The 72,089-nt window shown below is 35.6% G+C and overlaps 1 protein-coding gene across 4 annotated transcripts; it reads right to left on the reverse strand.

Annotated features, from left to right (window-relative positions):
• Positions 1–19,414: 19,414 nt before the first annotated feature.
• Positions 19,415–46,235, reverse strand: LOC122006227 (rab escort protein 1-like). Of its 4 annotated transcripts, XM_042561645.1 has the most exons (9): positions 45,408–46,233; positions 45,081–45,203; positions 31,266–31,365; positions 30,979–31,017; positions 22,304–22,532; positions 22,104–22,179; positions 21,714–21,912; positions 20,173–20,253; positions 19,415–19,874 (listed from the first exon to the last, which is right to left on the reverse strand). In XM_042561645.1, exons 1-9 carry the CDS (start codon positions 46,163–46,165, stop codon positions 19,779–19,781), a joined length of 1,701 nt encoding a protein of 566 aa, XP_042417579.1. In that variant the 5' UTR covers positions 46,166–46,233; the 3' UTR covers positions 19,415–19,778. The 4 variants fall into 4 exon arrangements, with proteins under 4 accessions (XP_042417579.1, XP_042417580.1, XP_042417582.1 ...); XM_042561646.1 differs by lacking the exon at positions 45,081–45,203; XM_042561648.1 differs by lacking the exons at positions 19,415–19,874; positions 20,173–20,253 and having other exon boundaries at positions 21,733–21,820; positions 22,025–22,179; positions 45,408–46,235.
• Between the last annotated feature and the right edge of the window lie 25,854 nt (positions 46,236–72,089).

Raw genomic sequence — 72,089 nt, forward strand, 5'->3', positions numbered from 1 at the left:
ATCAAATAATAAGATCAAATAAGGTTCATTCTCATCTAAACATGATCCATTTCCTTCTCAACAAATAAGCATCAATTAAATTCAGATTTAAATGCACCATTGAAACAATTAATGCAATTCCCTCATCTTCAATCAACAATCAATTCATAATCGCATTCAAATTCAACACTTAACTCATCCACCAAGTCTTCACTTCTCACTAACAATCAACCACATTCTACAAAGGTGAACAATGAAAAGTTTAAGTGATTCATTCATCAATCAAGCTCATTAACAGCCACCTCAACATTCAATGAGTCAAACAAGTATTTCCTAAATTCATGAATTGACCAATCCTAACTTATAGAAACCGAAGCAAAGAATTTCAAGTAAAATAAAATTGCAAACCAAGTTAGTAGCTAACATTACTGTAATTGCAGAAATCTTAAGGAATTAGAATTCGAATCAGAAATAAGAACTGGGTTTTTGCAACAAAGAAAATCAAAACAGAATTGCATAAGAAAAACTCAAACAAATTAAAATAGCAAAGTAATGGATCAGATCTGAGGATCTGAACATGAACATCAACAATTCAAAGACAAAACAAATAAATCTAAACCCTAAGCATTCCTCAATCCGGATCCCGTAGCAAAAACTCCTCCAATCTGCTGTAAAACCAACAGAAATGCTCTCGGAACCCCTATAAGCATTCAACAACAATCAAACAAACTTCCAGCTATTTCCATAGGGCACTCACAGCTCACGGAAACCTCCGTTCAAGCTCCATCCATCTGGAAACCTCATCGGCCGAAGAAACAGAGCCCAGGTCCTGTGAAGTTGCAAACCAGATCGAATGGCCAATTCAACACAGTTTGGCTGCGGAATGGAGATCGGAAAAGATCCAGTAGCATCTGAGAAACCTCCCTTCAGCTCTGGTGGATGCGAAGATCGCCGATTGGGAGACCTCCACAATCGGAATCGCGGCGATGAAACAGAACCCAAATCGCCATTCGGGAAACCTCCCTCAAGCTCTCTGATCACCGGAAGATGAACGCCGGCAGCTGATGATCTTCGTCGTCGAAGAAACCAAGCTCTCGGATCTGGAACGTGGAATGGGAACTCGGCCGCCGCAAGGAAGAAGACGATGACACTGTAGCGGAAATCACGAAGCCGAGCCCGTCTTCTGCACTGTAGCTTCTCAGATTTAAATCAGAGCTGGATCTGATCGGACGGCTGAGATGGTTCCGGGCTAAATCAACGGTGAAAAGTCATCCAAAATATGATCTGAAGGTACTGATGTTGATCTAGGGTCTGGATCTACTCTCCTGTAGGTCGGATCGATCAGATCATCACTGGATGGTCTAGATCCGACTAGTCTTCAATGAACGGTCCAGATTAATCCGGCTGGATCAATGGCTGGATGAACTCAGATCTGGATCAAAACTTCTGAATCTTCATAAATAGCTCAGATCTGCTCCCCAGTAAGTTGGATCGGCCATATCTTCAACGGATGGCTCAGATCTGCTCAATCTTGGATGAACGGCCTATAATGCTCCGAGGCTTGATCGACTTGATTAGCCCTTGATTTGAGCCCAAATGCAGCCTGATCTGATCGGGTCCATGACCCTTTTGATGCCTATAAAATAAGGATCAAATATTAGCATCAAATTAATCCATAATAACATAATTTGCAATTTAGTCATAAATTGATACAATGTATAAAAGTGTAATGTAAATATGGGTTCTATATATGAAAACTACATCAAACCATGATTATATGAATGAGAATAGTATAGTAAAATCATGGTTATCAAATTCCCCCACACTTACCCTTGAACGTCCCGTGAAAGTAAAGAAAACTAAAAATCATCTCCATAGAAAATTCCCTAGCAATACCTAAAAATGGTAAAAAGAATTTAACTAAGATCATCTTAAGATCACAAACAATCATGAATACAATCCAACAATAATCAGTAGGTATGGTAGTTTCAATCCAATTGAAAAATTAAACAAGTTGCAATCTCACAAGGGATTTACCTAATCTATCTCTCACACTCAAGCATGTGTATAAGTGGAGCTCACTCAATGCAACTCACAACATTTCACTACCATAAGCTTGCTTATATTCTACTTCTCCACCACTATAAAACATAGCATACATGAATCAAAAGGATTTATCAATAAGAATTGAAATGGAAGCAAGAAGAACAATGAAAGTGGATGAAATGGCAAAAGAAAAGAATTCAATGAAGAAAATGAGAGAATGAGAGTGTTGGAGGAATATACTTGATGAGTTGACCAATTTGATGTATAAAGAGATGAATACCATTTGTTATTACCACTTCAAAGTATCAAGCTAACCTCTCCTTCAATTTGAATGCAAACATAGAATCTTGATACTCTATCTCCAACTTTGATACTCTCTTGAATGTGCCATTTTTTCAAAAATTTTCTTTTTTCTTCACTGTTTTCCACTTCAATTTCAACATTTGGAACTAAAATAATTCAATATCACCTTATGGAAAAGAGCTCCCTCCCCCACACTTAAAGTATTGTCCGTCTCGGACAATGAAACATATTATGACACTCTTCTAACCACTTATGTCTTCCTTCATTGATTCTGTAGTTCCTTTTCTTCTTCTTATTTCCTATTCTCTGTTTTTGTAAATCTGCTAGATCAGAATCAAATCCAGCAATTGGTACAAAATAGATTCTGAATTCATTAACTGTATATGCATCTCTATTGCATTTTTGGAAAACGAAAACAAGCTTCATTAATCACCTACAGCAGCCCTTTTACATCAGATTCTAAACCAATCTCTGGTATCCAGATTAAGCAACCACATTATCAGATTTCGACATCAAACTTGTAATTGTTGATACATTAACTTCATCTCTGTAGAAATACATGTCACAGAAATCAAAGAAATCACACCACTGCACATCATTTGCAAATTCAACTAGGCATTTACAGGAATCACAGCCACTGAATTCTACATTTCATCCACAGCAATAACAATCATTCTGTTGAAAATTTTCTACTACAAAGAAACTGGATAATTCCATAAATCTATTCCATTGTCTATGCATGCTTTAAATCATATAAGATGAATGTCAATGATCAACCAGAATTGCAAGCCAAACATGTTGAGAAACAAAAAACTTGAAAATTTTCTGATTTCAAATTAAATCACTGTTGTTTTAACTCTTAGTAAGTTGCATTTGTCACAAAAGTAAGAATTCGAAATTCAGTAACTAGGAATCAGCTTCAAGCTCTAGAAACTTCAAAAGAGTAAGAACTCTAATGTGCTTAGCTGCTGGTCAATTTTCAGGAATTCTACAGAATTTGTTCTTCTTTCTTTTTCTGTTCTGTGTCACTCTGATTTGGCAATTTCAGAAATCCAATGCAAGCTTCCAATTTCAGAACTCCAGTACTAAACATCTCCCCAATTCAATATAAAATTCATTGCTAAAATCTGAAATCTGTAACTCAATTTCAGAACCAAGAATTCAAAGAGATCCTAAATGGATACATGAAGATTTAAACTTGGAAACAACATCATTCAACACTTAACAAATAGGAATTTAACTCTCCTTGTTTCTGATCAGCAACTGGTTTGAAATCAAATTTTTGACAATTCAAAATTCAGATTTGCAAGACAAAAACAGGATTTGCAGAAGCAGAATTCAACTTTCAGATTCTTGTTTCTGTTATTTTTAAAACCATTTGATCAGCTCCCTAATTCCTATCTTAACAGCAAGCATTTTCTCTGTTCGAACTCCAATTCTGAAGCAAAATTACTCAATTTTGAGGTCTGGAATACTTAAAGCTTCTCTTTAGATCATGCTGAGAAAGAAAGCATTATCAGTTGGCACATGGCAATAGCTCACTTGGCCTTTTGGAATCCACATTATCAGCTCCTAAGAGATGCAAGATTTTCATTTATCAATTCTCTACAGCAGTCTTGTTCACAGAAGATCAGATTTCCTTCACTAATCAGTTTCAACGAAATAAATTACAGAATCACTAAACAACTAGAATTCGACCTTCAATTTCAATTCTGATATAACTAATAATCAGAAGTTGCCAATTGAATTTACCACTTATACTTGATTCTCAGATCAGACTTGGCACATGTATTCTGTTGCATTTACAGAATTTCCAAGTTTGCAGCCTTGTATCAGACAACATGAAGCAAATTTGGAGCTGTTGTAACAAAAACTATCAAATTGCTCAGCTGTAAAATCATTACTGCATTTAGTCTCAACCTTGCTATCATAATACAGATCAGAATTTCAGCAACTGATTCTATGATTTCCTTTTTCTTCTCTTCACTGATCAAATAACATTATAAGAACTCAGCATCAGAATCTGCCTTTCAGAAACTCAGCCTTCAATTCTAGAGTTTCAGAGTTGATAATCCAGGTAAATTCCAGCATTCTGCAGAACCACTACTGCTCCAGCAGTAGCATAATTCAGATTCTCAGCTCGAGTGTCATATTTCACTACATTTCAACATCAAAAACTAGCACAGTTCAGCAGGTTTCAGATTTTCATTTTCCAGATTCCAGTTTCATACATTAATAGTTTTCAGTTCAGCATCAAACCTGAAACTACAGCATTTCAAATGTCAAGTAGCACTCAAAGAATTCACTTGATTATGACTTCTGGTTGATAATCTGTAATCAATTTGGCACAGAAAATTTTGAACTGTCCTACTTGAGTATCAGCCAAACAAATTCATCTTTTCTTTTCTTCCAACAGAAACCTTGGACTCAAATGGAATTGCTTCAACTTTTGAATTCTGAAACACAATTCTACAACTTCTGCATTCAGGTTTTTATAACTGAATTTCTGCAATTCTGGAATCTTTATGAACTATGGCAATCAATTGCTCACTAACAATTAACTTGAATTCAATTCATTTGGCTAAAAACTATACTCCAAAAATTAGCACAGAATACTGCCCAAAGAATAGAATTCAGCAACTTCATTGAGTTTCCAGCAACTTGATATTTTCAGAATTTAAGCTTCCTTCTCTCTAATCAAGCCATAATCTTTAATTCTCATTTAGCTTCCAGTAAATGCAAGCTTGAATTCCATTGTTCCCTGATCAGATAGCTCCAACACAATGTTCAGATTCAGCATTTTTTAAATCTTCTTCAACCTATGTCTTCAAATAGCTTGAATGTATCACCAAAGTAACAATTTCTAGAATTCAAGACTATTTAAGCTTGCTCTATACATGAATAAACTCAAGGAATGATTAAGTTAAGCATTCAATCTAATGAACCATCAATTCACATCTTCCCTATTCAGAAAAACATTCCACTCCAATCTCAAAATTCCCAATCTCATGAACTTTGATCATATGTAATTTCTTCCCCCACACTTAATTCTTTGTCCATCTAGTCGATTCAACTCACCAAGAATTCAACCAAAACTCCCAATGAAAGAATGACAAGCAAAGATACTAAAGAATTCGAATTCTAGATGAGAATGTTTCAAGAAAATTGTGGAGAAAGGAATTAGAATTTATGATAAAACGAAAATGACAAATATCCTTCATTTCATGCATACATATGCTATTGTGACTTTGAAAAGAAGCAAAGCAAGTTCTAGAGTTTAATTTGCTATGAGTGCATGCCACACAAAATAAAATAGTGATTAGGCTTTAAGTGGTCCTCTCTAGGTGATTTTCAAGCAATCAAGCTCAATTTATCAAATCGGAGTCCATCACCAAATTAACCAATATCATGTAAGAAAAGCATCCAATCATGTTACATGACCTAAATTGATGATCAAATTTAAGAAACTTTTACCATCTTAAAAATATTACTAGAAACTTCCATGGAGAATTTTATTCCAATGAAATGCTATGGTACTAAACAAAATGCAAAATATGAAAGCAAAGTGTTGGAAACAAAATGCCAAATGCAAAGTATGAACCTTAAGAAATGCATAAAAAGAATTTATTAAGTAAACATGAATTAAAATGCAAAAGAAAGTGAAATTGGAACCAACTCCCCTAGATTCCGGTGGTCGAAGAAGATTGAGAAGAATAATCCATGCCGGTAGTGGAGTACTTTTGGTTCCACTCAATTCCTTTTTATTCTTCATTTTTCCTTTCAAAGCTTTTTCTGGAGGACGGAGGCGGTTCAGTTCAAGCATCCACTCCGGAAGCTTATGTTCTCCTACAACATCAATCAAAGAAAACGTCTCCCACACGCATGTGAGGTAAAAAGAAGATAGGAGAATATTAGTGTGGGTAAAATATGTATCAAGAAATGAATCACATCTAATAAAGTCAACAATTGGTACCTCAATGAAATTTTCTGATAAATCATAAGAAAAACTCACCTTTTCATGTTGAAAGGTACCTGGAGTGGTGATTGTTACCTCCTTTTCATCATGATATGGCTCAAGCTCTTGTTATGGTGAATGTACATCCTCATGTAGTGATTCTTGGGTGCTTGGCTCCATAGCACAAGTCCCTACACTTACATCTTCAACTCTTGGTGATTCTTGAGGTAATGCTTCCAGTAAGCACTCCCCTACACTTAAATCATCTTCAAAAACATGCTCAGAACCTGATTCACTAACAACATCTTCAACAACAAAATCATTAGGATCAGAAATTTGCATAATTACATAATCATCACAAAAATTACTAGAAAAATCATGTGAATTGATAGAAGTAGGATCAGGCCAGACAGAATCGCTACTTTCCATCTCTCCACTGGAGTTTTGTGCTTGCGGCTGATTGATGGATGATGCAATTTGATCTAATTAAATCTGTATGTTCTGTATCCTTGAAAATTGTTGCTCTTGATGTTCGATCATTTGTTGCATCATCTCCCTGAGTTTCCATGTTGATTCATCCATCTGAGGTTCGTTTTGTTGAAAAGGTTGTGGGATAAAATTTGTTGAAACTTCTTGAAATCTATATGAACTCTGGTAGGTAGGATATGGCTCAACAAATGGTCCTTGTGCACTTTCATACCTGAAACATGAATTATCCACCCAATTAGCATTAAAACCATTTGAAAATGACTCATACCTATTTTGTTGATCCAAATTTGGGTAAAACTGATACTCAGGTTGAAAACACTGATAACTCTCCATTCCACCTTCAAAATTCTGAAAATACGGATCCATGCTAAAGAAATCTCCTGTTCTTTCAAAACAACACTACAAATCAATGTTAGAAGATTCTAGAGCATAAAGTTTCAATCTTATTAAAACATGATCAGTAAAAGCAATTAATAATTCAAGAACAACCCAACATGAAAATACAAAAGAGAAATAAGCAATCAAATCAATCAACATGCTCACAAATAAAATCAATCAATACACAATCTAAAATTATACACACTACTAGTTAGTTGCTCCCCGGCAACGGCGCCAAAATTTGGTGTCGACCTTTTTGCATGTCACAAGGCGCTCCAAATTAATAAAGATTGGAACCCAATTAAGCTAAAGAAAATGCGTGTAGTAAGGAGTCCCAAGTCGTATTTTTCCGAGGACTAACTAGTAAAAGTGTGTAAATTCTAGAGTTGGTTCCAATCAAAGTATTACATCACAAGATCAAATAATAAGATCAAATAAGGTTCATTCTCATCTAAACATGATCCATTTCCTTCTCATCAAATAAGCATCAATTAAATTCAGATTTAAATGCACCATTGAATCAATTAATGTAATTCCCTCATCTTCAATCAACAATCAATTCATAATCGCATTCAAATTCAACACTTAACTCATCCACCAAGTCTTCACTTCTCACTAACAATCAACCACATTCTACAAAGGTGAACAATGAAAAGTTTAAGTGATTCATTCATCAATCAACTCATTAACAGCCACCTCAACATTCAATGAGTCAAACAAGTATTTCCTAAATTCATGAATTGACTAATCCTAACTTATAGAAACCGAAGCAAAGAATTTCAAGTAAAATAAAATTGCAAACCAAGTTAGTAGCTAACATTACTGTAATTGCAGAAATCTTAAGGAATTAGAATTCGAATCAGAAATAAGAACTGGGTTTTTGCAACAAAGAAAATCAAAACAGAATTGCATAAGAAAAACTCAAACAAATTAAAATAGCAAAGTAATGGATCAAATCTGAGGATCTGAACATGAACATCAACAATTCAAAGACAAAACAAATAAATCTAAACCCTAAGCATTCCTCAATCCGGATCCCGTAGCAAAAACTCCTCCAATCTGCTGTAAAACCAACAGAAATGCTCTCGGAACCCCTATAAGCATTCAACAACAATCAAACAAACTTCCAGCTATTTCCATAGGGCACTCACAGCTCACGGAAACCTCCGTTCAAGCTCCATCCATCTGGAAACCTCATCGGCCGAAGAAACAGAGCCCAGGTCCTGTGAAGTTGCAAACCAGATCGAATGGCCAATTCAACACAGTTTGGCTGCGGAATGGAGATCGGAAAAGATCCAGTAGCATCTGAGAAACCTCCCTTCAGCTCTGGTGGATGCGAAGATCGCCGATTGGGAGACCTCCACAATCGGAATCGCGGCGATGAAACAGAACCCAAATCGCCATTCGGGAAACCTCCCTCAAGCTCTCTGATCACCGGAAGATGAACGCCGGCAGCTGATGATCTTCGTCGTCGAAGAAACCAAGCTCTCGGATCTGGAACGTGGAATGGGAACTCGGCCGCCGCAAGGAAGAAGACGATGACACTGTAGCGGAAATCACGAAGCCGAGCCCGTCTTCTGCACTGTAGCTTCTCAGATTTAAATCAGAGCTGGATCTGATCGGACGGCTGAGATGGTTCCGGGCTAAATCAACGGTGAAAAGTCATCCAAAATATGATCTGAAGGTACTGATGTTGATCTAGGGTCTGGATCTACTCTCCTGTAGGTCGGATCGATCAGATCATCACTGGATGGTCCAGATCCGACTAGTCTTCAATGAACGGTCCAGATTAATCCGGCTGGATCAATGGCTGGATGAACTCAGATCTGGATCAAAACTTCTGGATCTTCATAAATAGCTCAGATCTGCTCCCCCAGTAAGTTGGATCGGCCATATCTTCAACGGATGGCTCAGATCTGCTCAATCTTGGATGAACGGCCTATAATGCTCCGAGGCTTGATCGACTTGATTAGCCCTTGATTTGAGCCCAAATGCAGCCTGATCTGATCGGGTCCATGACCCTTTTGATGCCTACAAAATAAGGATCAAATATTAGCATCAAATTAAGCCATAATAACATAATTTGTAATTTAATCATAAATTGATACAATGTATAAAAATGTAATATAAATATGGGTTCTATATATGAAAACTACATCAAACCATGATTATATGAATGAGAATAGTATAGTAAAATCATGGTTATCATATATCCACTGTTCGATCGACCGATCCCAGGTTTGGTTGACCTAACCTTCGATCGAATTCAGTCAGCTGGCTAGAAATCAACTCTGTTGTATTGGGGTTCGATCGACCTATCCGGTTGTTCGATCGACCAATCAAGGCTAAGTCCGACCCTACAAAACTGTTAGTTTCCTGCAAAACAGAGTTAGACAAAATAGCAAATAATATATAAATAAATAACTTGGCAACCTTCAGACTGTCCAGTTCTGACTTCGGATTTTCTCTGGAAACCCTAGGTCAAACCAACACCTACTATTTTCTTAGGAGAGATTACATGTCGCCAGACCAGTCCTCCAGATCAACCGAACTTTCTACCTAGGGTTACCACCCCCTAGGACCTAGGGTTACCACCCCCTAGGATTTTCCATAACCTAAGGTTACCACCCCCTAAGACCTAGGGTTACCTCTCCCTAGGGCTTTCCTTTGACCTAGGGTTACCTCTCCCTAGGGCTTTCCTTTGACCTAGGATTACCACCTCCTAGGGTTTTCCACCTGCCTAACCGCAGCCAGGACTTTCCATCACCTAGGGTTAGCGCCCTCCTAGGACCTAGGGTTACCTCCCCTAGGGTTTTTTACCTGCCTAACCGCGGCTAGAACTTTTGCCTAAGACAAATTAGGACTTTACTGCAAGCTCAATCAACGTTGTTAGATCACAAGACAACTTAACTTTGGACCTTTGACATAATCAAAACCTAGGTTTGATCGTCTGATGCTTCCCGTACCAACACGGAGCACCAATAGGTATTGGGTTCTTAAGAGTGTGATCTCTTCACACTAAATGAGTTTAGAGTGTATCGATTCTAATTAGAAGGGTAATTAATCCAACCATGGTGAAGTTGGCACCTTAGGACATTTTCAAGGTATTATAATACCTTAAAAATGAGAAGTTGATGTTTACTCTTGAAGAGTAAAAGTGTGCCAATAAAAATTTAAGCTATTGAGATTAATCAAATTGGCACGAATAGGATGGGATTTACAAATGTATCAAATTGAGACTTTCGCACATTCTAGGAAGATGAGGGAACTTAGGCTTATTTTGACTTAGAGATTAGTTGATAATACTTAGATAGAAAATCTAAAAAATTTCTTTATGTTATAATTATCATATTTTGTGTGCCCTATCATATGTCATGACAATATATTTTATACTCATATTGTTATGAAAAATGCTAATGTCATGTCATACATACATTATTTAGCTATGATAATTTTTCGTTTAAAAAATATTCATTTGATGTATGTCATAATCATTATCCTGCATTGTTTTAAATTCCTTTTAACTAAGGACAATAGCATAAATTAGCATCCTAGGTAGAATGCTTAAAGTGAAAATACCTAGATAGAGATGCATGATCCCTTAGTTTAGGAAAAACCTATTTTACATCTCACAAACACTATAAAATTGACTTATATGTGTATTGAGATAAGTTAGATATAAATGAGATATTAGGAGGATGAATAAGACTCAAGATGTTGATTTAATACATCTAATTAAGTTTTAGTTTTATCAAAATACATGATTATGTAATGTTAAATTATAGGAAAAACTAATGTGCAAGTCATGTGAATTTATCCCAAAGGTCATGGTTAGAAACTATTTTTGAAAATTATTTCAAAATCATTTTAAAAAATCTTAGTGAAGTTTATTTGTTGATAGGAATCGTCGTTGATAAGTTAGATATAAAGTTAGAGTGAAACATTAAAAATTTTAATGATTTCTAATTTTATATCATTCTTTAAAAATGGAAAATTATTTTTCCCTGATACATGACTTAAGTAATGTCTACGCTAAATTTCATAATTTTTTTAATATCGTAGAATTATTTATAGGTTTCTGAAATTGAGTTTAAAATTAAATTTGAAAATCAAAACCCCAATCAATTAGGCACGTCAATCGATTGGTACATGCTATAATCAATTGGTAGTGGGAGTCAATCAATTCACACAAACTGTAATCGATTAGTAGTTGAAACTAATTCATTAGCATGACTATATTGTTTGAGCAATCTAGTGTGACCCCTAGGTTTTGATGTTTGGAAAAAGATTTAAGTTAGGTTATTGTTGTATTTGATATGTATTGTGAGTGTGCAAGATATAGGTACAACAAGGAGAGTCCAAGTGTGATCTTAGCAAAAGAGGAAAGTCCAAGGGTGAGTCTTGGTGGTATAAGTCCAAGCATGTAGTCTGGCAACGTAAGTCCAAGTGTGATTTGGCAATGGATGAAGTCCCAGAGGCGCGACCTCTTGGCAAAAGAAGACCCGACAATAATGACAAGGTCGATGGAAGCTCCAGAAGGCAAGGCGTGAAGGATGGGGAGACATCCGAGTGACACGAGACTAATGGAGGAGGCTAGAAGGCTAGGTCTAGATTGTGCGGGCAAAGACGAGTGCATGAGAGACTGCACTCAGGATAAAATTCTAATATTACTATAGCATTACTATAGCAGTACTGTAGCAGTTGATTGGTGTTTTTATCAGTTGACTGGTAGCCGACCGTTGGCTTGTAATGGTCGAATTTCACTTAGGACCAGTCGACTGGTGGTTGTACCAGTCAACTGATGGTTGGAAACACAGCTAGGTGTTTCCTCTCGAGCTCTATTAAAGAGAGCTCGGGGTACTTGACCATGGTTGACGTGGTTAACTCCTATTAAAGTCTTCAAGGTTTTCTTGAGTGATCAAGAGCTTATACGAGTTTGTGGTGAGGTTTCTCCACCCACAATGAGCTACTCAAGCTAGCCGAAGATTTTCCAAGGAGTCATCCACCGACGGATCGGGATCGCCCACCTTACGGACAGTCATGGAGTAGGAACTTCATCTCCGAATCACGTTAAACAACGTGTTAGGTTTGTCTTATTTTGTTAGTGTTTGTCTTGTATTTCCGCTGTGCACACTAACCTTTGTAGGAAGCGACGTTTTAAGTGAGACACTATTCACCCCCCCTTCTAGTAGCGTCAAGGTCCCAACATATATTTTGGCTGAAATGTCATATTTCAGTCCATTAAGCAATGTTTCATCAATTTAACTATCTCTAACCCTCTTCTGACCCTTTGAAGTGCTTAGGTAAACATATAAGGGTAATTTTCTCAATGAAAATGAGAAAGGAATGATTAAAAGAGACTAATTTGAAATTAAAAAGAGGGTTTAGATTCAAGATTGAATTTTTAATCTCATAACTTTAATTTTAGAATTTCCTAAAGATTTAGGAACTTCAAATCATTGTTGGTACAATGATAAAAGTTGGAGCATGCTTTAAGGAGGAAATTCTCCTTACAGGCATGATGATGGTGTATGCTCAAGGTTGAGCATTGGAGATAATGGAAGGATATGGGATCTTCATTGTGAATTTTGAATGATAAAATGATGAATCTTAGGGAGAAAATTTTTTATGTGTGTCAAAGATAGGAGAAAAATGTAAGGTTCAAGTTATGAAACTCTCATTTATGCTTGGCATGGGATGAAGAAGGGAGTTGGACTAATATGGGTTATCCTAACTTAAACATATTGTCAAACATCGAAAAGGATGAGATTATTAGTGCAATCATCCTCGGATCAAGGTTGACCAGTTTGATTAAGCTCTAGTTAGCTCGAGCTTGAGTTTCAATATTTAACAATATATGAGAGAGAAGTCAAGTAGGTCAAGGAAGGACTAGATACCTTGTCTAGGGAAGTCCTAACTGGAGGTTAAACAACGAAAAGTCCTAATTGGAGGTTAGGTAACGGAAAGTCATAACCGAAGGTTAGGCAACGGAAAAGCCTTAGTGAGTGAAGCTAGGCAGTGGAAGTCCTAGCGAAGCTAGGCAGTGAAGACCTAGTTAAAAACTAGGCAGTGAAAACTTAGTTGGAAACTAGACAATTGAAGTCATAGTGGAACTAGGCAGTGAAGACCTAGTTGTGAACTAGGTAATAAAGTCCTAGTGGGGCTAGGCAGTGAAGACCTAGTTAGGAACTAGTCAGTGGAAGTCTTAGTGAGGGTAGACAAAGGAAAAGTCCAAGTGGATCAAAAATTGATCGAACACTTGGTGATGGAAGTCCAACGGAGTTGGCATGAGATGAAAAATCTAAGTGGGTCAAGAGTTGATCGGACACTTAGTGAAGAAGTCTTGGCAGGCAAGGGTAACCAGATGCTAGGCAACGGGAAGTCCCAACAAGTCACGGATGATTTTAGAGTTGGGCAAAGGAACCTTAAACTGGAGTTCAGAGTTTAGGGTTGGACAATCGATTAGCCCAAGACCTAATCAATTGGGACATGTTCCAATCGATTGGGAGGTTTTCACAAAGCATAGTAAGACTCTGAATCAATTGGATAATCAATCAATAAAACTTTGAATCGATTGGCTAATCAATTAAGCCATATATTAATTGATTAGGAAAATTGATTAAGGGTATTTTTGAGTGAGAACGGAAGTGCTTCGAATTGATTGGGACAGTCAATTTAGGCTTCACCAATCAATTAAGGTAATTGATTGAAGCATGTTCGCAAGAGTACAGTGGTTGTTGGAATCGATTGAGAGATTCTCATAAAAATAGAAAGCTTCTGAATTGATTAGGTAATCGATTAAAAGCCACAGAATCAATTAGTATGACTCACCAATCAATTAGTCAGGCAAAAAAAGTCGTTCTGTAGGTTTTAAATGATCAAATTGACATGACAATCGATTAGGGGTAAGCCAATCAATTAGGAGACGTCGAAGTAACCCTAGAAAAGGGTTTTCATGAAGATTTGAAACACACTCGTTTATGCCAGTTCTTGAGGGTGTGAAGGAGAAGTGTTGCTTCATTTCCAACCACCAAGAGGTAATCCAAAGCGACAACCAAGCATCCAAAGTATAAATAAATAAAAATCATTATAAAGTGTTATGCTTTCATTTTCCATTCAATTTTAGCGTTGCTTATATTTTGTTCTTGTGAGAACAGTTTGTATGAGACTTCTCCACCTCTGAAAATTTTTCGAGGAGGGATTTCATAATAAATGAGATTGTGAGATTAGTTACCTCAAGGAGGTGGAGACTAAGTAAAACGAAGGTGTTAACATTGCTTCAAGTTTTCCACTAGAAATCATCTTTAAAGAAGCGAATGAAGTTATTCATCCCCTCTATCTCTCTACATGTCCTGACACAAATGTTCAGTACTACAATCATAGCAAGGAAGGGCATGTAAAAGATAAATGCCCCAAACTGAGAAATGATAAGGAAATGAAATAACCTCAACCGAGAAGGCATAGAAGAAGCTCCTAAGAGAAATTTGAGGGTCACTTGGAATAAAACAAGCTCATTAGAAGACATAGAACCTAACAACAAAACTTCTTAGCACTTACATTAATATATGAAACCTTTCATCATCCAAAGATGAAAAAAGGATTAATTGTACAAAAACCAAAGCATTTATAACAATTAATAATGGAAGTTTATCCTCTTCAAAAGAAGGCAAGGAGTTAGAAGGGGGAGCAACTAAGTACAATTTAATCAATACAATAAGTGAGGTAAACTCTACACAGGGTTAGCTCAAGCTTATTTGAGGCCCTAAGTTGGAAAAAAAAATTATGCCTTTGACATTGTTAAAAAAAAAAATCCTTGCCCTTTTTCATTCAAACTTAGGACTAACAAACATTTGGATTTGGGACCGAAAATGATGGTTTAAAAAAATTGACAAATTAAAGTATTAATTTTAAAAAATAAATTATATAAAATTTAATTTTCTCACTTTTGAGATACAAAATTATTAATTAAATTTTTATATTCAAGTTTTAACAATCTAATTAAGAGGAGTATAAGCTTTACGATATTAAAAAGTGTATTATTATTAGGTATAATAATACACCTCAAAGAAATAATAAGTGTACAATTCACTTAGTTGAAAATAAGTGTATTCAGAAGTATTTAAAAATGAAGAAAGATAGAAGTACGTCTAATTACTCAAATAAAAGATGGAGAGAACAACCTTTGCAAAAAGGTATAAAATTGAGGAAATAAGAATAACAAAATAGAACAACAATAGAAAAAATCATGCTCCTCAACTTATCATCATCCGCGAAACACAAAAAATAAATAAATAAAAAACACATGTACAAAATGACAAAACTCAATACAATCCTTAGAAAATAAAGATCGTAACGAGACCAAATCAATCATTATCATTTATCAAGAACTAAATAAGAGTCTTTTTAGACATAGAGCAAAAGAAAAAATAATTCATATTTTTCATCATCTACACTAGAATAACTATAAATGATAGAATGGAGATAAAAGAAAAAATAAACAATTTATGACTGTAAATACATCTAAATAAAAGCAAAACTTAATTTTATCAAGTGAAATGGTAGAGGTATTTAACTCGAATTGCTCAAAAATAATAAAATCCTTCATTTCGATCCAACACAATACAGACAAATGCATCAGCATTTGAATTTAGTCAAGCAAGGAGCATAGTAGTACCAGCCAGATCAGCATAATAGTAATAGTGTTAGGTGTGGTTTCTCTTCCATAATCTCAACGAGCGAGAGAATCGCAAAAAGAGGGAGTTGGAAGAGGGAAAGAGGGGAAACTCAAAAAAAAATTAGTATTTTTATTTTGCATTGTATGAATAAGATAAAAAATTTCTAATTCATGTTCTTATTGATCAAAGGAGAAAACATCACCAACGCAAGAGAAATATAACAAGAGAATGTTAGGATTGAGAGATATTGAAAAGGAATAGATTAGATCTTATAAAATAACATACATACTTAAAAATAAATTTAAAATGTTAAAAAAAAAGACCCACTTTATAACTTTATCCATTGGAGCCATAATAAGATTTTTGTGAAATTTCAAACTTTAATTAGGAAATAAGATCATGCAAATCTTTAATCACATGGGCCCTATACTTTTCCATTCTCTTAAAAAATATATACATAAAAATATATTTAATATATTAAAAATAATAGCCTCAATTTTAAAAAAAAATAAGATCGTACAAATCTTTTATCATGTAAGTCATATTCTTTTCCATTGTCTTAAAAACATATATAAAAATTATATTTAATATATTAACAATAATGGGTCCCCTAGGCATAGGCCTTAATGCCTTTAGCCGGCCTAGAATATGTTGGTGCGGTTAGCACTAATGGTCTAACCCAGATTTTGATGAATGACAAATTATGTTAAGTTAGTTTTGTTGTTGATCTAACACTCTGATCGAGTGTGCAGGCGAAGTCCAGACAGGTCGACGGGCTGACCGGATGTCTGGCACGAAGCCTAGCTAGGTCGACTGGCCAACCGGATAGCTGGCACGAAGTCCAAACGGGTCGACGGGCTGACCGGACGTTTGGCACGAAGTCCAGCTAAGTCGGCGGGTTGACCGGATAGCTGGCGAGAAGTCCAGACGGGTCGAAGGGCTGACCGGAGTCTGGCAGGTAAGTAAAGGTAAGTCACTGGAGGGGAGTGGCTGTGAGGACACGTTCCCGGGAAGGGAACTTAGGCGTCGATCCAACTTAGATCCATTTCGGAAATCTAAGTTGAAATCGTGACTAAATTCCGGTCTCGGAAAGACGGAATCTAAGTCATACTTTTATGTTAAAATTATAAACTGTGCTAATACTTTGTTTTGCAGGATATACATTGTATATTTTCCTCGGACTAACCTTGTCTTGTAGGAGAAAGAGTTTCTGGAGAAAGGTGGTCCGGGTGCCCGAAGGCAAGTTTTATCCCCTGATGCGACGTCGACACGTGGAGCTCGCTGGTTGGGCCTGCTACGTCACACCAGGGCGCCCCGAAGGGCTGCGAGCGCCCCGAGCATCCTATAAAAGAAGGGTCAGGGGTGGAGCCTCAATACAGAACTCAGAACAAACGATCTGCTCACTTGTGCTCCTGCGACGCTGTGAATCTCCGACAACACGCTATTCCTTTAATTTCTTTTCTTGTCAGTATTGTTTTATTTTACTAATTAATTCCTGTACGTCAATTTTTGTAAACATTCTTCCGAATTATTAGTGATTGCCCAACGAAAGTACTCAACGAGTACGGGTCTTGGAGTAGGAGTCGACACAGGCTCCGAACTAAGTAAAAAAGAACTTGTGTTAGCCTTGTCTCTTTTCGCTTATATTTTTCGCTGCGCTTAACTATTTTGACGAAAGTATTTTAATCGATATTCACCCCCCCCTATCGAAATTCACGGTCCAACAGAATCTTCCTCGTGTAAAGCTAAATCAATTGAGATAGTTAATTCCTTAAATAGTTTACTTGATAAATCTAGAAAATAAGACAAAAATTTGGAAAAGGAAATTTCCGTGTTAGAAGAAAAACTTAGTCATACAGTTGTTTGTGATAAATTACATGACATTAAGATTCAAAAACTAGAATTATAAAATGAGTCATTGAAAAAGTAAATTGATTCTATAAGATTGGCATTAGAGAAATTTACCATAGATTCATAATGTTAATTTTTAGTTAAAGGGTGAACTTTAGTAAAATTGGCTTAGGGAAAGAAAAAATACACGGTTAATCTAGTAGGACCCAACTTATTTTGGATATTAAAATCATTACTTAGCCATTAAAAGTACCAATACGGTCAACTACATTAAACTACTTTCATTTATTTTTATATGGTTGACTTCGCATATAGTTTACTTAGCTTGATAATTGCTACTATTTTTTAAAACAAATTCTTGTTTCTAAAATTTTAATTTGTTATTTTAACAATTGGTTTTTAAAATTTAAAGGACCACTTTATTCTAAGAGCTTGCCTTTACTTACCTTCTACTAAACATGTGATATACCTGATTTATTTAGACTTTTTCTTCTTAGCGTCTTATCATTGACCCATTATGATTTCCATTGACTCAGTATCTAGTCTTCACTATTCCATCGAGTTTGTCCTATCAAATATCTAATTCAGTTGACTTATCTAGACTTCCTACTTAGTGTTTAGTTCTCTTGATCCGTCAAATCTTCTATTGTCTATTAACTGATTCACCTAATTTATTAGAACTTTCTTATTAAGTCCTGCACACTTAACAAAGATATCAGATCTATGAAAACTTAACTTTAAATTTTTATTAATATCAAAACTCAGATTTAATTATACGATGCTTCTTGCACCAACAACTAGTTGGAATTAAACATCTTTGGTCAAAAGTATTTAACAAACATAAAAGCTCAAAATCAAGAACATAAACTTAGTCATAATCAAGAAATTTCAAGAATGCAACAATAACAATTTGGCAAGAATAGAAGACCTCTAGACTCATTAAGCATTTTTGACCAAAAATGTTTAGTGAGAGAATTCACAATCTAGAAAAATGAGTATGGAAATAAACACAGACAAGATCAAGGAAACCCGAGGAGTGCAATGATTCTATTTAGTCTAGGGTTATCAAGTATTTTTGACCAAAAAAAATATTTGGTAAAAAATGTTCGACAGCCTTAAGGTGCTCAAAATAATAAACAGACGAATATATACAAACTCAAGCAACCTAGAGTACAATATCCATTTGTCACGAATCCAAAATCTCTGATGTCATCACATATTTTTGATAAAAATAAAAAATATTTAAAAAAAAAAAAACTTACGGACCCCTCAGTACAATGATGCAATTTGACATGTTGACAACTTTATTATAATAAAATAAGAGATCAATTCTATATATATATTTCAAAAAAAAAAAAAATCCTCCCACTCTATAATTAGATACATATCTTTCAAAAAAAAAAAAAAATCCTCCCACTCTATAATCACTTGACGATCAATTATAAATTAACCTTGTAATTTATCTGTCTTAATGTAACTTGAGAATACTCTAAGAGACACCCAAGATAAAGATAATTATCTTTTATACAATTTACTAAGTAATGCAATTTGACACAAATCTGAGATCTTTAGAAATAGCAAAAAGTGTTGTGAGACAACTAATGTTATCAGTTGACTGGTTATACTTGAACAACAACGAGCAGTTTGAACTATTTTTAAAAATACGTATAAATTTCAAAATGTAGTCGGCAATTTGAATAATCTTAAATGTTTAGATGTACAGTTACATAAATTACAATTATCAGAAAGTTCGCATCTTAAACTATTCAATTGATCGTTATATTATTTTCAGATCCAAATGATATTTTAGTTATAAAAATTTCATCGACTCTTAATTCAGTAAGAAATGGCATGCCAGTAGCAGCGGATGACACGCTTTACATGTTTCATGCTGATGTTCACAGCATCTTAACTCAATTGTCGAAACAAATAACTCAATCCGTTGACAGCGTCGTCTCGTCTGAAAGTTGGTGCGCAAGCCCAATCATATAGCAGCTCCAGCACTTGCAGCTCATGAAGCAGCCATTGCACCATGATTGTGGGAGTCATATGTATCATATCCAACAAGTACAAACCACAAAGAAAAGCAAATAAAATTACGCTTAACTTTCAATCTCTTCTGGGTTTTCTTCTACACTGTCATCTGATGCCTTTGAAGCTGGGAAAAAATCATCCTCAGGATACATGGTTGTAAATAACTACAATGGAAAACACACAGATTAATCAAGCGTACAGGCAATGCTCAGTCTCCCATAGTCAACTGGGAAATTTTACACAAATGCCAATTCTCTGTTAAAAAAAATATTTCTTGCCAATTATCTGAAATCAGGAATTAAGCAACAGAAATGGCAAATTGTAAAAATTTGTATCAATATGATCAGTATCACAGTCAGTGTACATGAAATTTTCAATCTTCTCTTTTATGGTCAGAATTCTTGTAAGCAGATGGCAATCAAAAATGGCACCAACGAGTTATGGAAACAATTTGTCAATTACCTTTTTGGTTGCCTCCAATATGAATTTGTAGTCAAGACTCTCATCAGGCATAGGGCATGAACATAAAGAGCCAAATGAAGCCTGCATAGCATTAGAAGTTTAGTAACATACACAAACAAACATTCAGTTAACTGGATTTTCTTTTCTTTCCTCAGGAGCAGCAACAGTGAGCATTATGAAAAAAATATGGTTCGAATTTGGATTGGATTCTATATCCTCCATCCTCATACTCATCCCCATCCCCATTTATTATATTCATCCTCAACCTCATCCTCATCCCCATCATATATTTAACTTTTATCCCTACATCCATCAGAGAGTCGAATGTTCATACCCACCTAAATATCCTATTACCATCTACAATTGCATTTTTTTCAAATTTGAATTATTTCAAGTTACGGATATTTACCAAATTCTAAAGAAAATAATAAGATAAAAGATAAAAATTAGCAAACTAAACATCATAGAAGAAATAATGCAAAGGTGGGCTGCCGGTGAAATGAAAGAATTTTTTTTTGTAACATTCAAATTGAAGAGTTGTTAGAGGGTTTTGGATTTTGTTTGAGATTGGAGAAAAGAAATCTTTCTTTAATATATATATAGTCGGGTATGGGTGGGATTCTATCAGACCCACATCCATACTCGAATCCAAAAATTCCCATACCCGATTATTTAATCGGATCTAAAAAAATTCTTCCATACCCTCCTTCATTCGGGTCAGGTATTGAATTATCCATTAAGTTGGAGGAAATTGTCATCCCTAGTGAGCATACACTTCTAGAAATATAGGAACGACTTTAATTGTTTTTATAATTTTCCTACAAGTTACCAATAACAAAATCAAAGAAAAACTACTAAAATAAAATCATACTTATCATCAAAATCAGTGAAACCAACAGTGTTGCCGTATGAACTAAGATTTAAAATCTCAAACTGTGGTAGAGTTTTGATTGATATCATGTGTGCCATTCAAACATAAGGGTATAGTAATTACAAAGTCATTTGCATTAACATGTGATAGCTATAGATTACAAATTATTATTTTTTGGAAGAACATAGAAATGGCAAGAAAATATTCAGCCATATTAATATTATTAATAACTAAATTACAAATTGTTACAAAAATCTCAATTGATTGTTCACACCTAGATTACTTATTCAATCAGAGTGTAGAACTTATATTGTAATTTTGATTTCTCATATTTGAGAAAAAAAAAACTGTTTAATTAAACATCAAGGCAATTTGGAAAGCTTCAACAAACCAATTAATACATTAATGGTATTAACTTAATCTATTTTCGTGGGTAATTGATTAATGAATGAATCCTTATTTTGATGGAATCAATTAGATATTTTGAGGAATCAAATTTGATCTAATTAATACATAATTTTTTAAATTAATTATTACAAAAATTAATTACATACTGAATTAAATTTTATATTTATTAATTTGATTATAATTATATAAGATTAATTAATAGTAATTTTGTCTAACATATGATTATATATGATATAATTACATAAAGATAAGTATAGCATACCTGTTTTTGCTCTTGAACATAGATTATGCACCATCTTAGAGCTGGTTTCTGTTCTTCTATGTGGCTTCCATTTGGAGATGAATTACTTATTTCAAGCCCGTCATCATCTGTAACAAGGAATAAAGCATTGATAGCAGCTTTTATATATTCCTTCCCCAAAATAGCATCATTACATGGCGTAGAAAGATGCACCACAAACCTGGAATATAGGAACAAGTATCACCCCACTTAGAATTTGAAAATAATAAAATGTTGTTTTGAATTACTTTTTGTAAAGGTTCTTGACATTCTCAATTTAAAAAAAAAAGGACCTGTTGATACTTTTATGCCACCACTTGATTGGGAGTGATGAAAAGAAAACCATTCACAAAGTTGAAACACATTACTAACCATCCTGGTGGACAATTTGCTACGTTTTTGCTCAGCTGAAGCACTTGAACTGTTGTTAACTGCTCAGGATACAATGCTACATCAAGTGAAAGGCAGTTGTGTTACTTTGTCTTAGAAACTTATGAGATTGGAATATTCCTAACATCAAAGTGTTTGATAACAAATAAGAAACAAGATGAAAATTACAGATTTTATCTTACACTTTGGGGGGAAAATCACCAGAACATTTGAAGAATCTGGTAGTATAGAGCTAGTAGTGATGCAAACTCCTCTAGCAACTTTATAAGAGCTATAGGAATTCAACTTTTTATCCACAATATTTGACGGCAACATTGATGATGGAACTTCAAATGATGAATCCAAAACCACCTGCTGACTGAATATGTCCTGACCAGATGCCAATTTAATACCTTTACACCCACCTGTTTCCTGCATTAAGGAACTAAACAAAATTAAGATGCACCGACACTAATAATATCTGCTTTGGACTCGAAAGTCAAGCCAGAAATCACTACATTGCAGTCGATACTAATGAAAACAAATAGATAAAAGTGCAGAGACAACATTTTGATAAAGATGCAAATAAGAATCCATATGATGTTATCCTACAATTTTAAGAGAAATGTTATAGCCATGTTATATTTGAATAGATGTAAAATTATGATGAACAAACAATTCTTTTTTAAACTATAATAACCATGGTGCAACAAGTGCAAGGATGGAGCCAGAAGCTTATATGGACTAACACATACTAATTCATGACAATAACACATCAATCATACAACCATTGGAGCAACCACCCATGCAGGTACCAACTGTACCAACGCGTGGGGGCTATGAATGATAGCTTCATGGTTGTAAATATGCTGTGATTCTTGCTGATTTCTGAGGGAAATTATCTGTGTGGATGCTCCACTTACAAGGTTGTAATCTGTATGTGCTGCATACAAATGAACTGTGACTAATAAAGTTTCTGCACTGTGCTGATTACTAAGGAATATGCCAATGAAACTAATGTCATAACTATGATAATTCTGAGCTTTTGTTTGCTTTTAGTTCTGCTAGGGCAGAAGATGATTTCCAGTCAATATGAAAAAGAAAGTTCTTAGCAATAAAACTTTCAAAGACCAATCAAGATGACAAAGAAAGATCTAGGACAAATGTCATGGTGTATGTATTTCAAAAGCAAATCACATAAGAGAATGAAATTCATAGAAGGATCTGACTCTGAACTTTAATTTGAGAACCTTATATCCAAATTGTGACTCTGAACTTTAATTTGAGAATCTTTTATATCCAAATTGAAACTAGTGCTCTGATCGTTCTTTTGATTTACATGTAAACAATAAAATTGTACATGTTATAACCTAATTTAGGATAATTTCAAACTAATGTTATAACAAAATCAAAATTTGCAATTCGAAATACGAATTTAAAATTAAAATTTTAGAGCCTAATAATTAATTAATTTCAAACATTATTTCTATTTTCAGGTAATTTCGAAATTGATATTTGAAATTCAAATTTTGGAGCTTAAATGTTTAAAATGTTTCCCTTTATAGTTAATTTCAAATTTTAAATGAATTATAGGTTATGGTACCCATAATACAATTTAATGCTTACTAATTGAAAAAATAGCATTTCTTTCTAAAACATAGTATTATAAATGAAAGTAATTCTCCCTCTCCCTCACCTAAGGAATTAGTGTCATCCTGGATTGAGGAAGAGTGAATTTCAAACATGAGGTAGGTTCTTTCCTTTCATCTTTATAGTGCACATGCTTGTTAATCTTCATATTAATATTTCTTTTGGATTCTTTCTAATTCACAAATAATTCTCTAGTTATAAGCAATGATCTTATAAAATTATCATTTCTTATTATCTTTCTTTGTTTGCAAAAAGATTTTTGGTATTAATCTATGGGGCATGGTTTGACTTGATTAAAATAAGGGAGTAATTATCAAGGTTGGAAGTTATAGCACAATCCACTATTAGCCAATACAAACTTATAGTCATATACCATGTTCGGCTATAAGCTGACCTCGTAATTTACCTCCATTCACATAACCTGAGGACGGTTGTCAGAGACGCTTAGGGTGAGCATAATCATATTTTGCTATAATGAGTAAATTCTAGATAGTTAGTATTGAAGGTGCAGAGGATAAATGAAGAAGAGAGCTAGAGGGAGTGAAAGCACTTGTTCTTAAAATAAAAAAATTTCTCTTACAAGTTCTTTGCAAGGCCAATAAACGAGTTAAGTGCAGTGAAAATAATAAAGAAATAGACAGAATATCAAAGCACTAACTCGAGATTTATTGTGATTCGAAATACCAATTCTTACTCCATGGCCTATAAGAATCTTAAGGTGAAACCTCATATAAAACCGTTCTTCACAATAAAAAATAAATACAAAAATCCAACAACTATAAATCCACTCCAATCAGTTAACTCAACCCTAGTCAATAGATTGAAATCTCTTTCACTTGACTCAACTCTAAATAGATTTTCTATTTGCAAACTGAATGTCTTGAATAGACTACCAAGTCAATTGAGCTCATTAGTCAACTGAATTTGATCTTCATTCAACTGAGTCATTGGACATTGACTATGACCCCAAAACATTTTTTCTTGGTCAATTCTACAACTCAAAAAGAATCTACACAAAACACCCAAAATTATATATTCTCACATTTCACCAAGACAACTTTAGGCTGTTGCAGTTTTATGTCGCACAAGAATTCACCTCCGATCAAGTCCTCCCCCCTAGGATGCATCAAGCATATATTCTCTCACATTTCACCAAGACAACTTTAGGTTGTTGCAGCTTTACATCGCACAAAGAATTCACCTCCGATCAAGTCCACGCCCCTAGGATGTATCAAGCTCTTGACTTGCTTCATATATTATTCTTTGCTAGATTACCTACATAATTCACCTCTTGCGGTTACCATCAAAGTTGTTGACTCAACTCAAGGCTCCTCATCCTATGTTAATCTTCGGCAAACCTTTGATTCATAAACCAAGCAACTTGGTAGCGCCAAGTCATCAACCACGACTCAACCTCATTAAATCACAAGATCCACAAGGTTTGTCAAACCAACTCCATGATCTTTGTCCTACATCAATCTCTAGCGAACCTCTAAGCCATTGAGTCACACGAACATGGTTGCGCCAAGTCCAAAAACACAACTCAATAGAGGTTGAAGCACACCAACTTGGTCGCACTAAGTCAACAAGCACAACTCAATCTTGTTAAGTCAAAAGTTCTACGAGCTTCGTGTGCATCCTACCAATTGAAGTTAACTAAATCATATCTTAGCTAGGCATATTAACTTGATTTCTGATTACTTCCTAGCTGCTTAGATTCACATAATCCTAAATTAGACTTTCCCGTAAGACAAGTCTCATTCTCCATAATTGAAATATTGATAGTTTAAAATGGATTTTAGTTGTCTTGCCTTTTCATATATTAAATTTTGTGGTTGATAAGTAAATTGCATTATTAGTTAGATGACTTGCTCCAGAGTTGCCAATAATTCCTAAACCCAACTAAATTAGCAAACCTAGCCTAAGATATATTATCACTAATATATAATAATATATATAAATATATGGTGTGATAATATGATTCAATATTTAATTTATGTTAGTTGATTCAACCTAAGTTAATCAAGCATTGCAACTAGATTCCATATAATTTCTTAATTATACTCATAATTGAATGTTCCATTCTGCAAAAATGTGAAAGTCGTCACCCTGACCCCCCCCCCCCCCCCCCCAACCAATTGCCCCACACCATTGAAAGAGAATAAATCAAGAAACCGAAGCTAGCCATCACATAGGAGGGTAATTCCTCAGTCTTTGCCAGGATTCTACTCTTGCTCAATTCTACAAATCTATCATGTGATAACCAACTCGGCTATGTCCTGAGGGTCATAATTGAATGTTCCATGACCCATGATCAGGTAACCCATGATCCATAATAATAAGTTTGATTTGTGAAATCATCTTCTTCATGATTATTCTAAAGTTAATTTTGTAAACTCCTCAATATTACTATCATGTACATCACATAGCACATGCTATTCTCTAAACATCTCTTATTTGACTTGATAATTCAATAATAACTAATATGATGGATTCAACTTTGCAACTTAATACTACAGCAAAACAACAATCAAGTCTTATCCCACTAGGTGGGGTCGGCTATATAGATCCTTTTACGACATTAGGCTCTATCGCCTAACTATATCATCTATACTTAAATTTTATTTTATTTTATTGTTATTAATCAAGTCTTTTTTTATCTTCCTCTTCCTCGTTTGATGTGTCTATTTATCATAGTTTCACATTATCTAACTGGAACATTTATTAGTCGTCTATACATACTTGTATCATCTTAAACGTGTCTCTCGGAGTTTTCCCTCAATAGATGTAACTCCGACTTTCTCTCTAATGCTCTTATATCTTATTCTGTCCATCCTCGTATGTCCACACATCTACCTTAACATTCTCATCTCTACAACTTTCATCTTCTACTTGTGTGCTTGAGTCATAGCTCAACATTCAACTTCATATAACATAGTAGGTCTAACTACGATTTTGTAGAATTTTCCTTTAAGTTTTTGAGGTTCTTTACGATCATATAAAACACCCAACGCTCTCCTCTAATTCAACCATCCTGTTTGTATTCTATGTAAGACATCTTTTTCAATCCTTCCATCGTTTTGTAAAAATGACCCTAAATATTTAAAATTTTTAGTTCTAAGCAACTTGTCATCTCTTATCTTAACAATTGTCTCATTAAGTCTAATATTACTAAACTTAAATTCCATATATTCTATTTTTATTCCATATATTTTGTTTTTATTCTACTAAGCCTAAAACCTTTACCTTCCCGTGTTTCCCGCCAAGATTCTAGTTTAACATTTACCTTTCACGTGTTTCATCTACCAAAATGATATCATCTACAAACAACATACACCACGGTATTGTTTCTTAAATGTGTGCAGTGAGTTTGATACTCAATGTAATCCTATCTTTATTGGAAATACTTCATTTACTCCCCCAAAGTTTTCACTCTAGTCGTTACAACTTCATACATATCTTTAATTAGTTCAACATATGTTGCGCTAACACCTCTTTTTTCTAGAATTCTCCATATAACTCTAGCATAAACTTTTCTAAGTCAATGAATACCATGTATAGATTTTATTTTTGCTCCGATATTTTTCAATTAGTTGTCCAAAAAATGTATAGCTGATTGTCGACCTCCATGCATAAACCCAAATTAATTTTCGGTCACCATGATCTCCTTCCTTAATCTTTTTTCTATTATTCTTTCTCAAAGTTTCATGGTATATATAACTTATTAGTTTAATACTCATAGTCTACATAGTTTTGTACATCTCCCTTGTTCTTATATAAGGAAACTAGAATACTTACCCTCCATTGATCAGGTATTTTTTCGTTTTCAATATAATATTAAATAATTTTGTAACTCATTCAATACCTTATTTTCCTAAGCACTTTCATACCTCTATCGGAATATCATATGATCCAACAGTTTTTCTACTGTGCATCCCATTTAAAGTTTGTTCTATTAAATTCTATGATAAAAATTTAAATTTTTATACTTATTTAACCTACTTAAATTATCTAAGCTAAGTTGGTCACCTAAACCTTCATTAAAAAGTTGATAAAAATACCTCTTCCACCACTCTTTTATTTCACCATCGTTTACTAATATCCTATTATATTCATCTTTAATACATTTTATTTAGATAAGATCTCTTACCTTCCTCTCTCACTTTAGTTATTCTATAAATGTCTCTTTCCCCTCTTTTATATCCAATTTTTGATATAATCATTTAAAAGTTTCATTCTTTGCCTCATTCACTACTTTCTTAGCCTCTTTCTTGGCTATTGTATATTTTTTTAAACTTCCTTGTTCTTACAAATATATAATTACTTATAAGATATTTGTTTTTCATTCACTTTCTCTTATACTTTCTCATTCCACCACTAAGATTCATTACTTGGTGGGTGCATGTCCTTTTGACTCATTGAGTACACTATTAGTTACTATTTTAACTTTGATACCATTTTATCACATGTTGTATTAGAGTCACCATATATTTCACCTAATGCTTGTACTCCTATATTCTCCTTAAATATATTTTGTTTCCCATCCTTTAACTTTCACCACTTGATTTTAGGAGTCATATATATTTTCTATTGATACTATGCTTGACGCGTATATCCAAAACTACTAACCTATATTGGATAGTTAAGTTTTCTCCGAGGATAACTTGCAACATTTACAAATCTTTCTATCCCTCTTCCTAACCATAAGAAAATCAATTTATAGTTTATTATTCTCACTTTTGAAAGTGATTATTCTCACTTTTGAAAGTGATCAAGTGTTCTCTTTTCTTAAAAAACATATTAGCTAATATAAAATCATATGTTACCACAAAATCCAATATAGTTTTCCCTTCTTTATTTCTCGTTCCAAACTCATAACCCCATATACCCTCTCATATTCCTCATTTTTCACTCTGACATGCTCATTTCGATAACCTCCTATTAAAATCATTTCATTTGGTAGAATATTCTGTAATACTTTATCTAAGTCATCTCAAAATCTTGATTTGGTAACTTCATCTAATCCTACTTGCGGTACATATATGCTAATTACGTTTATAGTTTCTTTCGCAACTATTATCTTAAGGGCTAATTCAATTCCCTTTTCTAACAACTCCTACTCTTAGATAAATAGCTTCTAAACTTAATATGGTCTATTGTTTCTTGATTTTATCTCTAACCTTATTTAGCAATGTTATGAAACTCCATAATGTGGTTTATGTTATGTGATGGTACTTTATTGGTATTTAAGTTGTCAAACATAGCAACGGCTAAGTTCAATGTGTGAACCCATGGCAAACTATAGTAAGTGATACTGCTTTAAGGGAGTGCGAGAGTTTCTCCATGGGTCCCATGAGTCTTGGATATGTGCTTAGCCTCAATATGTTTTCCACAAATATTGACTTAGGTTCTTCAAAGCATTTGCTTGAGATTGGATAAAACCATCAGGTAGGTAGTATATCATACGTAGATCAAGCATTGGTAGTATCGAATAGTGACCAAGTACATAATACCTCCAATGTGCATTCCTTATATTTTATGTTTAATATATTTGCACTCTTATTGGTACTATATGCCTATTGTTGTGCTTGATACGGCATATTGATTCATAATGCACGTTCTCTTGTTTAATAATGCTAAATTTTTATTTGTATGTGTGTTGCTATATTGTTGAGATTTCTTAGCTTCCTTGCCTTTAATTGCTTTATTGTTGAGACTTTATAAACCCTAATTGCTTCCTAGACTATTATTATTTGATCTCATAAATTTTTATCCTATGCTTTGACATTATTCTAGGGAAGACCTACTTAGCATGCTTCTAATAGGTTATAATTTTTTTTTTAGCAGGAATGGTTTAGAGAAGATTCATATTCAAGGGTTGTTGGCATGAGCAATAAAAGGTTGAATGAGATTTCTAGATGTTCATAGCTAGCAGTGTATTTAATGTAAAAGAAAATTGTAAAAAATTTTGGTGAATGTTATAAGCTTACTGTTAGTTTGAAAATTGCAAACACTTTTGGTGAATGTTATAAGCGTATTGTTAGTTTGTACTAGCATAACAATGGAGTTTTTCTTTTGTGTTTTTCCTTGTATGGATGGTCTGTTGTGGGAGGAATGAGTTGAGTGTTATTTTAGTCTTTTGTGAGTTGTATTGAGGTTAATTCTAGATATGGGAAGAAGTATTTGTACCTAACACAACCTTAATTATTAGTAAACCAAATTGACCTAACTTAATTCATTATCAACCATGAAACCTTTTGTTTCCTAGCAGCTCGAGTTGATGTACTCAACTTGCAGTTTAAAAAAAAAGTCAAGAGTCATGAAAATAAAAGAAAATAGAAAAACTAGATTTTTAACAATCTATAGTTCAAAAGCCTTAACACCAATAAGAAATGGAATTTGCAGATTATTTTTTCCATAACTAAAGCTGATGTACAGGAAAATAAATCAGGTGATTATTGCCAATACCTAACTCTTGATTGTATGTTTATCTGGAATGGTATCCGTGTTTTACAGAATATTTGCAGTGAACCCAGTTCATGCTTATTTACGTAAGTGTCTCTTGACCCATTCCCCTCCCAAACACACACAAAAAAAGGGAACATCATAATCTGTCTGATAGATACTAGATCACTTCAATTCTTCATATATCATCTAATGAACAAAGAATGACTATATTGCTAAATCTGATGCTTTCATACAGTCATTTTCATAAAGCTAAAATAATGCTCCCACTACTTTCAGAAGAAGATTAATGAAGTCTAGAGAATCCTTGTCCAGAAGACTACACTTTCCACAGTGTCATGATACCTTCTACATTTGTTATGGCACCTTCTAAATCTAGCTTGAACTTGCTCAATATTAAATTACCAACAAAGCCTAGCAGATTATCACATGCCCATCTATCGTTTAACACAAAAAACTGATTCAAGTTTACAACTCATTGGCCCTTTTTACATAGTGTAGTTGACAGAATGATGATTAATAAGTATTTTCATTTCTTCATTCTTGCTCAATTGTTGGCAGTCCTATACCTTTCTCGCTGACATGGTAAATTATTTGGTAAAATACTGGCAGTTCAATTTGGATAGAATGACTCAATAGTGGTACTTAGTTTGTTTAACCACAAGGTAATCTGGATAGGCCAAAATAACAGCATGCAAGAAACAAACACAGACACTGAAGCTGGTAAGTAATTGTCAAATATCTTTCATGCTCAATGTTATACCTTATCAACAATAATTGCACTCACTGGCATGCGCAAGACCTGCATTATTGTAAGCAAGACAAAACACAAGAAAGTCAGTTCAAACTACAAGGAAACTTAAAAACAAATATGATCTATATTAATACGAGAAAATTCAGATGAATCATAAAACTCAATGGCTGAAATGTTTTGGCTATGATGGCTATGTATTACCTTTTCAAAGAATTCTGTTATTTTGGTTGATGACAGCGGTCATTTTCAATCTTTAGTTTGGATTACTTTCTGCAAATATAACACATAAGACTTACATAAAGAGCGCCTTTAACAGCTGCACAACGACAGAAAGCTTGAGGTAGTTCTCCATGCCCATACATAGGATAGATGAATGCACCAACTGCATTAGAAAACCTGTCATTGACATCAGTCACTAACCAAATAGTTAAAGAATAACCACTGTGGAAGCAAAAAGAAATATAGACAAGATAGCCATGAAATTCGCACTTTGTGACAATTACTGCTCCGAATAGCAACAATAGAATTATATAATTGCCATCTTTGAGGAAAATTGTTAACATAGCTAAGAGGAAATGTATACAAGTTTGAAGTACTTTGGTTTAAAGATACCCAACTCGGGAAATCAGTTATGCAAGCATGATACTGGCTTATCTTTTGTTATGTAATTCATTTAACAAACTTATTTTTGTTATTCTAATAATTTTTTTCAATTTTCTAAACTTTTATTGTTACCAGTTCTGGCCCCACCAATCAAATACAGCTAATATCTAAGTTACCAGAATGGCAGATATAGATACCAATATTGACAACCATGGTGAGAAAGATCAAGTAAATCCTTTAGAAGTACCATCAGATTAAAATGAACATGACAACGGAATTAGGAGACTGAACATTATGGATTTAAGATCTATAGCAATCAAAGACATGTGTTGTGTCCTTCCATGGGAGAGTTAAATCATAGCAGAATTATGCTGCAATGTTTTTCCAACAAATGTTGCTGATATGACCACCCTGTCACATGTTGAGAGAGGAACACATGTTAGGATCCTATCAAACAAATATGCAGCCCAATCAACAAACTTCTACAGTTCTATACCGACATTAAAACAAGCCCATTGTTTCCTTATTTGGTCACAACTTGAGAAAAAAACAATTGAAATTGATGACAGCCCGTCTCAACAGATAGTAGTTCAAGTATCTACCACATTTAGTAACTCCTCCCACTAAATCAAAGAACCTTTAAATGAGTCTTAAAGATTTGGCTCCCAATGAGCCACCAATGAATTTCTCCTTTCTGAATCATTGAACATGCTACCAATCTTTATTTCAGACTCAATTGTACAACTAGAGGAAACACCTGGTGACTAATCTTATTTTGAGTCAACAGTTGTTATTCAAACTACTGAATAAACCTATAAGAACGAACTGAATGAAACTGACACAACAAAAAAGTGTAAGGTAGCACCCACTTTTAATAATTGTCAAATTTACTTGCAATAATTCCATTAACATGTTTAGTGTCATATGTTTATGTGTAGTTGCTTACAGATCTCAAGCTCCTAGGCAAATTGATTTGATTTATGTGTATTTCTATCCAACTAAAACATATATGAGAGATATATGTTGAGGCTAGAAGAAAAGTTGGACCAAGTAATGAAGATTATGAAGTATGCTGATGCACATTATTAGACTAAAAGAAAATAATACAGGAGATTTCGTCTATGTGAGCATGAGTTCCAAAAACATCCTTAAATACTCCAATAAGTTAATAATCTAGAAAATTTGCTACATTAGAGAAATTGAATCCTCCATAAGTGTTTGTAGATCTTCCTGCAGATCAGATCACACTTCTTCGGCTTTAGCATTGTTGTCAATATCGGTATCCGGTAAATTTATTTTAGTCAAAAGGAGGCCATTAGGCCATTTATCAGTATCTAAAGAAATTAAACATTGGTACTACCAGTAGTATCAAGTAGTAGTACATTAACACGCTCATGAATGTACTCAAGCAACAGAAAACCAGATTAAAATAAATCTGATAGCAACTGTCTCTAAGGGCCTCAGTTGCCAAAAATGTAGCTTGTATCAGTATTTGATGTGCCAAAACCTTAGGTATGCATCGAAGGACGTATCAAACAAGTAGGATCAATGGGATATAAATTGATAGCAAAGAAACAATTCAGCTAGTAGCACATTAACAGGTTCACAAACAAACTCGCGCAACAGGTTACAATAATATGATAGTAACTGTTTCTAAGTGCTTCACATGCCAAGATGAATCTTGTATCGGTATTTGACATGCCAAAACCTTAGGAATCCACCACTAGATGCACCAAACAAGTAGGATCAGTGGGATAGGAACTGATGGCAAAATAAATTAAGAAATAAATGAGGAAAAAACAAAATATGTTTACTCCACAAGTAAGATAAAAGATATTTACAGAGCACAGAATGTTGCATCTTATATTTCAGTAATATCATGAGTATCAAAGAAATAAAGTTTTATTTAAGAGATTTATTAGAAATCATTGTTTATAAATCAACAAAATCTTGTCGATTTGATAATCAAATTAAAATTAATATCAAATGCTACTTTAAATAATTTGATATCATATTAATTAAGTTTATCCATTAAGTGTTGTTGCCTCATCGAAGGATTCACTCAAGCCCTACCTTTACCCATCTAAACATATCATCCTATGTGATGTTGCGTAAAGACAAAAATCCAAAATTACAATTCACCTAAACTCTCATAGTTTTCTTGCCTATTGGTCTTCAATCTCGTTCTTCATTGCCCTTGAGCTCACCTCATGGCCAGCTCATAGCCCGTCAAATTGTAATAAACTCCCTAATCTTCATTCAATGTGCTATCATTCACTGCTTATCAACTAAGTCGAACTTACATATCACTTGTAAACTCTCATAGCTTTCTTGCCATTGGTCTTCAACCTTGTTCTTCGTTGCCCTTGAGTTCATCTCATGACAGGCTCATAGTCCCTCAAATGTATTAAACTCTCTAAGCTTACTTCAATGTGTCATCATTCACTGCTCACCAACTGAGTTCATCTCCTGCTGAGTTACCCTAGCAATTTCCTTGCGTCAAACCCTCAGTGTCGCAAAAGCACCAGCCACTCCAAGTTTGCTCCAACTTGTCATCCTTTTCAATTTGCCTATCAAGTTCACCTTATGACACACTGTCAAGCCATCAAACCAGCAATCGCTCTATGTTGCTCGTTCTAAAGTCCACCTCGTGGCAAACTATCAAGCCATCAAACTAACAATCGCTCTATGTTGCTCGTTCTAAAGTCCACCTCGTGACAAACTATCAAGCCATCAAACTAGCAATCGCTCTATGTTGCTCGTTCTAGAGTTCACTCGTCATGCATCCGGTCCCTCGGATGCTCCATGTCATCCTTACCTCCAAGTCATCTCTCCACATTATAGACCTCTAAGCCATCAAGTGTAATCCATCCAACTCAACTCCGAGTCAACCAATGAACCAACTTGACCACATCAAATCTCCAAACTCTCCATGCTTCATGTGTACTCTACCAAGTCTTTGCACACTTGATACACACATCAAAAATGCAACTCAAATTTAATATAATTTGTTACACCAATATTACTAAAACATGTTTCTTCACTTCTTTAGTGACTCTTCAATTTTTTAAGAGAGATAAAGATAAAAAATGAGAGTAATTTCTTAAGAGTTTCTAAAGAAGTATGAAAAGGTTTAAATGGACTCTCTTTGTGAAATGGAAGGAGTATTATTCTAATAGGCCAATAACAATATACTTAAATATTGTAATAAATATAACACTCATGATATAATTATGTTTATCATCTAATATCTAATATGTTCAATCTTGCCGGATTATTTTATAAGTTACCTTAAAATAATGACTAATTAACAATCAATCAACATATCTTTAGCCCATTAATCTTACACAATTTCATTTTTAATTTATTATAACATTACCCATTACCTTAATTAATATTATTCTACCCACTATACTACACAAAAATGTGTCCTTAATTAAATTATGAATCTTCCACACACTCTAACCATAATTAAATTACTTAAGGTATATCACTTATTGACTTAATTAAATAAAGTAACATATATATTTCCACATTAATTACCATACCTTGCCTTCACATCCTCGTGACACTCCTTCCAAAATCAAGTTGACCCTTCTTCCTAGTGCAATTCTTGTTATATCTAGCATTAAACTTCTCATCTCTAAAATTAACCTTGAATGTTCCTAAAGACTTTGGCAATTTAAGTTCTTCAATTTCTTAGCACCTCTACAAGTTATAGGTTTGAAGATCTCATGCAAGGATCTCATCGTTGACAGAAAAGCCTTGCTTCTCCTAAAATAAGATACTTCTCCTTCCCCAGCTCTTACTAACCTAAATAATCTAAAATCAAGCTCAAAATGATCATAGAGATCAATTGAAATTAAGTCAAAACTATCAATTGTAATATAACTCAATGACAACCATAAGCTGTAAAACAATACTCTTATTCTCAACAGTGCCATTTAGGCATATTAAGGGCAAACATTAGTCTAGACTTATGGTGACTTGTAGGTGTACCTTGTCCATTAGAAGACAATCAAAATGTATATGATACTTGAATAATGTAGCTTGTTGGTGTTGTGCCTCTTCCTTGATTAATGTGCATATTTGTCATGGTCTCACATCACCTAATTGGGAAATTTATTGGATGTCTAAGTACATGTTCATACCATCTCAAATGCATCTCTCAAAGTTTTCCTTAATGGGTGCAACCCTATCTTTAATGTTTTTATTTCTTCTCATGTCTATCCTCAGCACATCCATCTTAACATCTTTATCTCTATGACTCTCATCTTCTACTCACGTGTTTGCTTTATAACCCAACATTCAGATCCATATCAGTCTAACCACTATTTTGTAAAACTACCATTTAAGTTTTAAAGGTACCTTATAATCACAAAGAACACCTAACAACATCCTCCATTTTAATCATCCTACTTATATCATATATAAAGCATCTCTCAACACCTCCATCCTTTTGCAAAAACGATCCTAGAAACTTAAAAGCTCTTAGTTACAGCTAACTCATCATCTCCTATCTTAACAATTATCTTGTCACGTCTAATACTACTAAATTTAAATTCCATATATTCTATCTTCACTCTACTAAGTCTAAAACCTTTTACTTCCACTATTTCCCACTAAGTTTCGAGCTTAGTATTTATTTATTCACATATCTCATCAACCAAAACAATGCCATCAGCAAAAAAAACATGCACCACCATCTTGGATGTATTCAGTGATTTCATTCATAACTAGTATAAAAAGATATAGACTTAGAGTTGATATTTGATGTAACCCTATTTTTATAGGAAACGTTTTAGTTATCCACCTAAAGTCTTCACTCTTGTCATTACATACTCATATATTTTAATTATTTCAATACATGTTACGTTGACATCTTTCTTTTTTAGAATTCTCAATATAATTTACCTTGAGAGTTTGTCATAAGCTTTTTCTAACTAACAAATACACTTTTTTTAATACTTTTTCAATTAGTTGTCTGTTGTTTGAAACGATATATAGTTTTTATCGTCGGCCTTTCAAACATAAATCCAAATTGATTTTCATTCACCTTAATATCATTCTTTAATCTTTTTTCTATTATTTTTTTTCAAAGTTTTATGATATGACTCATTAGGCTAATACCCTTATTATTCGCACAATTTTGTATGTCTCCTTTTGTTTTTATTTGAGGACTAGAGTACTTACTCTTCACTGCTTAGACATTTCTTCATTTTAAATATTAAATCATTCAATACTTTGCTTAGTCCAATCGTTTTTTCCATTTTTCATCTAATTTAACGTCTATTCTACTTCTAAAATTTGAATTCTCTAATAAAAATTTAAATTTGTATACTCCTATGACCTATTTAAATTTCCTAAGATAAGTTAGTCCCTAAAGTTTCATTAAAAAGTTAATAAAAATACTTCTTTCATCACTCATTTATTTCTTCATCATTCAGTATCCTATTAAATTCATCTTTAATGTATATTATTTGGATAAGATCCTTTGTTTTCATCTCTCTTGCTTTAACTATTCTATAGATGCTAGTTTCCCTTTCTTTTGTATCAATAGTCGATACAAACGTTTGAAAGTTTCCTTTCTGGCTTCTCCCTTTCTTGGCCTCTTTCTTAATTATTGCATACTTCAAAAAAATAATTGTTCTTACAAGTGTACATTAAATTATAAGTTAGCGTTTTCCCAATAATTTATCTTTTACTTCCTCATTCTACAACCAAGATTTTTTATTTGATGGTGCTCATCCTTTTGACTTACCAAGTACACTCCTGGTTGTTGTTTTTAAATTTGACGTCATCTTATCTCATGTCGTAATTAAGTCGTCAATGTCATAATTAAGTCACTATGTATTTCTCCTAATAGTTGGGCTACTATGTTCTACTCAAACATAATTTACTTCCCATCCTTTAACTTCTACCACTTGACCCTAGGAGTCATGCATGTTTTCCTTCCACTTATACTATGATTGAGGCACATATTTAACACCACTAAGCTATATTGGGTGGCTAAGTTTTCTTCAGGAATGATCTCGGAATTTTTATAAATTTTTCTATCCCTCTTCTTGACTATAAGAAAATCAACTTGCAATTTATTGATCCCACTTTTGAATGTAATTAGGTGTTCTTCTCTTTTTTTGAAAAACTTATTAGGTACTATAAGTTTGTATGTTGTCACAAAATCCAATATAATTTTTCCTTCTTCATTTTATATTCCAAAACCATAACCCTCATACACCCTATCATATTCATCATTTCTTAAGCCTGCATGTTTCTTTAGATCTCTTATTAAAATCTTTCATTTGTTAGAATCTTTTATACTACATCTATATATTCTCAAAACCTATGAGTTGGGCTAGGGGTGCTAGATTGTGATGACACTCTATAAGTAGGATTATTACTTGTTGAGGGGCCTAATAGATGTATGTATTCATAAAATGCTCAATCTCTTCAACCTTTTGGCAAGCCTTTTCAATCAAGATTGGGGCAAATAATTATAGTATCTTTGAATTTCAGGTCTAAATCCATCAATGAAGTAGATCAGAATTTGACTAGGGGTTACAATGCATTCACAAGTTTTTAAATTTTCTTAGATATTTGTTTACACTCATGTTTGATTGTTCTAAATTGATCCACATAGTGTACTTTATTTTCTAAAGTATGGTGGAATATAATTGCTACTTAGAATCCGTTTTATCACTATCCAATGTGTGATTGGTTCTTCCCCATTTGCAATGTATTAATCTTAAATACTAAGCACGTATTTCTTTGCCAAACCTACGAGTTTGAATTTTGCAAAACATAGTTGTTCAATTTAGCCATATTGTACCGGTCAAAGCAATCCTTATTCTTGGCAATCCAATCAAGAAATGCATTTGGGTCTAGCTGACCATCCAAATTAGGGACATCTAGTTTGACTCTGTGGGTAGTATCTTTCTTTGGTCTAGTTTTAAATTTAAGTCCAGGTATAAACCTAAGTCGAGTTTGGGTGTCCTGAAAATGATCTACTTTATCAATGACTGATTGATGGTTGGATGATGTGTGAGTGATTGTTGAATTGTGTGTGAAATGTGATATACAAGATTAGGACTCATGTCTACTAATTTGTCAACAGTATGAGCTTTAAACTGTTCTAGGTTTTCCACTCTATATTGATGGGTAGGGGCAGGAAACAAGCCAAGTCGAACCAAGCTTTGTGGTATTCCAGCTTTTTTGATAAGGTAGTCAAGTCAAGCCGAGCTTAAAATGAACCGACCCATTGCAATGATTGTTCAAGCTTGGCTTGATTTCTTTTTTATGAGCTTGAGCTTGGTTTGACCTTGGTTCATTTAGATGTTATCGAACTCTCAATTCAAGCTTGTTTGATTGTTTGAAACTTTTATATTTTAAGCTCGTTTGATTAGTTATTGAATTTGATAATACAAATTTATTTGTTTATTTTGAAAGTTTTTTTATTTAACAAGTTGACAAGAGTTTTATTGATGAACATGGTTCACAAACATTATTCATGAACATTATTAACAAACAATGTTCACGAATGTTGTTCACAAACATTATCCAATGTTATTCACGAATGTTGTTTACAAATATTGTTCACAAATGTTGTTCACGAATATTGTTCATGAACGTTAACAAGTTGAACGCATATATGTTCAAACTTGTCTATTTAGTTAAACAAGTTGTTTAAGCTTGTTCATTTAATTAATCTGATATATATTGAACGAATATAAACAAGCTCTTACCAAGCCGAACACTAAACTTGTTCACGAACTTTCGGTTCATTTAGAGCCCTATTAATGGGTTTTAAGTTCGTCTTTCAAAAGTTCAAATTTAGTATCTACCTCTATGATAGTGGGGTTTTTCGTCATAATGATGTTGAGGTTTGACAAGTAATGAATATTATAAACTTAAGAAGCACAATAATTTAAGTAAATAAGTAGAAAATTCTGAATAATAATGACACATGTAGAAATAAAACAATCAAGAAATAATGTCAAAATAAATAGGTAATAAGATGATGATAAAATAGGCTAGAATAATGAGAAAATAGATAATGCACAAGAAGCAATTAACCTGCTCAATCAAACAATAATAATTTTTAAAGAAAATGTCAATAAATTAGGCATGATTTGATTAGGTTAAATATGTCATGATTTTATTTGATTGAAATAAATTTAGGAAAGTAATTATTAGGATAAGAATATTTCCTTATTATATTTCCTTATTTCATAATATTGACTTGTACTCTTTCTTCTATTTAACTATGTATTGAGATCTGAATTATGTATGAATAAAAAGTATATTTTAGTCTTCCTCCTTCATTCTCATTTAGTGCATTATTTATATGGTATCAAAGCCTAGTTCTCAATCATGAATTTCAAAGTTGCTATGTCGGCACAGACTCAAAATTGTCTGGATGAGCCACCAACAACAACGCACCATCATTGGAAGGAGGAAACCAATCAAATTCAAATATCTCCTTCTCTGATTCCCTCCAAATCACCATACATAAATTCAATGGAAAAATTACTTTGAATAGGCTCAATCCATACGCTTGGTGATTGATGGTAAAGGAAAACTCGGACGTTTGAATGAAGAAATAAAATCACCAGGTTTGAATGATCTGAGATACAAACAATGGCACCAAAAAAATTCTTTGGTGACTGATTTATTAACTCAATGGATCTATCATTAGCAAGTCTTTCATGTTCTTACCAACAACCCGTGATGTATGGGAAGCAGTACGTGAAACCTACTCTGATATTGAGAATCATTCTCAACTGTTCGAATTAAATATTCAAATGTGGAAAATGCAGCAAGGAAACCGAGATGTTACTACCTATTACAATAAAATGATGACTATTGGTAGGAACTAGATTTATTTGAAGAGGAATGGGAAAACATCAATGATAGTATTCGATATAAAAAGAAGGTAGAGAGAAGAAGGGTGTTTGTGTTTTTGGCAGGTTTAAATAAGGAGCTTGATGAAGTTCGAAGATGGATACTTGGGAGAAAACCTCTGCCTGCCATTTTCTCATTGGTCCGTCGAGAGGAGGCTCGGCGCCAAATGATGCTGAAAGGAATTGAAGAACCAAAGATAGTGGAGTGAGGGATCTGCCCTTGTCACCAAAATGACCAGTTTTGTAGGCGATAAGCCAAAACTCTGGTGTGAAAGGTACCACAAGTCGTGGCACACTGGAGACATGCTGGAAAATCCATGGTAAACCAGCAAATTATAAAAGGAAGTCAGACAGCAACGTTAAAGCTACTAATGGTGGCGTTCGGGCCCTTCAAACAAGGGTATTGATTTTAATAGCTACTTATTTAAAAAATAGATTACCAACAAGGATACTGAATTTTCAAACTCCGATAAAAACCTTTCAAAATTGTTTCCCTAACTCTGCTCTTCACAAATATTTTCCTAAAAAATTTTGGTAGCATTGTTTTCGTTCACAATTATGACCCAATACATTCTAAACTTGATCCAAAATCTTATAAATGCATCTTTGTTAGGTACCCTACAAATCAAAGAGGATACAAATGGTTTGATCCAATTTCAAAAAAAAAAAAATTGGTATCCATGGATGTCACATTTTTTAGGGACAATCTTACTACGATTCTCATTATCAAGGAGCATAATAGGGAAGATTAATGTTTAAATGAGTCAAACTTAACCTGTTATTTGAAAAACCTAAACTTGTGCCATTTCAAAACAATGACATGAAAGAAAGGAGTAACAATCGATTCAAAGGTCTTGTTTACAGAAGGGAAGGTCGGGCTCAATGAAAAGAAAACATTGTTCATCTACAAAGACAAGAATCTAATCAGAGGTAAAATCATGAGACTATCAATGATTACTCAAAGATCCCTAACAATAGAACCCGACGTATGTCTGAATTAAATTCCTCAAGTCAATCTGATCTTCCTCTTACCCTAAGGAAAGGAGTTCGGTCATGCACACAACACCCACTTCCTATTGTGCTTTTGTTTCACAACTCGACAATGTTAGTATTCCAAATAATATTCAGGAAGATCTAAAGATACATGAGTGGAAAGAAACAATTTTTGAGGAAATGAGATCCCTATAGAAGAATTCTACTTGAGAGAAGGTTGGTCTACCTCACGGCAAATTGATTGTTGGATGTAAATGGATATTCACCATAAATTACAATTCAGACAATTCCCTAGAACGATATAAGGCTCATTTGGTTGCTAAAGGCTTTACGCAAACTTAGACTATTCTGAAACATTCTCTCTCGTGGCTAAATTAAACACTGTTCAAATCTTATTATTGGTTGCTACAAATCTCGATTGGCCACTAAATCAATTAGATGTGAAGAATGTGTTTATAAATGATGATTTAGAAGAAGAGGTCTACATGGAGGCACCCCTGGATCAAAAGTGTGTAAGCTAGAAAAAATCTCTCTATGGACTGAAGCAATCACCCAGAGCATGGTTCGAGAGGTTCACAAAGTTTGCAAAAAGTCAAGGCTACACCCAAGAACAATCTGAGCATACTTTATTCACAAAGACATCTAAGAAAGACAAGATCTATGTGTTGATCGTGTATGTCGATGACATAATCTTGACTGGAGATGATATAGAAGAGATGAGCAGATTGACAGCAAACCTAGCCAAGGAATTTGAGATTAAAAATTTTGGTCTAACTAAGGTACTTTCTTGGAATGGAGATAGAAAGATCAAGGAAAGGTATTATGGTGTAACAAAGAAAGTATATTCTAGATCTCTTAAATGAAACTAGGATGAGTGGATCCAGGACAACAAATACTCCAACTGAAGTAAATGCAAAGCTAGGAGATATAAAAATGGGCACTCCAGCTCAGTAAGATATAAATGGCTTGTTGGGAGACCAATTTACTTGTCTCATACTCGCTCAGACATTGCTTTCGCAATGAGCATGATCAGTCAATTCATGCATTCTCCATACAAAGAACATCTAAATGCAATGTACCAAATCCTAAGGTATTTAAAAGAAACACTTGGAAAGGAACTTTTCTTCGGAAAGTATGAGAAAGGAGACATTGAAGTATATACAAATGCAGACTGGCAGGCTCTATTACTGATCAAAGGTCAACTTAAGGATACTGCACATTTGCGTGGGGCAATGTGGTAACTTGGAGAAGAATAAGCAAAATGTTGTAGCCAGAAGCAGTGCAGAGGCTGAGTTTAGAGCAATGGCTCAAGGAGTATGTGAGATTTTTTTGGCTAAAGAGAGTTTTGGGTGAACTAAAGAGACCAATAAACCTTCCTATAAACCTATACTGTGATAACAAAACAGCAATCAATATTGTTCATAATCCAGTTCTACATGATCGAACGAAACACATTGAAATTGATAAACACTTTATCTGGAAGACGAAACAATTTGCACTCCATTTGTTCCAACCACGCTACAAGTTGCAGATGTTTTGACCAAGGGTCTTTCAAGACAACTCTTTGAAACACAAGTTAGAAAGTTGTGCATGATGAACATTTTTGCACCAACTTGAGTGGGCGTGTCGATAAATTAGGCATGATTTGATTAGATTAAATATGTCATGATTTTATTTGATTGAGATAAATTTAGGAAGATAATTATTTGTAATTATTAGCATTAGAATATTTCCTTATTCTATTTCCTTATTTTAGAATATTACCTTGTACTCTTTCTTCTATTTAACTATGTATTGAGATCTGAATTATGTATGAATAAAAAGTGGATTTTAGTCTACCTCATTCATTCACTTTTGGTGCATTATTTACAAATGTTACTGTGTTGATGTGAGCCTTCTTGTTGAAGAATTTGCACTTTGAAGTTCACACTAAAGTTTGATCTCCTCTACTTGTGATCTCCTATTTTATAGGCGGTTATTGTGAGGAAACAAAGATGATGGAGGTGAAAGTGATTTGGTGGTGATGATGCACGATGATGATGATGATGATGTGCAAAGATGATGATAGGGCACGGGAATCCAGTTGGAACTCAAGAACAAATAAGTATAAGGAATTAATGTTGGTGGTGGAATAAACCAATGAAAGGTGGAGATAACAATAAATATGTGAAGGATGTGGTGGAAGGATGATGAGATAAGAAAATCACAATAAAAGTGGTGATGGAGCAACATTGCCCAATGATGAGGTTGTAATGGACGGTTAGTAGCGGAAAAAAGGAATAAATGATTATGTGAAAAGGGAATAGGGCATGGTGAATAATAACAGTAAATGAAAAGTATGATAGTGATGGAGATAATGATGGTAGGGGAAACAAAAGTAATGGTGAGGAGAATAATGGTGAAGAAGGATGGGAAGGTATTAAACACCGATTCGACTCTAATACCAATTGATACAACAGAGCAGAAGAAATAAAGATATGATCCTCACCCAAATGAAAGCTCTAATACCAATTGACACACAGCACACTGAAAGGAATAATGACACAATCCTCGTATAGAAGAAGGTTACCCATTCTCACCCAGAGAAAAAGAAATTGCAAATTGTATTTACTCCAAAATTTGTCTATTATATGGAATCCTAACCTCTTTTTATAGTTTGATGGCAACCTATTATTTATAGAATAACAAAATTTTCTAATAAAACCTTAATTTTAAAATTTAACGACTTAGACAACTTTTAATAAAATTAAATCTTGATTGTGTTAGGTAGGCAGGTCCTCTTCCCCCTCTATCCTTCTTCTATTAAGGCTAGGTACATGGACTAGCATTGAGATCAATATGATCGGTGCAATGTCAACATTACCATTATGCCCAGGGATCGATACCCACATATGAGATCAATGCAACCGGTGTTAAATGACTCATACTCTTTCTTCAGAAAAATTACAACTTATACTAACTTCTTAAGGCCCTCTTTCCAAACTTAGTCAATGCAATACCTACCATGCCAACAACTATACTACACAATCTTCTCTCAGGTAAACATTACAACAAAACAATGTTCCTAGCCAATATTTTCCATCTTTTTATATCTTTTTATCCACTATACTTTTCGTCCTACTAACTACTAAGAAAGTAGTGTCATAAATATAAGAAATAGAATTTGGGAAAGGCTTTAACAGTTTATGAAGAATGTAAAGTAACATTTCCAAGAACAAAAATTCCCACAAAAGTTGTCATACATAGTAAATCTTCTCGCTTTACAACATATGTCATGACATGTTGGAAATAAATACATAAAACACCTTCATGCATGTCAGCAAAATGGATTTGAAGTCCAAGAATCTTGACTACAAACATCCCTTTAGTAATATAAAGATTAGTAACACCAAAGAATTATAGCCAATCATTTAACAAAATGCATATTGAACCTTAATAGCTTAAAGTTGATAAGAAAGAGGACCAACAATCAGTTAATGAAGTAAGATCATAATTAAACATAAATTCATTTTGTGAAAGCTTTGGTACTTTGCTTCTTTCATTAGTAAGCATAAAATTTAAAATTCCCAACAATGAATGTTAGATGAAAGAATTCAAGTGAGTCTCGAATCATACCTAGAAACAGAATTAGTGTAAAGAGCCAAACTCTCAATTCCATCTTTTGTCAGTATCAAATTATTAAGCGATTCTGCATCCTCTTGATCATAGTTGGCTAGGATAATTGCATATAGAATCATCCTATACATGATCCAAACAAAGAAAACTAAAAAGTGAAATCAACATGTCAATGCTCGACTAAGAAGGAACAAGAATGTTCAAATGAAACTCCATTTGTCAACTAAGCATTTACAGAACATGAAAAGGCAATCGTGTAAGAATTCTAAAAACGCAGAAGAAGGAAAAAAACACAGAAACAATGAGTAGCAGGCGCAAGTTGTTTACGCTTTGATCTTAGGAGGGAGGCGTTTGTTCTGTAGGAAATCAGTAAACGGCCTCTCCAAGTCCTCTGCTGGGATTCTAAGAATTCCCTCTTTTACTTCCTCGACACTTGGTTCAGATGCAATGTGCCCTTGGATCAGCCTCAAGAACTTGGTCATCTGACTCTTCTCCCCCAGGCTCAGTGTGCGATCTCGAAAGATGGCCTCCCTCGAGTCCGGAACGAGGCAAAGTTTTCCTTCCCAGTACATAAGGGTCGCGTCGACGCTCTTGAACTCAACGTGGTTACTAGCACCAGAGCGTGTTAGCAGATCCACCATGGAGTCAGCGCAGTATATCACCCGGGGTCCAACGAGATCCAAGAGGAATCCATGGGAAGATTCTGGGAAGGATCCAGATGTTTCAACTTGGGAATAGACGGGGCGTCGGCGGAGATAGAAGGAGGCATGGTCATCGGAGTCTTCGACGGCGTGTGGAGCAGTGGAAGGGTGGTCGTCAGAGGAGTTGAGGAAGGAGACTAAGGAAGAGGGCGATAGAGAGGAGAAGTGTGATCCATAGAAGGGGTTGGGGTCGAGGTGGAGCACTGATTTGGCGGCTGCAGCGGCAGCGGCGGAAATGAGGGATTCAGGTAGACCGGTGCCACAGACGATGAGGTCAAAGGTAGTGGGATCGATAGTCGGATACTGTGTAGGGTGAGAGATAGAGGAGGAGGTGGTGGAGGAGGGAAACGGAGAGGTCTCGTCGGAGGCGCCGGCCGCTTCCATGGGTCAACCCTACCCGTGTTACCGAGGAAAAAATATGGCCCAATGGACACACCCCATTTTTTCTTTAGATCAAACTGGATTTTCCCATTATTTTGAATAATATCAAAAATATATATATATACCACTTCATGTTTTAGTATCCAAAATATTCAAATTTTTTTTACTCGGTCTAATTATTAAAATCTAAATCATTAGCTCAATAAATAGACCATTTACTTAACTCATTAAGATGACCGTTTGGTTAAATGATGAGAATGACTATGGATATAATTTTGATAGTAAGATGGAATAAGAATAAAAATAAAAATGAAACACACCTAGTTATATGAGTTTTGTTGATTCCCATAAATTTAACAATTATTCATAAATTATTATTCTTAAATTCACAATCCAAATATTATTTTTTACTATCATTCCATTTCTTTATTCCCAAACTCATCAACCAAACACTTGATTAAGTGATTTTCATTCTACTATTTTGATATTGCTCGAGTTTTGCTCGCCATCGTCTCTCTTTCTTCATTAGTTTCTTGCTTTCTCTTCAGCACTTTGTTGATTCATTGTGAGAACTTTTTCAAATGTATGCTCTTTTAAGATTTTAAGTTTACCTCAGGAGAAGGTCTTCGTCAATGTAATAGTTTTAGGAAGTTCAGTAGTCAAAGATTACCCTATAATTTACAAACATATTATTCTAACCTGTTTAATTTTATTCAGAATTACGATAATGTTTCTTTTGGACATTTAATGTTTCTTTTGGGCATTCCATGGTGTTCATTTGAGCTCTATGCTGTAACATTTTTTATCAAAACTATACATTGTAGTAATTTTGATTAAAATTGCTATAATAATTTTTGAATTTCAACATGATGACTTACAACTCTAGCATTTGTTTGCAGGTCTAAACTTTAGGTGTTTTTAACTCATGTGAGAATGCAGGATCACATGGATTTGGAATAGGAATGGTAATTTCCTCTTAATTTAAAAAGGATTTTATATCCTATCTAAATGAAAAAAAAAATATAGAGGAACTATTAATATTTGATACCTGACCTAAATATTTGATTAAATAATATATTAAAGGAAAAAAAAATCTCAAAACTCACTTATGTATGCTCGTTAATATTAGGAGTAGGCTATATAGATATTTAATCTATTTTAATTATATGTTTTTTAATATAATATTAATTCTAATATATTTTTTAAAATAATGATAGTTGGATAGCAAGAAACAAATTTATTAATATAGAAGATATCCGAACTTTAAATGAGTATTAGTATGGGGATGAATATCTGATACCCGATGAGTATAGAGATGAAGAATATAGAATCCAATCATAATCCAATCTGAAATCCGACCCATTATCATTCCTATAAGTTCAACTAAGTAAAAAAAAAAACCAAGTAACAGATAGTCGTCAAAGCTATGATGCAGAGGTTAAACCTTTAAATATAAATCTCAAGGTTAAGACTCGACTATAGTAAATTGTAGAAAAAAATTTCTCCAATGGATATATAGCGGGTCTAAGAAAGTTGATTGTTTAGATAGACTATCACGAGCGACTCTCAATTTATCTCGATGATCGATGAAAAATTTTTATAGAGTTGGGTCAATCATCCCCAAAATTAGTTGGTTCAAAGAACTGGATACTGAAACCATTTAACTAGTAGCTAAAAAAATCATATCCCAATTTTTAGGATTTTGTACTTTGTCTAGTCAGCTAATAATTGTGTATCAACCAACTAGGGACTATGAGAGTCAATACCTCATTTGGTTGAATATTATTATTAATAATCTTGATTATTTACTTAAGGTTATATTATTTAATCCTGTTTAGTTCAAGTAATGAAGCATATCCATCATGTCAACAAATAAGAGATAAAACTCAAAATGGGATTACTTAGAAATGTGAGGTTTTACATGATTCTACGATTAACAAAAAAAATTCTCAAATTTTTTTCGTTAATCCCAGAATCACGTAAAACCTCACACTTCTAAGGTAATTTTTTTTTTTTTCAATTTTTTCCCCCAAAATGAGTATTCCAAAAGTTAAATAAAAAAAATATTAGATTATACGATAACATTGGTTATGTGATTATCTGATAATCACAAAGAAGGTTATACATAATAACTTGAACAAAACGCATCCCAAATGTTTTGAGATTTATGATTTACTTGGTAGACTCACTAATGGGTATTAGTCAACAAGTGGCTTAATACCCTAAGTTTGATCTATTTAAAAGCAGAATCGCTACCTTAACTACTCCTAAAGCTAATCATATGTGTATAGAGGAAGGTAAATATAGGTACACAAGTGGAAGGATGCATGATAGGATAAATATCAGGTTGTGAATTACTGGGACACGACCCCTAACTATTACGTTATAGATGTCATACATTCACCGACAGTGCTACGTTGTTGAGACAAGTTAAATATGTTTAAGGTATTATGGAGTGGATCAATTGACTGACGAGCATGTTCCAATCATTTAATGATTTAAATATTTGCACAATCGACTTGGCATCAATTAATATATTGATGATAAGATCAATTAACTCAACATTGATTAGTTAACTCAATATCTCTGTTTGGAGGATAGTTGAGTAGTCAAATCAACTAATGGACAAGTAGTCAATTGATACAAGATTAGCCAATTGATTATCACGGTGTGTCAATTGATAAGCTAAAAAATGGCTATAGATGATCTCATTCTATCACAATTGCTAATAGTCTAGAAGTTTCTGCAAGAATAGTTGACTAATGAGCCAATGGAAATGGTTATAACTGACATTGTTTTGTTACAACAGTTTCTGATCTAAAAGTTTCTTCAAGAATTGTCAATTAATCACATATTTTAGTCAACTGGAGCTATAGTTGTGATAAAGTAAATAGGACAACAATCGATTGGAAGTAGCAATTAGTCGACTAAATGCAATTGGGAAATAGAATGCAACCTAATAGAAGACTATAGTTTAGTTGCCTATAAATATGAGATAGAGGAGCAACGAAGATAACTGAAAGTGTCATTTTTGCGGAGATAAAAGACCAAGAGAGTACCTTGTCTGAGGAAATTAGGCTTTGTAAATTATCCTAAAGTGAAAGTAAAACAAACTACTAATTATTATTCAATGGGTCATTGAATTGACGTTTTCCAAACCAAAGTCATTACATTTTGTCGTCCTGCGAAACAATTTGCCCTCAAGTATGACATAGGAAGAAAGGCAATGACACAACACAAGGGTATAGATGTATAGGAGCCATTTGCACTATTTTTAGTGCCTTTGTACATCAACATAGATACTTTGTTTCACGATGTGTTCATTAGAGGCAATTCGACTAAACAAAGATCCTATTACAAGTAGAGGGTCATTTGTAATGCCCTTGCTTCCATTGGAAAAGATGGTTCATAGGATTGAAACAAATAGCGGTAAAAGTGAAGTGGATGATGGTGATTTGCAATAGAACCTTAGAGTTTAGTGTACTAACTTAGTGTAAGCAAGTTGACGTCCCATGATGATTGATTGATTACTAGTATTTTTTTGAACTTCTCCTAACAACCTAATAAAGGTTGTATAGATGAGCCCTTCAATTTGAGTGACTAAACATGTAAGGCCGGACTTTTAAAAAAAAAAGAAAAAGAAAAAAATTAAGGGGGAGCATGATAATAGGCTCTTTATTTTACTTAAGGGGGGTTAAATTGCTAATAACCAACTAATAAACACATAGACTCGGTCCAATTGGTGAGGAATGGACCTAACCCTAGGGTTTGGTTCTTATAAGAGGGGCGAAAAAAAAGAGAAAGAGAAAGAGAAAGGAGGGCTCTCGGTGGAAGAAAAGAAAGGGGGCAGGGAGAGGTATCGACAGAAGAAAAGAAAGGGGGAGAGAGAGCTCTTGGTTTTGACCTTGGAAGGAAGAACGAGGCCAAAGGGACACCCCACGGTTGCTCCTCGTCGTCACCTGCGCCAACACGAAGCCTCCGAGCAAGACACCTCTTAAACCCTTTTCTTTCTACACCTTGAATTTGTAAATGTAGTAAGTTTTCTTTCTATACCTTTAAATTTGTAAATGCACCATGTTTTCGACTTTTCTTTCTATGCCTTTGAACATGTACACGCAACAGGTTTTCAAGGGGGATTGAGGGCTTCAAGTAGTAGGTTTTCATAGATATTTGGGTTATTTACAACAGGTTTTCGAGGTGGATTTGAAGGCTAAGAGTAGCAAATTTATGGAGGGTTGTTTGAGCTTGTGTGGAGCATATTTCGAGGGGTGCTTGAGGGAGGCACGTAGCAGATTTCTGGAAGGTTGTTTAAGGTTGTGTGCAGCAAATTTCGAGGGTTACTTGAGGGAGGTACATAGTAGATTTCTGGAAAGTTGTTTAAGGTCGTGTGTAGAAGATTTTGAGGGGTGTTTGAGGGTGGTATGCAGCAAATTTATGGATGGTTGTTTGAGATCGTGGGCAGCATATTTCGAGGGGTGTTCGAGGGTAGTATGTAGCAGATTTTTGGATGGTTGTGGGAAGAGTGAACAGTAGGTTTTGACGAATAATTGGCCACCTTTTTGTCTGAGGAAGATAGGAGTCGTGGCATTGCCATGAGTAATCGCAACACAATAAAATAAACGAGTAATGTAAATAATTGTTTAGCTTCATGTAGTTTAATGATATACATGTTTATTGAGCTTTATGTAAATTAATGATATGCATGTTTGTTGGACTTCTTTATAAATTAATGATATGCATGTTTATTGGGCTTTATGTAGATTAATGTTATACATGTTTATTAGACTTTTTGTAGATTAATAATGTGCATGTTTATTGAGCGTTGCGAAGTTTAATGATATGTATGTTTATTAGACTTTACGTAGTCTAATATGATATGCTGGAGTTATGATGTATGATTACCTTAATGGAAAGGATATATATATATATATATATATATATATATATATATATATATATATATAATAATGAGGAGGAGGAGGATTAAAGGAAATTCTGCGAGGGCCAAGGCCCTAGAGTTACCCCGTTTACCGGACAAGGCCCCAGAGAGATCCTAACATCATATTTCTATATTTGGCCACTGCCCAATGACGAGATTTGCTGACACCCCACCACCTGATATCATGGTTAAATAGATTGATCAATCGAACAAAGAAAGGATGACTAATGCATATCCATCTAAGAATGATATACATTAAATGCTAAAGGAAAATGTTCCATAATATAATGATTAAAGGATACTTAAAATAATATTGTGTGATACTTATAGTTTAATGTTTTATGGAAAAATACCTATATGCCTGCTTACTTGATGTTTGATAATAAATTCCAAGTAAAGTTAGATTTAATGATGCATGCGACTGGTTAAGGAATTTTACTGCTACAGTTTGGAGGTGCTGAGTTAAACTCACTAGGTTTGGTTTGTGGCAGGTGAAGAAACGGATAACGCTGGACCCTGGACCCTTAACTAGATTGGGCTGGACAGTACACTCCCGAGGACCTTCCGATTCCGCATAAAGAATAAATAAATAATATTTATGATTTAGAGAGAATAAAGTAGTACTCAATTTAGATCCCCAAGATATTTGACTAGTTTATTAATTACAAATAATTTTTTTTATTATTGGAATGTCATATGGTGCATGGAATGTAAACAAAAAAAATTAGGGTCGTTTCAGAACCAATAAGCAACTGATTTGTTGAATAATATGATTGATGGTTGTTCGTAGGAAGACTTTACAATTTCAAGCATTTTCTTGCATTGGACATTCAGTTGTTGTGCCTTTTGCTTTGCTTATAATTAGGAACCTCCTAGGGATTTATTGGAGTTGTCATGCAAATAAACCATGATCTCATACAAGTTGATTTGTCATAGGATTCCAGAACATGTCCTAAGAGAAAATGAAGATATAAGAAGATCAATGGGATCAACCTAGAAAATTAAGCAACAAATCTATAAAGATAACTATAGATCTAAAGGTTTTATAGTTTAGGCAACTAAGAAAGGTGTTTGTATATAAAGAAATATACATATGCTAATATAAATGGCTATTTATTTATTTATTATTTTTTGATAATTTAGATGTCCATGTTTCATCCGACAAATCCTGGAGCTAGCTAGGGTCTTCTCCCTTGATTCATCTACCAAGTAAATTAAGAAATGATGTAGTGTATGCTCCCTATCCAGATAATATTGTCCACAATTATCTTTCTTCTCTTTGTATACTTAAGGTGGTAAAAAGTGACTACGCTTCTAAATTCGGTCAATGTATTTAAACTCGTCCCGTAATCCGTTTGACCGAGTTTAAATCTGGCCCAAACAGGATGGATTTAATATGGGGCCGGGTTTAAATTCGATCCATTGTCATCCCTAACGCTAGACACTAGACTGCCCCGAGGGGACTTCTCTTTATATACTCAAACTTCATGAGGAAGTAAACTTTCAATTAAGAATTCAAACTCTAGCTTTCTCATCTGATTCTTGTGTGTTCTTTAGAAAGGTTTTCTTATTGAATGTAACTAAAGTGTGAAATTTCATTCCGAGTTAGTGTCGCTACTTGGTTCAGAATAACAACAGAACTTACTATGGTTTTTATGATTTCATGTTTGTTCTTAGTTAGCTTTTCATCATCTCTTTGATGATGTATGTGATTTATACACATGTATTCGTTCTTATTTAATATGTATTTTCCGCATTACATGAGCATTATTTAGGTTAACTACTATCATTTGGATTGATATCTATCTTTTTAGTTCAAATGATTGTTCATTGTGATTTATGATAATAAGATGCGAAGATCTTAACTTTGGAGATTGTTTGGAAATGAAAAGTCAGTGGAGCAACAATTTAAGATGATACACAGTCTGACTGTGGTGCCTATCATGATCGTGTATCATCTATGGATGAAGACTTGGAATTGGAGCATCGTTCGAAACTTCCAGCAAGAAACATGGTTAGGTCGTGACACTTACCATGGTTATGGTCCATTAGGGAAATTGGCAAGAGACATCATCGTCTTAGAACACGGCCAGGTCATGGTGCTTACCACAGTCGTGGAAAGCTAAGGTTTGTTGATGACTCCCCTTAAAAAATTAAAACTTGTTGACGAGTGACTCATATTTGGATGAAGGGATATCATGGATGAAAAATCTGTTAAGATTTTTCGTAATAAAATTCTGTTACGATTTTACCGGGTCTGGGGGGTTTAGCAGTATTTATAGGGATCATTGTAAACTCATTGTAGATCAGACAACACAAGAATCATTAGATGTGATTCTCTTGTGTAGAAGAGAATTCTAATAAAGCTTCGGCCGTTTTGTGGAGTAGGCTGTTAGGATCCTTCGTACGGCTAGAGAGGGGGGGTGTGAATAGCCGACCCCAAACTTTCGCGTTTCTTCCTACGATTAGGTTAGTGCAGCGGAAATACAACGTAGAAAGAAAACAAGAGAAGAAAGACAAACCATATAACGAGGTTTGGAGATGAACTCCTACTCCTCGGCGTGTCCGTAAGGTGGACGAAGCCTTCTCGTTTGGAGTCCGTTGATGAAGCAGCAGCTTCACGGATGCCAGCAGCTAGAAAACCAGCACGAAGCTCACGCGAAGCTTCAGCAAAGAGGAGCTCAGCAAAGCTCAAATCGCAGTGTCGTGAGGAAGAGAGTTGTTGTCTTCTTCGTCTCCTGTAGAGGTCTTATACCTGCACCTGCGAAGAAGACACAGAAGACACAGAATCTAGCCGTTGTGTCGCAACGGCTAGTGTGTGGACCGATCAGGCATCACCCTGATCGGTCTGGGGCTGGTCTGATCGGTCGTGGGGACCGATCAGGCTCTATGCTGATCGGTCCCCAGACCGATCAGAATAGAGCACAGAGAGTGCCCAACTCTCTGTGCGTACCCTGATCGGTCCCGTGGACCGATCAGGCTTCCTGCTGATCGGTCATGGGGACCGATCCCACCTCTCTGTACGAGAGGTGGCTGTGTCTCTGCTCAACTCTTCTGATCGGTCTCCAGACCGATCAGATGTCTTACAGAGCCTTCTGTTTGTTATCTGATCGGTCACCAGATCGATCAGATACAAACGTATCACTGGATCGGTCTGCAGACCGATCCAGAGCTTGGTTTTTGCCCAAACCAAGTCCCAAGTCTCCTAAACCAACATCCGGTCAACCTTGACCTGTTGGTACATCATGCTTAGCATCCGGTCAGTCCCTTGACCTGCTAAGACTCTCCACCAAGTGTCCGGTCAATCCCTTTGACACACTTGGACTTTTCTCTACACCAGATGTCCGATCATCCCCGATCCATCTGAATTTTCCCTTGCCTGGCTTCACTCACCAGGACTTTCACCTGGCTTCACTCACCAGGATTTCCACACTGCCTAACATCCCAGTTAGGACTTTCTCACTGCCTGGCTTCACTCACCAGGACTTTCCAACTGCCTAACATCCCAGTTAGGACTTTCTCACTGCCTGGCTTCACTCACCAGGACTTTCCAACTGCCTAACATCCCAGTTAGGACTTTCCAACTGCCTAACATCCTAGTTAGGACTTTCCCACTGCCTGGCTTCACTCACCAGGACTTTTCCACACTGCCTAACATCCCAGTTAGGACTTTCCCACTGCCTGGCTTCACTCACCAGGACTTTTCCACTGCCAAGTCTCCATACTTGGACTTTTCCCGTGCCAAGTCTCCATACTTGGACTTTTCGCGTGCCAAGCTCCCTGCTTAGACTTTTCCAGTGCCAAGTCTCCATACTTGGACTTTTCCAGTGCCAAGCTCCCTGCTTGGACTTTTCAGGTCAACCAGATCAACCTTGACCTATGGTTGCACCAACAATCTCCCAAGTTTGTATTCTTGTCAACACATCAGAATACAACTTTTCTACTCTCGTCAAACATTGTCAAACATCAAAATACAACTCGAGTCAGGTCACCCTTTACCAACTCGAGTCAGGTCAACCAAGTCAACCTTGGCCTAAGGTTGCACCAACAATCTCCCCCTTTTTGATGTTTGACAAAATCCAAAATCAAGTTAGGTTAACCCGATAACCTAACTTAGGTTTTCAACCATCTTCCAATGTCCAATGTTCTTTCCTTGAACATTCTCTGGACATTCTCCCCTTAGGTTAACCCGATAACCTAACTTGGGTTCTCCAATAATTCTCCCCCTTTTTGACACACATCAAAAAGAATTCCAATGTTCTTCCTTGAACATTCCTTGACATTCTTCCCCTAGCTTAGGTTAACCCGATAACCTAACTTGGGTTCTCCAATAATTCTCCAATGAACGCTCTCCCCTTTTTGACACACATCAAAAAGAAAAAGGAGGGTATCAAGGTCAAGAGTTTCTTCCTAATGAAAGTCTCATACCTTTCATTGAAACTCTTAATTTCCCCCTTGATACTAAACTCAACAATCAACTTAGTGATAATCCCATATCACTAATCCTCAAAAGTATTTTGGAGTAAAAACTCCCCCTAAAAGTCAACTCCCCCTTGACAATTAGGTAAAATTCCCCCTTGACCATTGCACCAACAATGTCTTGGAGAGTTTCAAAACTTTAGAAATCCACAAAACCCAACTTCCAGCTGAAATTTCAGACCAACAACTGAAAATCAGAAACTGGCACGCACTGATCGGTCCCCAGACCGATCCACGCTTTCTGGATCTCACTGGATCGGTCTGCAGACCGATCCATGCTTCACTGGATCGGTCCACAGACCGATCAGGACTTACCTGGATCGGTCCCCAGACCGATCCAGACTCTGATAGGCAGATTTCTGAAATTTCCTTCCCGAAATTCAGAAACTCCTAGAAAATTCCAGAAAATTTGAAAAATTGTGAAATTTTGAGGATACATTCCTCATAACATATACTATCATGGAAAAATAGTTTTCTATGAAAATAACTTCCATTTTTCAATCTTGATACAAAGTTCAAAAACTTTGAAATAGTTCAAGTTTAACTCAACTTTGTATCACAATGTTCAATGATGAATGCTATCACTAGGAAAACTTCATCTAGGTTTTTCAAATCAATTTTAAAATGCTTTTTAAACCATTTGAATTTGGGACCATAATCTTAGGGCTAGATGTACATGACTTGTACACAAGCTTTCCCTATGATCCTCAATTTCTTGAATTAGGGTCATCTAGGTACAAGGACTATGCACCTTGATCCTAACTCATGATCCTAATATCTCACACACATCTAAGGTGTATCAAACCACATTCAAGTCAATTTGATGTGAGGTATGGATTAAGTTCAACTTAGGCTAAGTTCTCATGCATTTTCTAAACACAAATTTGATCTCAATATCAAAATGTGTTTTTCATCCTTAAATCAATTTCATTGATCATTAATGCACAAGATGATGACATGTCATATAATGATGTCATACATAATAACATGTGCCAATGTCATGATGTCAAAGCATAAAGTTTGAAAACTTAAATAAAGCATGACATATAAACTAGCCTAAGCATTATCATGACATTTCAAATGATAATAAAATAAATATGATGTCATGGCATGGCATATGGCAACCAATCATGGCAAGTTAGCACAAATAAATATACCTAGATTACCTATCTAAGTATCCTTAACCACTTTGCTAACCTAGAATTTAACCCTTGATTGCCCTAAAATGCCAAAATCCTAATTTTGACACTTCTTGAACTCTAGATTAATTCATGCCACTTAAAGATCAAATTTATCCTTAAAACTTGGCATGTTTCATTTTTCCTCGAGAGTTCTCTAGATTTTCCCAAATTGTGCCAATTAAAATCATTCTTTTCCATAATGGCACATTTTACTCTTCCAAGGAGTAAATGATAATTCCATTTCATTTTTAAAGGTTCATAAAACCTTGAAAATGCTCCTTGAGTGTCAATTTCTCAAAGTTGGGTTAACTACCCTTTTTATTGGAGTTGACACTCTCTAACCCATTTATGGGGTAGAGAAGATGCTCCTAGGAACCCAATACCTATTAGAGCTCATTGGGTTCACTAAATATTCACTAGGGATAACTTCCCTAGCAACCCTCCTAATGACCCTCTTAGGCTTTAAAGCCTTGGTCATTTGGGTCTCATCAAGGTCAACTATAGGGGTGACTTCCCTTGTGACCTTGGTAATGGTCTTCCTAGCCCTAGGTTTTGTTCCATAATCGAATGGAACACTATGATAAGTGGGCTTGACCACTTGGGACTTAGGTTTGTGACCCAAACCTTTCTTGTCCTTGGACTTGGGTTTTTGACTCTTAAACCCTAGAGATGACTTCTCCATGTTTTTAAGAGCCTTTTCTAAATTATCAAGTCTTGACCTCAAGACTTGGTTTTCCCTCTCTAATACCTCAAGTGTTAATTTGTCATTTTTCTTTGAGGTATTCCTAGGCATATGTCTAGATGATTTGGGATTTCTACCTAGATTTTCCTTAGCCTTAGATGAGTTAATTCTAGGGTTGGCTTTCCTAGTGTTATCCTTATCTAGGCTCACATGTTTGACACCTAAGCATGTGTATCGATTTCTATAATTAACATGCTTATCATTCTTGACAATAGCAATAAGGCTACTAGCATGCATCCTACTAGAATTGCAAGAATGTGCCTTAGAGATTACCTTAGGGTTTGCCCTAGCTCCCCCTATACATGTGCTCGATCTCTTGTCCTTGTGAGATTGCCTCCCTCTCGGACATTTGCTCCGATAATGTCCCCTTCGCTTGCATTGGAAGCACACCACGTGCTCCTTGCCCTTGCGTGTTGGGACTCCGGCTTCCTTGACCTTTGGTGCCGGTGGAGTCTTTCTTACCCTCTTCGGACACTTACTCTTGTAATGTCCATGTTCCCTACACTCAAAGCACATAATGTGTAATTTAATTGAACTTAAATTGCTTGAGTTACCTAGGGTTGAGGGTGGATGCGAGCTCTCTTCTTCATCCCTTTCGGAGGTAGAAGCTTCTTCTTCTTGCTCCGAACTTGAAGAAGAACTCTCCTCCTCTTCGTCCTTATATGTTGAGTAACCCTCAACTTCTAATTCCTCTCCTCCATGATGTGAGCTACTTGGCTCACTTAGCTCCTCTTCATGGCTTGAATTTGAGCTTCCCTCATGGAACTTGGCCAAGTTATCCCATAATTCCTTGGCATTGTTGTAACCTATCTTACACATGATGTTAGAAGACAATGAAAATTCAATTATTCTCGTTACCTCTTCATTGATTTCGGATTTGTGAATTTGTTCTCTTGTCCACTCCTTCTTCTCAAGTGGTTTTCCTTCCTTATCCACCGGAGGAATAAAACCTTCTTGTACACAAAACCAATTCATTATGTTAGTCATAAGAAAGTACTTCATCCTTACCTTCCAATACGCGAAGTCACCGCATTCGTAGAAGGGTGGAATGGTGATGTCTTCTCCATAGAGATCCATTCTCTAGCTTTGCTCCCACGGGTGTTGATCCGATGAAGAGCGACCTCGCTCTGATACCACTTGTTAGGATCCTTCGTACGGCTAGAGAGGGGGGGGTGTGAATAGCCGACCCCAAACTTTCGCGTTTCTTCCTACGATTAGGTTAGTGCAGCGGAAATACAACGTAGAAAGAAAACAAGAGAAGAAAGACAAACCATATAACGAGGTTCGGAGATGAACTCCTACTCCTCGGCGTGTCCGTAAGGTGGACGAAGCCTTCTCGTCTGGAGTCCGTTGATGAAGCAGCAGCTTCACGGATGCCAGCAGCTAGAAAACCAGCACGAAGCTCACGCGAAGCTTCAGCAAAGAGGAGCTCAGCAAAGCTCAAATCGCAGTGTCGTGAGGAAGAGAGTTGTTGTCTTCTTCGTCTCCTGTAGAGGTCTTATACCTGCACCTGCGAAGAAGACACAGAAGACACAGAATCTAGCCGTTGTGTCGCAACGGCTAGTGTGTGGACCGATCAGGCATCACCCTGATCGGTCTGGGACTGGTCTGATCGGTCGTGAGGACCGATCAGGCTCTATGCTGATCGGTCCCCAGACCGATCAGAATAGAGCACAGAGTTGCCCAACTCTCTGTGCGTACCCTGATCGGTCCCGTGGACCGATCAGGCTTCCTGCTGATCGGTCATGGGGACCGATCAGGCCCCAGTCTGATCGGTCCCCGGACCGATCCCACCTCTCTGTACGAGAGGTGGCTGTGTCTCTGCTCAACTCTTCTGATCGGTCTCCAGACCGATCAGATGTCTTACAGAACCCTTCTGTTTGTTATCTGATCGGTCACCAGATCGATCAGATACACAAACGTATCGCTGGATCGATCTGCAGACCGATCCAGAGCTTGGTTTTTGCCCAAACCAAGTCCCAAGTCTCCTAAACCAACATCCGGTCAACCTTGACCTGTTGGTACATCATGCTTAGCATCCGGTCAGTCCCTTGACCTGCTAAGACTCTCCACCAAGTGTCCGGTCAATCCCTTTGACCCACTTGGACTTTTCTCTACACCAGATGTCCGATCATCCCTGATCCATCTGAATTTTCCCTTGCCTGGCTTCACTCACCAGGACTTTCACCTGGCTTCACTCACCAGGATTTCCACACTGCCTCACTGCCTGGCTTCACTCACCAGGACTTTCCAACTGCCTAACATCCCAGTTAGGACTTTCTCACTGCCTGGCTTCACTCACCAGGACTTTCCAACTGCCTAACATCCCAGTTAGGACTTTCCCACTGCCTGGCTTCACTCACCAGGACTTTTCCACACTGCCTAACATCCCAGTTAGGACTTTCCCACTGCCTGGCTTCACTCACCAGGACTTTTCCACTGCCAAGTCTCCATACTTGGACTTTTCCCGTGCAAAGTCTCCATACTTGGACTTTTCGCGTGCCAAGCTCCCTGCTTGGACTTTTCCAGTGCCAAGTCTCCATACTTGGACTTTTCCAGTGCCAAGCTCCCTGCTTGGACTTTTCAGGTCAACCAGATCAACCTTGACCTATGGTTGCACCAACAATCTCCCAAGTTTGTATTCTTGTCAACACATCAGAATACAACTTTTCTACTCTCGTCAAACATTGTCAAACATCAAAATACAACTCGAGTCAGGTCACCCTTTACCAACTCGAGTCAGGTCAACCAAGTCAACCTTGGCCTAAGGTTGCACCAACATAGGCAAGTCGCCGAACCACGGTAACTCTTTTTCTTTCTCTTCTTCTTCTCCTTCCTGGTGTTTGCTCTCTTTTGTGCGTCTTTGTCTTGTTGTTCCGCGCGATCTCTTTTCTCTCTTCCTCTTCTTCCGCGGTTCAGAAAGGTTGAGAGGTATTACCCTCTCTTTGCACAACAATTGGTATCAGAGCTCCAGGTTTTTGGCAGATTTCTTCAACATGTCGGGGATGACTTCTGCGAAGTTTGATATGGTGAAGTTTGACGGAACCGGAAACTTTGGATTATGGCAGAGAAGGGTCAAGGACTTGTTGGTGCAACAAGGCATGGTGAAGGCGCTAGGAGAAAGAAAACCGGAAAGCATGGAGAAATCAGATTGGGAAGAACTTCAGGCGAAGGCAGTAGCAACAATCAGGCTTTGTCTTACGGATGACGTGATGTACCATGTCATGGACGAGGAGTCACCGGTGATAGTTTGGCAAAAGCTGGAAAGCCGGTACATGTCAAAATCATTGACAAACAAGCTGTATCTCAAGCAGAAATTATTCGGGCTGAAGATGACAGAAGGAACCGATCTGAGCCAACACATCAACGTATTCAACCAGATTGTAAGTGATCTGAAGCGGATTAATGTGAAGATCGAAGACAAAGACAAGGCGCTGATGTTGTTGAATTCTCTACCTTCATCTCCTACGTACGAGAATTTGGTTACTACTTTGATGTGGGGTAAGGAAACTCTCAAATTGGAGGAGACCACAAGTGCGTTGCTAGGTTTTCACCAAAGGAAGAAAACAAGCGATGAAATTTCTCAAGGAGAAGGACTTGTGGTAAATAGCAACCAAGAGCGTGGTAGGAGCAAATCTCGACATGGATATGACAACAACAACAAGACTCGTTCTAAGTCGAGAAGGAAGAAGGTGATCACGTGCTACAAATGTGGAGGTAAAGGTCATATCAAGAGAAATTGTCCAGAGATAAAGAAATATGTTGCAGAGAACAAAAGTAGTTCGGCAAAGTCTGCAAACATAGTTGAAGAAGAAAATTCAGAAAGCGGTGATGGAGATATGCTATCAGTTATGTCAAGTTCGGAGCAGCTGACGGATGCATGGATTTTAGACTCTGCATGTTCATATCACATGACTCCAAACAAGGATTGGTTTGACACCTATAGGGCAGTGGATTCTGGTTCAGTGTTGATGGGAAACGATGCATCATGCAAGGTTATCGGTATAGGGAATGTCAGAATCAAGATGTTTGATGGTGTGATCAGAACTTTATGTGATGTCAGATATATACCAGAGCTAAGGAAGAACTTGATCTCACTAGGCACACTGGATGGTATTGGTTGTAATTACAAATCAGTGAGCGGGGTGATGAAAGTCAGCAAGGGAGCTCTGACGGTAATGAAAGGACAAAAGGTAGCAGGAAACATCTACAAGTTGATAGGGACTACAGTTGTAGGTGGAGTCGCCTCGGTGGAGTCTGAATCAGATAGTACTGTCTTGTGGCATATGCGGCTAGGGCATATGGGTGAACGTGGGATGCTAGAACTTCACAAGAGAGATTTGTTGAAGGGTGTCAAAACGTGCAAGCTTGAGTTCTACAAATTCTGTGTTCTTGGGAAACAGAGCAAAGTGCAATTTAAGACGGCAACAAACAAGACGGAGGGGATTCTGGACTACGTACATACGGATCTCTGGGGACCAGCCAGTGTAGCATCACGTGGAGGGCACTTGTATTTTGTGAGTTTTACTGATGATTTCTCACGAAAGGTATGGGTATACTTCATGCGTCACAAGTCAGAAACTTTTGCAAAGTTTAAATTGTGGAAAACTGAAGTAGAGAACCAGACCGGAAGGAAGATCAAATGCCTTAGGTCAGATAATGGGACTGAGTACACAGATTCAAAGTTTCAGGAATTCTGTGAGCAGCATGGGATAATGAGGCACTTCTCGGTTCGCAGGACACCTCAGCAGAATGGGGTAGCGGAAAGGTTGAACAGGACAATCATTGAGAAGGCAAGATGTCTCAGGCTGAATGCAGGGCTTGCAAAGAATTTCTGGGCGGAAGCAGTTAACATGGCATGTTATCTCATTAATAGATCACCAAGGGCAGCACTAGAAGGCAAAGTATCAGAGGAAGTATGGACAGGGAATCAAGTAGAATACTCTCATCTTCGAGTTTTTGGATGTCCAGCCTATATGCACATATCTAGTGAGGAAAGATCAAAGCTGGATGCAAAGTCAAAGCAATGCATTTTTCTGGGCTATCAGAAAGGAGTTAAAGGCTTCAAGCTTTGGGATCCTAAGGCAAACAAGGTGGTGATCAGCAGAGATGTGGTGTTTGACGAGAAAGCTATGTTACAACGTACTCAGGAAGAAGGAAAGGAAACACCACAAAGCAACAAAGAGAAAGATATTGTGCAGGTGGAGCTAGAGACTCATGACTTCGATGATTCTAGCTCAGAGCACATGGAGCATCGCACTATAGCTAGTGGTAGAACGAGACGAGTCGTAAAACCACCCACTAGATACGGATTCGAAGACTTGGTATCTTATGCACTTACCACTAGTAGCGGAGACCCTACATCTTTTCAGGAGGCAATACATAGCTCTGAAAAGGACAGGTGGATGGGTGCTATGGCAGAGGAGATGGAGTCGTTGCATAAGAACCAAACGTGGGATCTAGTGGAACTTCCTGAAGGAGAGAAAGCTATAGAGTGCAAGTGGATATTTAAGAAGAAAGAAGCAATGTCAGAGGGAGAAGAAGTGAAGTTTAAGGCTCGGTTGGTAGCAAAGGGGTATTCACAAAGAAAGGGGATTGACTATGAAGAAATTTTCTCTCCAGTGGTAAGACATACGTTAATTAGAGCGGTATTGGCTTTGGTGGCACATCACGATTTGTATTTGGAGCAAATGGATGTGAAGACGGCATTTCTTCATGGAAATTTGGAGGGGCAGATTTTTATGTCACAACCTGAGGGATTTAGTCAGTCCGGACAAGAGCAGTTGGTTTGTAAGTTGAAGAAATCGCTCTATGGACTGAAACAATCTCCTAGGCAATGGTACAAACGTTTTGATTCATACATGATTCAAAACGGATATAGGAGATGCGAGTATAATTGCTGCATATATGTGAAGGGCCTTGAAGATGAATCACTGATTTTCTTACTACTATACGTAGATGACATGCTCATTGTTGCGAAGAAGATGAGAGAGGTTGACAAATTGAAGAGGCTACTGAGCAAAGAATTTGACATGAAAGATTTGGGAGAGGCCAAGAAGATTCTTGGGATGGAGATTCACAGGAATAGAGTTGCAGGGAGATTACGGTTGTCTCAACGTAGCTATGTGGAGAAGGTGTTGGATAGGTTCAACATGAAGAATGCAAAGTCGGTGAGCACACCCCTGGCGCATCACTTCAAGTTATCCAGTACACAGTGTCCAAAGACGGATGACGAGATCCAAGAGATGTCAAAGGTTCCTTATGCCAGTGCAGTTGGTTGTCTGATGTATGCCATGGTTTGCACGAGACCAGATTTGGCGCAAGCAGTTAGTATGGTAAGCAAGTTTCTCTCAAATTCTGGTCGACCACATTGGGATGCAGTGAAATGGATTTTCAGATACTTGAGAAATACAACTAATTATGGCATCATGTTCAGTAGACAACCGGAAGATCCTTTAGTTGCTGGGTACGTAGATGCAGACTATGCAGGAGATTTAGATAACAGGAGGTCTACTACAGGATACGTATTCACTGTGGCAGGAGGACCTATTTGTTGGAAATCTATGATACAATCTATTGTTGCATTGTCTACTACGGAATCCGAGTACATGGCAGCAGCTGAAGCAGCGAAGGAAGCTTTATGGCTTACAGGGTTGGTCAGAGAACTGGGTGTTCAGCAAGGTGGAGTCAAGTTGTTATGCGATAGTCAGAGTGCTATCTATTTGGCGAAGAATCAGGTGTATCATGCGAGAACCAAACACATTGATGTGAGGTTTCACAAGATCAGAGAGTTGATTACTTCCGGGGAAATTCAACTTGAGAAGGTTCACACTGCAGACAATGCTGCAGATATGCTGACAAAGCCAGTGACCACAGAGAAGTTTAAGCATTGCTTGAACTTGATCCATATCTCTAGATGCTAGAGGAAGGAAGCCCAGACCCAGAGATCCAGATGGAGTTTTGTCCAGATATTCGTATTCTTCGAAGGGGTGAATATTCGCCAAGGTGGAGATTGTTGACGAGTGGCTCATATTTGGATGAAGGGATATCATGGAAGAAAAATCTGTTAAGATTTTTCGTAATAAAATTCTGTTAAGATTTTATATAACAGAATTTTGTTATGTTTTTCATAACAAATTCTGTTACGATTTTACCGGGTCTGGGGGGTTCGAGGGAGAAGAACGTGCGCGATGTTCGAGGGACGTAAAGATGGGATGGAAGACTGCTCGAGGAAAAGGCCGAAAATTGAGTTCGGATGAGCCCTATTTCGGTTGGTCGCAATCACCCAATCAATCGAAGCTTCGGAAGGAGAAAGGAAGCCAAAAGGAGCTGAAGAAGCTAGCCAGAGGTGCCTCAAACCAATGCTGAAAGCACCTCAGCTGCCTCCACTGTCTGAGGCGCCTCAGACAGCTTGGAGGCGCCTCAGACAGTCCGAGGCGCCTCTAAGGCCATTTGAGGCGCCTCAGACCTAGTAAAACTTGTCGTTTACAATCAGATAAAGTTTTATCCGATTGACTTGGTTAGAGGCGCCTTGGACCTTGTTGGAGGCGCCTTGGACCTTCGAGATAGGATTTCCAGGAGCTATTTAAAGGCCCCTGGAGCTAGGAAATATTCAATCATTCAAGCAATCAACTTTGCAATCAATTCCTAGCAACTAGTGAGCGTTCTAAGTGTAAAAAGGCTTCTCCGCCAACAGTGAAGGAGACTCTACTAGTGGAGCTGTTCAACCACCTTGGATTAACAACCGTCTTGGTTGTAACCAAGTCAAATTTCCTGTCTCTATTTCTTTTCTGTTATTTCATTATTTTTATAGTTGCTATTATTTAAAATTGAAAGCCTTGAGGAGGGTATAATCTTCTTTTGCAAGCAATTCACCCCCCTCTTGCCGGCCCCGCTGCACCAATAGTATAAACAAATTGACAGCACAAGCATAAGAGAATAAGGCTCCCTCTTAATTTTTGAAGTTATGCTCCCCCTTAATTTTTGGTTTTATGCTCCCCTTTAATTTTTGAAGTTATGCTCCCCCTTAATTTTTGGTTTTATGCTCCCCCTTAATTTTTAAATTTATGACTTTCTTTTCTTTATTTACTTTTTCTTTATGAATTTACTACTCTCCCCCTTTGCCATACATTAAAATACAAGGAGAGTAAGATGAATCAGAGCACTTGGATTTGGAAAAAAAATTTGAAAAAAATGAAAAGTACTTAGTTTTTTAGAAAAAATGTTCTTGTAGGATTTTTTTTTTTTGGCTAAGAAAGAACAAGAATATAAGTTTTTTCAACTTTGAAACTTTAGCTAATCAAGATACTTAGGTAAAAAGGTTTTTGCTTTTTGAAAAATCCTTAGTTAAGTTTAGAAGTGCTTAACCACAATCATTTAGAAAAATACTTATATTCTTTGTAAAACATTTAGCTAAGTAAATGTTAAGGATTCAAAGAAGATTTTTTTAGATAGCTTTAAAGGTTTAAGTTTGAAGGCATTTGCTCAAAATATTTGAAAACATCTATAGAGGTCACTTAGTTAACATTTTAATGAGCCTTTGAAAACACTTAGTTGAAAACACTTAGTTTAAATTTAAAAAAGATGCTTTTACAAAAATAGCTAAAGGCTCTTAAGAAAAGATAGGTTTTGAAAGACATTTAGATTGAAAGACTTAGTTAAATTTTAGCTGCAAAGAGGGAGGAGCTTGACTTATGAAAATTTAAGTTAAGGCCATTCATTCAAATTCAAGTAGTCCTAAAGTCCAAGCATGAGTAATTTTGAAAATTAAAATTAATCATTTAGTCCCCTGGGCCACATGTCTAACCATTAGCTACTAACTTCTTACTTAGAGGTTAACAACTTTCACTTGGTCTGTCAAGTTAAGTTGAAAATCCAGTTAGATTTGACTAGGGCTGAATGACTTAACTTGATTACTGTATTTTGATATTTAATGCCCAGACTTACTGTGATGCACAAAAATAAGCATTCTAAAGTCCAGGCTATACCCTATGCATCTTACGCCGTTTTAAGTTTCTTTCAAACACAAGCAAGTTAAGTCTAGTGTGTTTGTGAGATGCTTTGGCTGAAATCTAGGGGAACATGATATCTAGGGTTAGTGTCTAGGCTAAGTCCAAATTTTGAAAGTCTAATAAAATTGGGATTTTGGAGACATTTTTCCTAGAGATTTTGTAAAACAAGTAAAAGCAAGATGAGTTTAAAAGCAAATAAGTTCTATTCTACTAAGTACATTCCTATTTGTCTTTTAAGTGCACTGAACTCAAGTTCAGGTAAGGGCTTTGTGAATATGTCAGGTAGGTTTGATTTGGACTCAACATAGTTAAGTATAATATCACCCCTAGCTACGTGATCCCTTACAAAATGGTGTTTTACTTCTATGTGTTTAGTTCTTGAGTGGTGAATTGGGTTCTTTGTCAGGTTGATTGAACTTATGTTGTCAATTGAAATTTTATTTTCTGATATTCTAGCTGGTAGTCTTTTAGGGTATGCATCATCCATAATAACTGAGATGCACATTCTCCTAGGGCTATGTATTCAACTTCAGTGGTAGATAGGGCAACACAATGTTGCTTTCTGCTTGACCAACTTACTAGGCACTGCCCTAGAAATTGACAACTACCACTTGTACTTTTTCTATCTAGCTTGCACCCGGCATAGTCTGAGTCAGAATAGCCAGTTAGATCCAGGGTGCAAGTTCTAGGGTACCAAAGTCCTACATTTAGGGTTCCCTTAATATATCTAAGTATTCTTTTAACGTGAGTTAGATGTGACTCTTTTGTACAAGATTGGTATCTTGCACATATACCTACTGCAAAGAGAATGTCTGGTTGACTAACAGTTAGGTACAGTAGACTTCCTATCGCACTTCGATAGTATTTCAAGTCTATTGATTTTTCTTCTAAGTCTGAGTCAATTTTAATGTTGGTAGCCATTGATGTATTGATAAGTTTTGAATTTTTCATTCCAAATTTTTTAATTAGTTCCTTAGCGTATTTTGTTTGGAAGATGTAAATTCCATCTTTTGTTTGTTTAATTTGTAAACCTAAGAAAAAGTTAAGTTCCCCTACTAGACTCATTTCAAATTTATTTTCCATTAGTTTTGTAAATTCTTTTAAGAATCTTGAGTTGGTTGACCCAAATATTATATCATCTACATAAATTTGTGCAATAAAAATGTCATTTTCTAAGGACTTTACAAAGAGTGTTGGATCTATTTAACCTTGGCCAAATCCTTTTGATATCAGGTAGTTAGATAAGCGTTCATACCAAGCCCTAGGGGCTTGTTTTAATTCGTATAAGGCCTTTTTTAGTCTAAGGACATGATTCGGATGTTCTAGGTCTTCAAATCCTGGGGGTTGACTTACATACACTTCTTCTTTAATGAATCCGTTTAAGAAAGCAGATTTTATGGCCATTTGATAGAGTTTGAATCCTATATGTGCTGCATAGGCCAGCAGCTGTTGGTTAGTCCTAGGAAAATCATACTGGTTCCACTATACAAAAATTTTATACAAGTGTCGAACCTTTCCTTAAATAACCTATTGTGTTCTTTAGAAGTTAAATTAGAAATCGCAGACGGAACTTAACATCATTGATTCCAAATTTAACTTATCTGTTCTTGATGGTTTAGATTTGGATTGCAAGCGGAACTTAACACTATTGATCCAAATCCACCTATGTTATTAATTCCATTAAATATTAATTTCCAAAATTGGCTTACAGGACTGCATGGCGAGACACATGACCTTCTTGGGTATGGGAGCATCCACCACCGTCTAGACAAAGCCTTTTAAGGAAAGCTAATATTTAATTTCCTTAAATAACTCTAGGTTAACCAAAAAGAATAATCGAATCACAAATTCGAAAAATAAAATAAAAGAAACACAAATTCAAAACAAATCTGAAAACTCTAGATCATATGCCTCTTGTGTTTGGTATTTCCAAAAATAACTATACAAAGAAAACTAGTATGATGCGGAAAACAATTACTTGTTATACCTTTCTTTGTAAGCAAATAACCTCTTGATCTTCTACCGTATTCCTCTTCTTATCCCGGACGTTGTGTGGGCAACGATCTACCGAGATGAGAATCCACCTAAGCCACCTTCTTCTCCAAGCAAGATTCGGCCACCACAATAACTCCATGAAAGGATGAGGTTCGGCCACCACCAAGCTCCAAGGGATGCTTCCTTTCTCTCCTTCTTCTCCAAGCTAGAATCCGGCCACCTTCAAGCTCCATGAGATGATGAGGTTCGACCAATGAAGAAGAAAGAAAAGGAAGAAGAGAAAACTTCTATGGCCGGCCACACCAAGGAAGAGAGGGAGAGAAAAATAATAGAGTCGTTAGCCATGAAGGCACCTCTACCCCCTCTTTTATAATCCTTGGTCTTGGCAAATAAGGAATTTTAAATAAAAACTTCCTTAATTCTTTTGCCATGAAAAATAAAATTTAATTAATTAAAATTAAATTCCTTTTCTCACATATCATGGCCGACCACTATAAATTCCAAAACAAGGAGAGTTTTAATTAACACAAAAATTAAAACTTCCTAATTTGTTTCCAGAAATTTTAAAAAATTTCTCCAATAATTTTTCCCTTCATGGTGGTTTATAAAAAGGAAATTTTATAAATTAAAATCTTTCTTTTAAACATGTGGATGATTTTCAAAAAGGAAAGTTATCTCTAAAAAATTAAAATCTCCTTTCATTTTACAAATAAGGAAAGATATCAAATCTTTTCTTAATCTTTTGTAGAAACTTATAAAAGAGAATATTTAATTTTTTAAACTCTCTTTTAAATCATGAACATGGTTAAAAAGGAAAGTTTTCTCAAAATTAAAATCTACCTTTCAATCTATAAATAACGAAAGATTTCAAATCTTTTCTTAATCTTTTGTAGAAAACTATAAAAGGAAAGATTTAAATTTCAAACTCTCTTTTAAAACCATGATATCCACATAAGAAATAATTTTAATAAAAATCCCTTTTTATTTTCTATGTGGCCGGCCACACCTAGCTTGGACTCCATGCTAGGGCCGACCACTAATCTTGACTCTATCCTTGGGTCTTGGCCGACCCTAGCTTGGGTTCCAAGCTAGCTTGGCCGACCCCCTTGGGTTAGGTAAGAAGTGGGTATGTGGTGCGTATAAATCTCTATATACAAGAGGCTACGATAGGGACCGAGAGGAGGAATTGGTTTTGGTCTCCCGATGAAATTAAGCTTCCCGTGTTCGCCCTGAACACACAACTTAACTTTATCAATAATAATTCATACCACTAAAGAATTATTATTGAACTACCGCACCAATCCCAAATTACATTTTGGGTTCCTTCTTATTATTAGTGTGTTAATCTCCCTGTGTTTAAGATGTCGAATGTCCACTAATTAAATGAGTTACTGACAACTCACTTAATTAATATCTTAGTCCAAGAGTAGTACCACTCAACCTCATCGTCATGTCGGACTAAGTCCACCTGTAGGGTTTAATATGACAATCCTTATGAGCTCCTCTTAGGGATATTCTCAACCTAGATTACTAGGACACAGTGTCCTTCTATAATTAACAACACACACTATAAGTAATATCATTTCCCAACTTATCGGGCTTATTGATTTATCGAGCTAAATCTCACCCATTGATAAGTCAAAGAAATAAATACTAAATATATGTGTTTGTTATTATATTAGGATTAAGAGCACACACTTCCATAATAACTAAGATCTAGTTCTTTTATCAAGTCAGTATAAAAAGAACTTACCTAAAATAGTCCTACTCAATACACTTAGAGTGTACTAGTGTAATTTATTAGTCAAGATAAACTAATACCTAATTACACTACGACTATTCCGATGGTTTGTTCCTTTCCATCCTAATCGTGAGCAACTGTATATAATTTATAAAGAAATGATAACATGATCTTCTGTGTGTGACACCACACACCATGTTATCTACAATATAAATTAATTGAACAACCACACTTAACAAATAAATGTAGGTATTTGACCATTGTGATTTTTTATTTCTAAATAAATATTTATACAAAAGTTAGGCTTTTAGTATACAGTCTAACAGCAGCATCCTAATAGATTCAAGTCTCGCTACAGGGGCGTAGGTCTCATTGTAGTCTAACCCTTCTACTTGGTTGAACCCTTTGACCACTAATCTTGCTTTGTTCATAACTATTTCACCCTGATCATTTAATTTGTTCCTAAAAACCTATTTTATATCAATTATTGTTTTGTTAATAAGTTTAGATACTATTTCCCAGACTTGGTTTCTTTCAAATTGAGCTAATTCTTCTTACATTGCTAAAGTCCAGTCTGGGTCTGCTAGGGCTTCATCTATAATTTTGGGTTCAATCTTAGAGATCAGGGCTATTTGGCTTAGATTTTTATAAGATGACCTAGTTCTGACTCCTAGAGTTGGATCACCCAAAATTTGGTCAGATGGGTGATTGATTCTTGTTCTTGTTGGTCTTCCACTTAGACTAGTAGTGGGTTCATCAGGTTCATTAGGTTCAGGTTGAATTTCATCATCATCTTTTATATTTATTGAGTCAATATTTTCATTATTTTCATTAGGTGATTTATTTTCTTCATCAAATATTATATTTGTTGTTTCTTCAACTTTTAATGTATTTTTATTATAAACTCTATATGCCCTACTAGTTGTTGAATACCCTAAAAATATCCCTGGGGTTATTTTTGATGAAAATTTTCCTAAGTGATCTTTAGTGTTTAAGATAAATACTATACACCCAAATACTTTTAAATAGTTCACATTAGGCAATTTATTATAGTATATTTCATATGATGTTTTATTCTAAAATTTGTTAATTAAGATTCTATTTTGTATGTAATAGGCTGTATTAATTGCTTCAGCCCATAATTGATTAGATAGTTTATATTCGTTTAACATGGTCCTAGCAGCCTCTTGTAGGGTTCTATTTTTCCGTTCTACTAGACTATTTTGTTGAGGGGTCCTAGGGCAAGAATATTCATGTTTATACCCATTAATTTCATAAAATTCAGTAAAATTATGATTATCAAATTCCCCCCATGGTCGCATCTAATTCTTTTTATTTGAGTATCTTTTTCATTTTCTATTAATTTACAAAAGATTTGAAATACTTCAAAAGTTTCATCCTTAGTTTTTATAAATTTTACCCAAGTAAATCTTGAGTAGTCATCAATTATTACTACAATATTAGTTTTTTCTTAATGACTTGGCTCCATGCGAATCAAACAAGTCTAGGTGAAGGAGCTCAAGTATAGATGTTGTTCTATTTAAGTTGGTTAATTTGTGGGTTGATTTGGTTTGTTTACCCTATTGACAAGCATTACAAATTGAATTTTCAACAAATTTTAATTTGGGCAAACCTTTAACTAGACCATTTTGACTTATTTTTTAAATAAGTCTGGTATGAGTGTGACCCAGTCTCCTGTGCCACAACTCAGTTTCCTCTTGTTGTGTCAGAAGACACTCTGTTGAGGATGTTGGTAGGTTAATTGTGTATACATTATTTCTCCTAATGCCCTTAAGTATAATTTCAGGGTTATAAGTATTTTTAATTGTACACCTAAAT

This window comes from Zingiber officinale, chromosome 7B (assembly GCF_018446385.1).
Source record: "Zingiber officinale cultivar Zhangliang chromosome 7B, Zo_v1.1, whole genome shotgun sequence".
Taxonomy (NCBI): domain Eukaryota; kingdom Viridiplantae; phylum Streptophyta; class Magnoliopsida; order Zingiberales; family Zingiberaceae; genus Zingiber; species Zingiber officinale.

Coding starts and splice junctions, on each gene's coding strand:
- LOC122006227 (XM_042561645.1), bottom strand. CDS start 46,165: ATGGAAGCGGCCGGCGCCTCCGACGAGACCTCTCCGTTTCCCTCCTCC. Junction 22,533..30,978: donor GTGCAATTATTGTTGATAAG/GTATAACATTGA, acceptor TCCTTAATGCAG/GAAACAGGTGGGTGTAAAGG. Junction 21,913..22,103: donor GCAAATTGTCCACCAGGATG/GTTAGTAATGTG, acceptor CCTATATTCCAG/GTTTGTGGTGCATCTTTCTA.